General features: G+C 34.7%; 4 protein-coding genes across 4 annotated transcripts; 3 read left to right on the top strand and 1 right to left on the bottom strand.

Moving 5' to 3' along the window:
* The first annotated feature begins 23,895 nt into the window (after positions 1-23,895).
* LOC131632177 (uncharacterized) lies at positions 23,896-24,870 on the top strand. Its single transcript, XM_058902958.1, has one exon. The coding sequence runs from the start codon at positions 23,896-23,898 to the stop codon at positions 24,868-24,870; it is 975 nt and encodes a 324-aa protein (XP_058758941.1).
* Positions 24,871-27,974: 3,104 nt separating this feature from the next.
* On the top strand, positions 27,975-31,033 carry LOC131632160 (mitochondrial import receptor subunit TOM20-like). The gene is made up of 6 exons (XM_058902939.1): positions 27,975-28,168; positions 28,662-28,740; positions 29,351-29,520; positions 29,643-29,690; positions 29,902-29,991; positions 30,725-31,033. Exons 1-6 carry the CDS (start codon positions 28,070-28,072, stop codon positions 30,854-30,856), a joined length of 618 nt encoding a protein of 205 aa, XP_058758922.1. The 5' UTR covers positions 27,975-28,069; the 3' UTR covers positions 30,857-31,033.
* Positions 31,034-38,684: 7,651 nt separating this feature from the next.
* Positions 38,685-45,356, top strand: LOC131632186 (proteasome subunit alpha type-3). Its single transcript, XM_058902968.1, has 10 exons — positions 38,685-38,933; positions 39,097-39,136; positions 39,230-39,313; positions 39,870-39,943; positions 41,030-41,116; positions 41,205-41,289; positions 41,416-41,462; positions 42,321-42,386; positions 42,617-42,707; positions 45,077-45,356. Exons 1-10 carry the CDS (start codon positions 38,830-38,832, stop codon positions 45,146-45,148), a joined length of 750 nt encoding a protein of 249 aa, XP_058758951.1. The 5' UTR covers positions 38,685-38,829; the 3' UTR covers positions 45,149-45,356.
* A 21,472-nt stretch (positions 45,357-66,828) lies between these two features.
* On the bottom strand, positions 66,829-67,499 carry LOC131632155 (calmodulin-2/4). Its single transcript, XM_058902934.1, has one exon. The coding sequence runs from the start codon at positions 67,443-67,445 to the stop codon at positions 67,104-67,106; it is 342 nt and encodes a 113-aa protein (XP_058758917.1). The 5' UTR covers positions 67,446-67,499; the 3' UTR covers positions 66,829-67,103.
* Positions 67,500-72,089: the final 4,590 nt, after the last annotated feature.

Here is a 72,089-nt window from a genome sequence, read left to right as displayed (position 1 = left end):
GCATTGACTAGATATGTGAACTATAGATCCTTAGCCTCGGAAGGTGACTTGGGGATATAATCCTCAATGATGACTTCACCAGATGCTGATGAATAGCAAGGAATATACATCTCTTTTGGCTGAGAGAGGTACTCATAATCAATGTTCCATCCAGTTGGAACAATGTCTTCAAGAGAGATTCTTGAACTTTCAGGAGCGGAGTATTTCACCATGTAGTCGAATTTTCCGTTTGGTTCTCCTAATGTATCCCAAGTCTCTTCGGGGATAGGAGGAACTTCTTCTGATGAACCATGACTTCTAGTGGTGAAGCTATCAGTAACTTCATCACTGCTTGGTTGAGTCTTACTTTCAGATCCTTTAGTCGGATAACAGCAAGGTGGATCAGACTCTGGTAGGGAGATATATCCTGCTCTGTTAAGATAGGATAACCACTCTTCTTCATCGGTGTTTTCCGTACCGATGGTATTGACTGTTTGTTGAACAGGTTGAAGAAAACCTCCACTGCAGAAAGTTTCTTGAATTGGAAGAACTACCTCAATTCCTGGAATAGTCTTTGATGATGTCGGAAAGAATCCAATTCCTGTTCTGTTCTTGTTGTTGGTAGGAATATTAATGTGCCCCCAACCACTGGTAGTGCCATCCTTTACAACTTGGATTGCATCTTTGTATGAAGAAATAGACGCTGCTTTCTCCTTTCCTTTGTCCAAGGAAAGTGCTTGGAATTTAGTTCCAACAACTTCTTTTGGTTCTATGTCGGAGAATGATGACAGGTTGCTGACGATCAGAACTCGTTCTCCACATACGGTTACCAATTTGTCATTTCTTATGAACTTCAGTTTCTGATGAAGTGTTGAAGTAATTGCCCCAGCCTCATGAATCCATGGGCGACCTAGCAAACAACTGTATTGTGCTGGAATGTCCATAACCTGGAAAGTGATTTTGAACGTCTGAGGTCCAATAGTTATGGGAAGATCTACTTCTCCGAAAACTGACTTTCTTGATCCATCAAATGCTTTGACGATGACATGACTTTTTCTTAGAGGGTAATCTTCGAAAGATAATCTTGATAATGTTGATTTAGGCATGACGTTGAGAGAGGATCCATTGTCTATTAGGACTCCTGTGAGTGTATCACCCATGCAGCCAACTGAGATGTGAAGTGGAAGATTGTGGTCCACTCCTTCTTCAGGAAGATCTTCGTCACAGAAACTTAGGTTAGTTCCGGCGGAGATGTTGGCAACGATGTTGTTGAATTGGCTTATTGTAACACTTGGTTCTACAAAAGCTTGTTCCAAAACTTTCTGTAGAGCTTCCCTATGAGCTTCAGAACTCAATAGCAGGGAAAGAACAGAAATTCTAGACGGAGTATGTAGTAATTGGTCTACAATGTTGTATTCACTCCTCTGGATTAACTTCAAGATCTCATCATTTTCTTTCGCTTGAACAGCATTGGTCGGATGATTGTCTTGCCTATGTGGTACTTCCTCCGAAGGTTTCTCCACATTTTCTGTTGTTCTGTTGAAGACTCGTCCACTTCTGGTGACTCGACTAACATCAGCAATGTTGACAACAGACGGCAATGGTATTTCCTTACCATTTTCAATGAATGTAGCGTTGTACTTGTATGGTATAGCCTTGCTGGACTCATACGGTACAGGACCTGGTAAGTAGATGACTAGTGGTGCAACTGCTGTCTTCCTGCTATCATACTTGACTTGCATAGGTTCAACTTGATTAATTTGAGGAGATACGGTAAAGACTTCATCATCTTCTCTGTTGGCAAGAACAGTAATGGTATTGTCATCCATCAGCTTTTGAATGTTGTTGCGAACACGCAAACATCCTCGTGAATTTCTTCGACAGATTTCGCATCTACTGTAAGCGTGGAAATCTGTTCCAAAGTAGGCAAGTCCATTTAAAGTTTTGTGGAACCTGACTACCGATCCTTCAAGATTTTCAACTTTGTAGATTTTGTATTCTCCTGGACATCCTTGAACCATGTTGATGTCATGTTCAGTTCTGACTCGGATATGTTGAATCCATCCCAAGTCCATTTGTTCTTGTAATGCAGCTTGAACTACGGCACATCCTTGATTATTCTTTGGACAAATTTCACATGTGAAGTAGTTGTGAGGTGGTACATGACCGTACCCAGCTTGTTTAGCGTGCATCTTGACAAGATTTTCCCCTATCTGACGAATGTCGTAGATTTGAATGACGTTGGGGTGTTGATCTACCAGATTTACTGAAGCTTCTTTGTGCTGCGGCAAAGGATTTGCTTGGACGTTTGGATTAGTATCTTTGAAGGATAGCATTCCGCTCTTCACTAATCGTTGGACGTCAATCTTGAAAGATAAACAGTTGTGGACCTCCGATTTTTTTTAATACCGGGCCATACCTCTGATCTGTAGAGATACGTGAACTGACTCTTTTTTGTCGCTTAATGCTTTCGCATTTTTTTGAAAATTCACAGAGTCGCCACCGACCTTTTATTTTATCCAATTAAGGAAAGGTTTATAAAAGAAACAGAAAAAAGACCTTTAAGAAATTCTGGGTAAGGGGGTAGGTTATACAAAGGGAAGGTGTTAGCACCCTTTGTATCCATGGTTATCCATGGGCTCTTAAGTTTGCTTAGCTCACTTGTTTTTCGATCACTTTTCAATTGCTCTGAAATTGCTCATATGTGGTTTCAAATACCTTTGTAAATTGAATTTTGTAATGATCCGTGTGTGGATGTATACAAAATGCTTGTTTATCTTTCGAAAGATGTTTTGAAAAGAACGTTAACTTTGTAATAACCCGTGTTTGGATGTATACAAAGTATTGTCTTTTTTGAAAGTTTTGAAAAATCAACAGTGTATGAGAATTTTGTTTGTTTTGATTTGAGCAAGCAAACTAGGAGGTCTACCCTGAGTTGTAAGGTCTTTATCCTATTTCCTTTAAAAATCTATCCTTTCACCGGATATAAAAGCAAGGTTCGATTTTGTACTCGAAACAGTAGAATTTTGATTTTGATTCTGAAAGGAATGAGAAGGGATTACCTCAAGAGGTGCAAGTGTGATTGTGATTGGATTCAGATATTTATCTTTGAAGTTAGTGATCTAACGGTTCAATTTTATCTTTGACATACACGCAGTTTATATTTGCTGGAAATTAAAGTGCGGAAATGTAAAGTGCGGAAAGTAAATCTACGCTATTACATCGATTGTGCGGGAAATGTAAACTAGCCTATTTACATGAATTTGACATCCTATACATTTATCTAGGAATTTTAAATTGCAAGAAACATAAAAGGCATGTTTTTGGAATTTTTATGATTGGTTTTAATTATAATTAATGCATGATTAATTAAATTAAAATGAAGAAAAAAGATGAAAATAGATTTAAACCTAGAAATTAAGTTTAAAATATGTACAAAATATTTGTTAATTAATTTTAAAACAAAACTAATTTTTTTGGAATTTTTGAAATTGATTTAAGTTAATTAAAACATAATTATGTAAATAATTATACAAATAATTAAAACTTAAAAAAGAAAATTATTCAAAATATGTACAAAATTAGTTTATAATATATAAACAGTATTTATCACAAAGAACAATTTTTTTTATGATTTTTTGATTGGTTAGAATAATTAAAAAGCAAATATATAAATATATACTAATTAATTATGCAAAATATTAAAATTTTGAAGAAAATAAAATATTTTTATTTCAGAAAATAATATATTATTTTAGAAGTCTAAAAATATTTTTTGTGTATTTTTTGGATTTTTAAAACTATTTTTGATTAATTTAACAAAGAAAATAAAATAGAAAATAAAATAGAAAATAAAAAGGATACTGATCCTGTGTGGAAATCAATGAAGGAGTATGGTGTGGTGAGAGATCTGGCACGTTGGATCTGACTGGAAGTGAATCAGAGGGCTCAGATTTTGAGGAGCATGACAAAAGCATGGACAGCGCAACACAGGATCCAAGAATTTGAATAAAAGCTGGCGCGCGCATTCTGGCCAACCAGAGCCTGCCACGCCTTCATCTTCTTCCTCTCTCCGTTGCTATAGGCTCTGCAACTGTAGGTAAAGCCTTTAGTGACGGTTTTCGTCCGTAGCTACAAGACCTGCACATGTCAAAATTTCATACAAGCAATATAAATTACTTAGGAGACCATGGTTAAGCTTAAAATCGTCCCCTGAGTTCAAATATGTCATTGGTTTCTTCTAATTTTGCCTAAATCAGAGGATCCCAAATTTTAGCTTAAGAACCCTAAAATGGTATCTTCGTGTGTAAGCATCTAAAACTTAATTAAAGCTCCAGAAATGATCTACACACCACACCAAGTTCAAATATATGTCTACATCGTGCTAGATATGCTTGGGTTATGAGACACAAGTCAGTTTTAGTTTGGATGAATCGAGACCTGTAGCGTTTGATTCAAGGAGTTTCAGAGCTTGCAAATGATCTGGATATGTTCAATGAAGTTCAAGGAACGTGTTTGAGTGTTTAGTTTGAATGGAAAGTGACTTAAATTTGGAATTCGAATTTCAAAATTCTTTGAATATTTTAAGAGATTACAAGTGTGTTACAAGCAAGAGTTTTGCTCTCAATTTCTGTCTCCTTTATTACTGAAGTGCTATAGCCTATTTATAAGCATTAGAGTGCTTAGAAACTAAGCCAAAAGCATTGATGAGTTTTTTTGGAATCTTGACTTTTTCAACATTGGTAGCTTTGCCTTTAAGCCACCATGGCTTGATTTTCTTCTTCTCCTCTGCTGTACTTTGCTTTGCGACAGAGTTGAATGAGTCATGCTTGGAATACAAGCTATTCTTTATCCATTTCATTTTCTTTTTAATTTTAATCTTAAAATAAGATAAAATTATGCCAAAAATGGATAAAAAATGATGTGGGCTTAGTCTTGGTCGTGGGAGGCCCATATCATCATGGAAATGATGTTTGAATGCTGAAAACTTGGCCCCATTTGGAAAAAATACATTTTTGAACAATGTTGATTTCATGCATTTTCCCAAAATTTAGCCAACTTCAACAAGGTGTAAATCCTTCAATTTTTGTCATATGAAGGAGATCTTGCACTTTTTAGAAACCTCAAAGAGTCCTCTAACCAATGTCTTTGGTCTCATGTCAAAATGATTTTTGAAGCTCCTTGTGTGTCCTTTTGAAAAAAGTGTCTTTTTGTTGACTTTGAAAATGACCTGTAATGTCTTTGATCATATTTTTCAAATGGTGAATCCAATGACCATGGGATCAATGGCATTTGAAAGATAATTGAATTTCCTTCAAAACAAGCTTTGGTTTGAATTTTTTGGATGAAGGATGAGAGAGTTATGATCAGTCAAAGTTGAGTTGACTTTTCAGGCAAAAACCCTAATTTTGAATCTTAGGGTTTTGTTGATTTTTGATCTTTCCTTGATGAATTATGATCATCCAATGATCAAATGATGAATCCTTTGACAAAATATGGACTTTGACAAAAAATTTCATTTTTGACTGTCTGTTGACTTTTTTGGTCAAACGGGTCGTCTGTTGACTGTTTGAGCTGCTGACGATGCGTCTGAGTGAATTGAAGTTTGAAAATTTGTATGATGGTACTTTGAGATATATGGATGTGTATGAAATCCATTTGAGCTCTCAAAAACTTGTTGCTCCTGTAAAAACAAGAAAAACCCTGATTAGGGACTGTTTGTGTAGGAGACAGTTAAGCGTACCTGATTTTTGTGCAGTGTTGAGTCTCTGCTAATCGCGTGATATTCAGAAGAATTCTAGAACAAAAATCTTGGAATTTTGAATTGTGAAAGATTGATTTGATTGATGGTACAAAACACTGAGAATTGTACTGCCAGCAGTTTGGCTGTCAACTGACCGTTCAGGTATTGGTGTAGCAGTTAGAGTGAAAAATCAACAGTCAAAGTTAATTTTCTTTTTTGTTGTTTTTTGTTTTATGTAAAAAATGAAAGTTTATTTACATGACTTGTTAGAAAAACACAAACATAATAAATAACTAATATTTACGGTATGCGGGCAAAATTACCGATAATAACCCTGAAAATCATTTAATGCACAGAAATAGGAATATTTGACTGGCAGAAAACACACAAAATAATATCTTAGTAATTAAGCAACATTATGACAAATAGTACAACATTTAATACTGACAGTACAAATATCACATACTATATTGAACAGTACGACGAATAAACGGTACATTTAAGAAAATGAGAAATACGGCAAATTTTAAGAATGACGATTGATAACCCATGCTATGAACAATAACATGTAGATGATTGGGAGCATAACCATTGCAGGTCCACACTCCTCAGGACTATGCAGGCAGAAAAAAGTCATGATCACCGTAGCAATGGTGATGACTGCAAGAGACAGTGTCTCTATCCATTTTGCCATTCTTGTTAGGGAAGAAGAGAAGATGGATTATGAAGTGGAAATTTGAGAAATGAATTAGAATTTGATGTGAGATTTTATGGAAGAAATGAAAGGTATTTATAGAGTGGAAAGAAGGATAGAGACGTTGGGGAATAGTGTGATTCCGTACAAAAGGAAAATTTGAGTGGAAGAAAGATTTGAAAGAAAGTGGAGATAGTGTTGGAAAAAAAGAGAGATTTGATTTTTGAAAAAAGAGATTTGAAAAGATTTTTGCAAATAATGGAATATAGTACAAAAATTAGTGGGAAACAAAAGACAATAACAATCTACTTGTTACCAGTACAGTCTGAGTTTCCTGATTCTGCGCCTGCAAAAAGATTTAACTCTGTACCAATTGTGTCAGTACTATTTATCTGTAAATAAATAAATAGCATGTGTGAAGTAATAAACAGTATTTGGCGTTTGCGTAAGAATAAATTCAACTGCAAGCCAAATTACTGTATAAGAAAAATTCTAAAAACTAAGTATTTCATATGTCAGGATATTTGTTGAAATAAAAATCCATGATTATATGAGACTTTTAATTTTCAGATTGGAGTTTTCTTGAAAAATATGTGGGCAAATTTTGGGGTATAACAACAGTTCTCAATATTGTGACCTGGTGCCCCCTGATGATAGGGACAAGATTGGTCAGCCTTATACCATGGTGAGGAACTGTTTGTAGGATTTGGAGGACTCCTTGTCTGAATGAGTCCTTTTGCCAGTAATGTTGGAAACAATTCTGCATACGGCATTGGTACGGGGTCAAAGGCAGGATACCTTGGAGCCCGATTGTTGTAATTTGGAGGTCGAACCTGCTGCTGAGGTTGCTGCGACCTTTGTTGAGTTTGTTGTTGCGAGACCTGAGATTGATAAGCTGGCGCTGAGTTAACAACCGGAGTTATTGTTGCAACTTGAGGTTGGAATTTCTTCTTGATTTTGTGCAAGACATTGCTGACATCTTGATCCTTTTTCTTCTGGAAAGAACTTCCATACTTCCTTGGACCAACAGAAGATTCTGGTTCTTTGTTCAAGCGTCCTTCCCGAACTGCTTCTTCTAAACGTACACCCATGTTTACCATCTCGGTAAAGTCACTTGGTGCACTTGCAACCATTCGTCCGTAGTAAAATGGACTTAAAGTTTTGAGATAGATTTTTGTCATTTCTTTCTCTTCAAGTGGTGGACAGATTTGAGCAGCAACTTCACGCCATCTCTGAGCGTATTCCTTGAAGCTTTCTCTATCCTTTTGAGTCATGGCCCGGAGTTGATCTCTGTCGGGAGCCATATCCAGATTGTACTTATACTGTTTGACGAAGGCCTCTCCGAGGTCTCGAAAAGTACGAATCTCTGAACTGTCTAAGTTCATGTACCATTTGAGTGCAGCACCAGTCAGGCTGTCTTGAAAATAATGAATGAGCAATTGTTGATTATCAGTCTGAGTTGACATTCTTCGAGCGTACATCACAAGATGACTTTGTGGGCATGAATTCCCTTTATATTTCTCGAATTCTGGTACTTTGAATTTGTGAGGAATCTTAACATTTGGAACCAGACAGAGGTCTGCAGCATTCTTTCCAAATAGATCTTGTCCTCGAAGAGTCTTGAGTTCCTTCTGCATTTGCAGAAACTGTTCTTGGAACTCGTCCAATCTTTCATACACGCCAGCATCCTCACTGGGAGCGTGATGATATACTTGTCTGCCCTGTGGAGGAAAAGTATGCATAATGGGCTGTGGAGAAGCCATGACAGCAGATCTCGGTATCTCAGCATTCTGTTGTGCGAAACCCATTGCCGTTGCTCTTGGAACTTCAATTTCCAGAGGTTTGTAACCCTCCGGTGGACGCATATCCATGGTGACTTTTGGAGCTTCAGAAGCTGGAGGTATGTACCCTTCCGGAGTAAAGTTATACGGCATGCCCCAAGGTCGATCAGGCGGCATGGTATACTGAGGAATAGGAGTAGAAACGATCTCGGAAACCACAGTCCTTTGTGGTTCTTCTGGTGTTGGTCGATTCTGCGCAACTACCAGGGCTTCTACCATACTATTGAGCCTTTCAACAGTACCTTTGAGAGTATTAATCTCTTCTCTGAGTTCTTCATTCTCTTGCTCAAAGTCTTCCATTCTTTTCTTGCGACTTGAACGAGTGTTGTATGGATGAGACAGCTTGAAAGTCTTGGTTCACCTCCTTCTCCTCCTCTCTTTCTGGAGAAAGGAAAGTAACTCTTAGATCCGCGACAATTCTCGTGTCAGTGCGTACGACTAAAGCGATGCATGATATGCAATTAAGTTATTATTTTTCAAGGAAACACCATAATTACGTTATGAAACATCAAAACTTTATTAATTAAGCGAAAACGCCGTTTTTACACACTTTGAAAATGGAAATACAGAGAAACTGAGAGAAAGGACTCTAAAACTTTGATGAAGAGCCGACTTCACGTTCTAACATCTTCTTCTGTTTCTTGAGCTGAGCGTTCTCTGACGTGAGCTGATCGATGATCCAGGAAGCAGGAGGGATATGATGAGAAAGTGACGTTTGTGTCACTTGTCGATCGAGTACTTCAAGTAACTCATCCTTCCTTCTTAGGATGTTCTGAATTTCAACATTTTCCGTGTTGACAATTCGATACTTGTTCCTCCAAGCATTCCTTTCTTGGCATACCTTGTTTAATGCCGCTTGTAATTTTTCAACATCGGTGGAGAAAAGGTATATTGGTTCCCTTAGGGGAATAGGTTCTTGATGTTGATATGGCATCCTGAGCTTGAATGCCCTGACGCGTACCCATTGAAGGTAAGGATCCAAGGAGATGCAAAGATGTTTTCCTAACAATCTTCTCCCTTTGCTGTGTACAAGACGCCAGGCTTGGACAATTTCCTTCTTCAGCATGTTGCCATGATCGTCGATGTTCTTGAAGAACAGACCCTCCAATTGGATGTTACTTGGTATATTTTTCATAGGATAGCCGTATTGACGACGGGCTAAAGCTGGATTGTAATTGATTCCTCCCTTAGTTCCAATAAGGGGTATGTTGGGAAAACTTCCGCAACTGAAGATGATCTTGGTTTCGTCGTTGTCAGGACTACACCAATCAATGTCTGTATGAGTGAGAGACATGATTTTCTGTGACCAGTAAAGGCCATCCCTCATGTTCCAGAAAGTGCTAGACTTTGGCAGGTGCGAAACGAACCATTCGTATAACAACGGTACGCAGCATGTGATTAATCCTCCTCGCTGCAGGTTTCTTGAATGCACAGAGTGATAAGCATCCGCAAGCAAGGTTGGAACTGGATTTCCAATTAAGAATATCTTAATTGCGTTGATGTCGACGAAATCGTTAATGTTAGGGAACAAGAACAATCCGTAGATAAGCAAAGCCAAGATTTCCTCAAAAGCACTCATATCTTGGATGCTGACGAAGTATCGAGCTTGATCAAACAGGAATTTGGAGGGCAATCCTTGAATTCCTCCTCTACTCACCATATGAGTTCTAATGTCGACTACGTTCAAAGGAGTAGTTGCAGCAATGATAACGTCATCAGGATTCTTTTCCAAACCGGAGTACGGATCTTGCGCGTACACGGGTATTTCAATCAGACGAGAGTACTCCTCTAACGTAGGCATGAGCTGATAATCTGGAAAGGTGAAGCAGTGATACGTTGGATCGTAAAACTGTACCAAGGTGGGAAGGATCCCATCCACCATGTTGGTATTGAGCAAAGGCAGAAGTTTTCCATACTTCTCCTTGAAAGCCTGGGGGTTGACCACCAGTTTTCCGAGCTTTCCCAGTTCCTCGACCTGGGGAATCTTGAAGGTGTATTTCCTAGCTTTCTTTCTTCCGTAATCCATAATATAGATCCTTAAGTCCTTTCTCCGTTTCTCTCTTTCTATGAAGTTCAAAACGTTCGTTATTTAGTTTCCTTGAAAAACGACTCGAAAAAGACTCTTTTTTGTTTTTAGTTGTTTATTAATGAATGATGCATGAATGCATGAATGCACACACAAGAGTTTTAAACAAACATGGCGTTGAAGGGTGTAGTGGTCATGAAGTCCAAACGCAATCCCCGCCCCAATGGTAAACTAAGGTTAAGGATTTTTGTACCTGTAGAACGGGTTCTAGGGGTCTCAGAGTTTTTGCTCAACCTTAAAGATACGTTGATTGGTATCTATAAGAGAGTTTTCTCTGAGTGTAGTATCTGCGTGACAATTACTTCCGTAATCACCGCTCTACGTCCTAAAAAAAGGCTTTAAGTGGGGTTAATGTGTTTCTAGGTCCTCCTGGTACAAATCAGTCTCGGAATGCAGTGGCGCAGTTAATCACAACCAGCCAGGCAAATCCCAAGAGTAGACTTGGAAACCAAGATTAGAGGGCCTTCACCGGGAAGACATCCTCCATCCTATCTTATGTTGCACTCAAATCCGGGTATAGGATTTCTCACCACAAGGGGGAATCAAGCCCTTTCCCGATACAGAATAAACAAAGTAAACAAATATAAATGCAGCAAACACATGATATGACACAGAGGTTAGGCAGGACCTCTCTTGTTTGAGGGGGAATTTGGCATCCCTAATTCCTCATTGGGGCTGGACCAGCAACAGGTCAACCATTGGTTTGGATGAAAAACCAAGGTTTTTAACACTTATATCCCCAGCAGAGTCGCCATTTTTCTGTGGTGTTGTTTTCTTTACCTCCCCGTTTCACTTGGGAGGACGGCACGCTAGACCCTTCACGCGAAATTTGGAAGGAGAATGCGCCCGTGGTGGGATGAATTTTATTTCAGTTCTTCCTACGATATCACACGAACTTTCTTATTTGTCCTACGAGTAGGAAAGGGGAAAAAAGATCTCAACTAAACCCTAGGAGTTTGCTAAGTGTGGGGATTTCACCTAGACTAGAAATTCTGGAGTCCGGGGGGTCGGTTATACATAGGGAAGTGTTTAAACACCCTACATATCTGTAGTACTCTACAGGAACCTTCTCTGTGTCATTGTGATTGTGTTTGCTGCTAATGATTGGGAAAGTTTCTCCTTTGTGTTAGGAGAAGGAATTGAATTGATTTTAAAAGACAGACAGACAGACAAACTGACTATTTTTGGTATTTTATTAGCTCGCTGAGATTCCTTGTGAACCTCATGCCTACATATCCCTAGTGGAAGTCAGAGCTTAATGTAGTTCGGGGAACTAACTAGGGAAATTACTTGTTTTTGGTGCCTTGCTTGAAGCTCAAGGTTGAAGCTTGGAATTAAATCTCTGTTTACAGTAAAGAGACATGAAATCATCTTTACAGAGAGGTATTTGTACTATTCTACCACAAACATTTAAAAGTGACAGAAAAGCTAAAAAATGATGTTTCATTAAGAGGGGAGTCTACTTGGTTGATCAAGTATGACAGCCATCGTGCCTCTAAAATGAAAGAAAGATGCTCATCCAAGTTAGGGAAAGTGTACAAGTCTGGGGATGTGCCAGAGCATGCCTTTCAGAGTCCTAAATGGGAGACTTTGAATGAAATTGAAATTGAAATGTTTGTTTGTTTGAATGTGGTAGAGTAGTAAAAATATCTCTCTATAGAGATAAGCTATGTCTATCTACTGTATAAAAGATTTGACTTTAGCTGGCTTGTATGAGGCCCAAGCTTGAGGCTTTTTGATTAATTAATTAATTATTATTGACTCTGGGAGATGACTCCACTGGGGATTAATTACAGGGTATTTTTGTGTTCTGTACAAAGCCCAGAATTAAGGCTGACTCTACTTAGGGAGACTCTATTTATGTGCCTTGTACAAAGCCCAAGGTTGTGGCTAACTGTTGAGGATAATTGAATGAATGACTCTATTTTATGTGCCTTGTACAAAGCCCAAGGTTGTGGCTGACTCTAGCTAGGGAAAACATTATTTTCTGCCTTGTACAAAGCCCAAGGTTGTGGCAGACTCTTAAATAAACTGAGTATGGATGACTCTATAGGGAAAAGATCCTAGGTGTTAGGAATCTTTGACACATGAAAGTATGGTTTATCTGCCTTGTACAAAGCCCAAGGTTGTGGCTACTGAATGATGAAGAACTCACTGGGGAGACTCTATTATCTGCCTTGTACAATGCCCAAGGTTGAGGCTGACTCTTGACAGGGGAGTTTTATTGTTTGGGTGCCTTGTATGAAGCCCAAGGTTGAGGCTAACTATTTTTGTTGGTTTTGACTCTACTGAGGAGATTTTATTTATTAAAAGACTATTTTTCTTTGGAAGCTAACCCTTTCCAGGGATTTTGACTCAGCTGGTGAATTTGTCTGTTAAAAGACTGACTTTATCATGTTTTTTTGGAGGCTGACCCTTTCTAGGGGTTTTGACTCTTTTGGGGAAATTATCTCCTAAGAGAAATGAATCTTTATTTTTGACATTTTTATTAATTGACTTTGGAGGCTAACCCTTTCCAGGGGATTTTATTGAAATGATGGATTAATTTGGAGGCTAACCCTTTCCAGGGGATTTTTTGACTGAAATGATAGATTGATTTTAATTGACTTTGGAGGCTAACCCTTTCCAGGGGTTTTGTTGACTGAAATGATAGATTGATTTTAATTGACTTTGGAGGCTAACCCTTTCCAGGGGTTTTGTTGAAAATGAAAGAATGTGTGGAAGCTAACCCTTTCCAGGGAATTCATGATTGAAATGGATGGCAGAAAGATTATCTAATGGAGACTTCTTGTTTAAAGCCCAAGATGAAGGCTGACACATGCTGAGGAGAAAATAAACATAGATCCTAGACTCTGCTAAGGAAGATTGATGAAGATAAGGGTGACAGAGACTGTCCATGTCTCTCATTCCAAAAGGTGTACTCAATGCAAAATTGAGACAAACTTGGCTTGTTTAAAGTCTGGTTTAAATTGGAAGAAAACTCACCAGGGTAGGCTAAAAGGTGACTAAAGACCTGTTCCTATGTTTATAAGAAACCTGATGGGTCCTTGTATACAAGCTCAAGAGGAAGCTGGAAATGCTTTTAAGAAGCCTGTGGGTCCTTGTACAAAGCCCAAGAGGAGGCTAATCGAGGGTCCTTGTTATAGCACAAGAGAAAGCTATGTAGTTTTGAACTTATTTCGGCTCTAAGCAAATGGGTAAGAGGTTTCACCGGGAATAATTCCTCTTTGGGTGGATGTGTCCTACTATTTGGATTCTAAGGTTTTTGCCAAGATGTTTCACCGGGAATAATTCATCTTGGGGGTTTGAACTACAGATCTCTAATTAGGAAAGAGCCTTCACCGGGAAGACATTCTCAATCCTAGGTCATATTCCTATAATATATATATAGTTTAACTGTCTTAAGGTTTATACTCAAACGTAGTTCTAAACTAATATATATGCACAATTTATATTTGACAGTAATTTAAATAAAGACTGTAAATTGAAAGCTTGTAAAGCCTAACCTGGATGGAGTGGAGGCCTTTGAAGAAGTATGTACAGAGCCTCAACAGTAATTTTTGTTGTTTTGTTGATAACAGTTGAATATATATATATGATAAACAGTTAATGGTTTTTGAAAACAGAAGAAGTGAAGATGGACAAAGGTCACATAGGTATCTGAAGAGTTTCACCGGGAATAATGCCCTTCAAATACCAGAAGAATGTTTTGAAAACAGAAAGAAGATTTTGAAAATACAGTTTTGAAAACAAGCTAAGAAGAGAAGGTGTTTGGGACTTACACTCTATTAGAGGCCCAGTACTTTACAGTACTGGTTACAAAAACAATTTGAAAATGATTTGAAATGATTTACTATTGTGAAAACAGTTGATTAATGATTTGAAATGATTACTGTTATGAAAACAGTTTTACAAGTTTTAGGCTTACCTCGAAGAATGAGAAATTGGATTTCTGAGTTTGAGGTGTTACCTTGATCCTCAAGTGATATGCTTGGAATAAATTGGGATCTCAACAGTTATTGAGCATCCACACCAGCAGAAGAGAACATCGGATAAGCTCACAACTTACAGCATTCAATGATTTTCCAGCAATTGTTTATGGACTTCTACAGCAAATGGAAGACCAAACAAACAGACAAAGGAAAAAGACAACGGAGAAATAATCTCGGAGTCTCGAATAAAGTGAGAAAATTCAAGTAATGTATGCAACAGTAATCAAATAAAATTTAAATGATTAACTACACAAAAATAATATGAAAATATCAAATTCAAACAAAATTAATCTAAGAAAAGATATTTTTGTAGTTTTGTGAAAAGAGGAAAATAATTAGAAGACATAAACTTAAATATGAATCTAAATATTTTTGAAGTTTTTTAATATGGATTAGAAAATCAAACTAAAACCTATATTAAAATACTAAATCTTATTTTTTTATAAACAATCTTTTAAAGAAAATTAAAAGAAATAGTTAGTAAAAAAAAAGAAATAAATAATTGGGCCAGAGGGGGTGCAATTCGGATGGAGGGTGTGCAGCCCAAACTGAAATAAAATAAAAAAGGTGTATTTGGGCCGGACCGGGTCGGTTCATGAGGAACCCGGATCCACCCAGCTAGTTAACTCAAAGTTGGGTTTGAAAACCCTAAAAGTTTGAAGAAAAGAGGCAGCGCCTCTTGTATCTCTCATTTCCCTTTTTCTGAAAAAAATAAAATAACAAACTCTCTTCATCTTTCTCACGCGAAGCAACAACAACAACGTACTGAGTTTCAACCATGGCGATTTTTCATCTTTATCATCACTTCTCTTGCAAACATCAACAACAACACTTTTTCACTCGGTGCTTTGTAAACAAACAACAACAGCGACGACTTTCCTCTCTCTCGATTTCTCTCACGGTGAAGAACAAAAACGAAAGCTTTTTGCTTCCTGTTTAAACGTACTCGTATCTCTCGGATAATCAAAAACAAAGGAGGTTCATGGTTTTCTTGCTCAGTGAACAACAACAACAGTGTACGATTTCTCTCTCAATCGTTTTCATCTCTTCGCTAAAACAACAACAAAGCCCTTTTTCTTGGTATCTTACGGTGGCCATGGATGAGCAAGAAGTTCATTAAAGGTATGATTCTCACCAATTTTGTTTCTATTCATGTATCTGGGTTTGAAGTTCATACCAACAATATTTGATTTTGATATTCCGCAACAATTTCAGATTAAATGATAATCGGAAGTAAATTCAAGTGAATTAAAGCAGGCGTTCAAATCAGTACAGCACAAAGAACAAACTAGCATCGAAATTTCTAAGAGGAAGTAAGGAATAAGAACCTGATCGGAGCAAGTCCGATGAATCAGTTCCGGCGTCGGCTTTTGACAGGTACGGATTCAACTCCCTTGTGTTCTGTCTTTGCGTTTTTGATTACCTTCTGCTTCTGGAAAATCGAGAGACTTCCTGCGGCGAGTTGTGCTCTTACAACTATTGTGATTGCAGCGTCGGTGTTTCAAACCGCTGCAGCATGTTGAAGGTTCACCTACGGAGGCTCGAAGATGGGAGCCATCTTTGAAGAGCTGCGGCGTGGAGGTTTTCGCCGGTTATTGTTGAGGTATGTTCTTTGATCCTTCTTGCTCCTGGAAACCGAATTTGATGTTGTTGATGCTGTTCTGAACTTTTGGATTAATTGTTGCTGAAGCTTTAATTTCGAGTCTTGTTGTGGTTATGCTACAAATCCGCAAATTATCTGTTGTTCTGCTGAATTTGCGAACCTGAACCGCTTTTGAATTATTGTTCGCTGCTGAATTCTTGAAACACTGCAGGTATAACAACGGTTAGTGTAAATATTGAGAACGAAGAAGAGATACTTACCTGCGGCGAAGATGTTGAAGTTTCATCTATGGGGGCTCGAAGATTAGAGCCATCGTTGAAGAGCTACCGGCCAGCAAGGTATGAATGCTTCTCTCCTCCCTCCTACTTTTGAATTTTTTCTGTAACTTAGAAGTTACCTACTGCTGGCTGCACTTTTCCCCCACCTTTTTCTTCTCCTTTTGTATTTTGTAACTTAGAAGTTACAGAATATTTCTCTGTGAACTCTCCCATTTTTCTGCCTGTGATAATTGGTTTGCCTCTCTTCTATATATAGAGGAAAAAATGAAGGACAATTTTGGTCATTTTGGAACCAAAGCTTAGTCTTTAAGCTCACTTAGTTACTAAGTTTTCATCATTGCAAAGAATATTCTTTCCAAAATAATCATTGCAAAAATTCCTTGAATGCTAAGTTTACTTAATAGCCAAGTTCCACAAATTTGTGCACATGGGAGAATATGCACATGGGATGGAAAGATTTTCTTCACAACTCTTGTAGTGAAAGTTCCACGACAAGCTTTCTCTTATGTTAGTAACTTCTATGTGGTAGTTATAACATAATATATATATTTCTTTGACTTCCTTTGACTTTTTCTTTTTCTTTTTTTTTCTTCTTTTTTTTCGAAAAATATAGCTTCCATGTGGGCTTTTGGGCTTTTTGAATTATTTATTTGACTTTTACTAATTTCACCCTTTTATGTTTCTTTTTCATGTCACATGAGGACTTTTGAAGAAAGCATGGAGAAACTTGAATGAAGAATGGAAACTTGAAGATTGAAGAATTCAAGAAAGCATTGGATTTTCTTTTATTCTTTGTAATCCAATTTTATTCCACTTTAGAATTGTTTGAACTTTGTATGAATGGAATGATGTAATTCTTGGATTTTGGATGAAACCTTGTAATTTGTTTAGAAATTAGAACTTGTTTCATGTAAAAGAATATCATTTGTAATACTTGAATCTCCCTTAGAATCTTGAATGAAAATTGTTATCCAAACATGATGTTTGAATATTCTTGAGTGAAATTGTCTTGAAACATATTCTTGCCACCATGAACTGTTGAATATTGAATTTGAAATCTTTGAATTCATGATTTTAAATAATCACTTGAAATAATCTTTCAACCAAAGGACCAAAAAGATATTCCTTGCAAATTTGATAAAATTCCCATGAATTGTTTCAAACTTCTACCATCTTCCAAATAATCAATATGAACCAATCTTCTTCACCATGATAAGTCTATAGGCCAACAATCTTGAAACAACTTCCAAGAAAATCTCTTAAATCGAACCAAATGGCAATGGCGCATGAAAACCTCCATGAGCATGAAATTTTCTTTCAAAGAATAAGTGAACGAATGGAATCTTAATCACGGCTTCCAAACCGATCAAGAAACATTTTTGAATTTGATGTCAATGATGTGACATCTCAGGGGGGGTCAAAATTAGGGTATGACAGGGAGTGAGTAGGATCTCTGGTCTAAGTAGCTTAGATTGAAGTTGCATTGGGTAGATATTAAGTGAAAGGTGTAGTCTTGATGTGTATTACTCTGAATTGATACTACTTATAGTGGACTTCCTCCCTGGGTTGGTAGCCCCCATACGTAGGTGTATTTGCACCGAACTGGGTTAACAAATCACTTGTGTTATTTGTTTTATTTCCTGTTCATTATTATAGAATTATTCAGATAGTTAATGTCGTGACATCCTGTTCGACATCACGTATCTGATTCCAGAATTTCAATTGGTATCAGAGCAGGCACCCTGCCTGTTTGGTTTTCTGGGTGAGATCTAGGGACAGTATTTTCTGGTACTATGGACAAGGAAGGTGGTGGATTTGTGACTAGACCACCCATTCTGGATGGTTCCAATTATGATTATTGGAAGCCTCGCATGGTGGCTTTTCTGAAATCCGTGGATAGTAAAGCATGGAGAGCTGTAAACAAAGGATGGGAACATCCTGTCACTACTGATAAAGATGGCAAGAAAACTCTTAAACCGGAGGAAGAATGGGACAAAGATGAGGAGGCATTGGCGCTTGGCAACTCTAAAGCTTTAAATGCTTTATTCAATGGAATTGACATGAATATATTCAGACTAGTACACCATTGTGAACTAGCCAAAGATGTCTGGGATACCCTCAAGACCACTCATGAAGGTACTTCCAAAGTGAAGATGTCAAGACTTCAGCTGCTAACTACGAAGTTTGAACATCTAAGGATGAAAGAAGATGAAAGTATTCAGGATTTTCACATGAATATCCTTGATATTGCTAATACCTCAGGAGCTTTGGGAGAAAAGATGTCTGATGAAAAGCTGGTGAGAAAAATCCTTAGATCCCTGCCTAAGAGATTTGATATGAAAGTTACAGCTATAGAAGAGGCACAGGATATCAGCAAAATGAAGGTAGAAGAGTTAATTGGATCTCTTCAAACCTTTGAGATGGGGATCAGTGACAATTCTGAAAAGAAGAACAAAAGCATAGCTTTTGTGTCCAACTCTCAAGAAGAAGCAGAGGAAAGTAGAGAAGAAAATCTATCTGAATCTATAGCTATGCTTGGTAAACAATTTAACAAAATTATGAGAAGAATGGATCAGAAGCCAAGACCTAATGTCAAGAACATCTCATCTGACACTAGTAGATCTTATGACTCGGGCAGAAGAGCTAAACCAGAAGAAAAGTACAACCACAGCAAAGGAATCCAATGCCATGGATGTGAAGGGTATGGACATATTAGAGCTGAATGTCCTACTTATCTCATGAAACAAAAGAAAGGACTGTCAGTCTTCTGGTCTGATGAAGATTCTGAGAGTGACTTTGAAGAAGAATCGGCCAAACATGTCACAGCTCTTACTGGTGTTTGTAATTCTGATGAAGACTCTAGTGAAGATGAGCTAACCTTTGAAGAACTAGCAGCCTCCTATAGGAAGTTGTGTATCAGAAGTGCTGAAGTCTGTCAACAAGGTGAAAAACAGAAGAAATACATAGCTCAGTTGGAGGCTGATAACAAAGGACTTAGTGAAACAATATCTGAACTAAACAGTGAAATTATCATGCTACAATCCAAACTTGATCAGATGTCAAAATCTGTAAAAATGTTGAACAGTGGCTCGGATATGTTGGAGGAGATTCTGCAGATTGGAAAGAGTTCAGGAGATATGTCTGGTATAGGTTTTGTTGGTACAAAGAAACATTCACAAGATGGTAATAGGGTTAAACCTGGAACTGAGGTGTTGAACCCGGTGTCAAAACATGCGATTCAACATCAAGACAAAAGTAAAATGAAGAGAAAATTTCAAAGATAGAGATGCCATTACTGTGGAAGATTTGGACACATTAAGCCCTTTTACTTCAGATTATATGGATACCCAGATCAAGCTCCATACTACAGACCTAAACAGATCATGCCCATCCAGAAGCAACAATGGATACCCAAAAATATGGCGTTAATAGCTCATACATCTCTTAGAGTATCAGTAAAAGAAGATTGGTACTTTGACAGTGGATGTTCCAGACACATGACTGGAATCAAGAATCTGCTTGTTGATATCAAAAATCATTCTACTAGCTATGTAACCTTTGGTGATGGAGCTAAAGGAGAAATCAAAGGAGTTGGAAAACTTAACTGCTCAGGAGTTCCAAATCTAGAGGGTGTCTTGTTAGTCAAGGGCCTGACTGCTAATCTCATAAGCATCAGTCAACTCTGTGACCAAGGATACCAAGTTAACTTCACTAAAACTGAGTGTGTGGTTACTAATGAAGAAAAGGAAGTAGTAATGAAGGGAGTAAGATCCAAAGATAACTGCTACTTGTGGGTGTCTCATGAATCCAGCTACTCAACTGTATGCTCTAAAGAGGAAGAAGCAAAGTTGTGGCACCAAAAACTTGGCCATCTTCATCTAAGAGGTATGAAAAGGATTGTCTCTTTGGAAGCTGTGAGAGGAATTCCTAAGCTACAAATTGATGAAGGAAGAATATGTGGTGAATGTCAGGTAGGAAAACAAACCAGGATGTCACATCCAAAGGTTAGACATCTGACCACTTCCAGAGTTCTAGAACTGCTTCATATGGACTTGATGGGACCAATGCAAGTTGAGAGTCTCGGAGGAACGAAATATGCTTATGTGGTTGTGGATGACTACTCCAGATACACTTGGATAAACTTCATCAGAGAAAAGTCAGATGTGTTTGATGTTTTCAAAGATCTGTGTCATAGAATTCAAAGGGAAAAAGAAAATGGTGTTGTGAGAATTAGAAGTGATCATGGAAAGGAATTTGAGAATAAAAAATTTGCTAATTTCTGCTCCTCTGAAGGAATACATCATGAATTTTCATCCCCTATTACTCCACAGCAAAATGGGGTTGTTGAAAGAAAAAATAGAACTATTCAAGAATCAGCCAGAGCTATGATTCATGCTAAGAAACTTCCTATCTATTTCTGGGCTGAAGCCATGAATACTGCTTGCTATGTTCATAATAGAGTTACCTTAAGAAAAGGAACCTCTACCACTCTATATGAAATCTAGAAGGGAAGAAAACCCACTGTCAAATACTTCCATGTGTTTGGTAGTAAGTGTTACATTCTTACTGATAGAGATCACAGAAGGAAGATGGACTCCAAGAGTGATAAAGGGATTTTTCTGGGATACTCTACAAACAGTAGAGCCTATAGAGTGTTCAACTCAAGAACCAGAGTAATAATGGAATCTATAAATGTTGTGGTTGATGATGTCAACAATCAAACAGATGTCACAGAGGATGTCGGAACATTCTGGGAATTTACAGCTGAAGGATCTACTAAAGAAGATGATTGCAGTCCTACTATCACAGAGTCTGAAGCTGAACCTCCTAACAAAGGTCCATCTATAAGGGTTCAAAAAGATCATCCTAGTGAATTTATTATAGGAAATCTCAACAGTGGAGTTACTACAAGGTCAAGAGAACTAGTTTCAAATTCTTGTTTTGTGTCAAAAATTGAACCTAAGAATGTTAAGGAAGCATTGACAGATGAGTTCTGGATTAATGCTATGCAAGAAGAACTAGGCCAGTTTGAAAGGAATGAAGTATGGGAGCTGGTACCAAGACCTAAAGGTACTAATGTCATTGGAACAAAATGGGTGTACAAGAACAAGTCAGATGAACTGGGAACTATTATCAGAAACAAAGCAAGGCTAGTTGCTCAAGGATACACTCAAGTTGAAGGAATTGACTTTGATGAAACCTTTGCTCCTGTTGCTAGACTTGAGTCAATTAGATTACTGCTAGGAGTTGCTTGTATTCTAAAATTCAAACTATACCAGATGGATGTAAAGAGTGCTTTCTTGAATGGATACTTGAATGAGGAAGTTTATGTGGAACAACCTAAAGGTTTTGCTGATCCAAACCATCCTGACCATGTGTACAAATTAAGAAAAGCTCTTTATGGTCTGAAACAAGCCCCTAGAGCTTGGTATGAGAGACTAACTGAGTTTCTTACTAGCAATGGGTACAGGAAAGGAGGGATAGATAAAACTCTTTTTGTTAAAGATGAAGGAGGAAAGATCCTGATTGCTCAAATCTATGTGGATGATATTGTGTTTGGTGGGATGTCAGACAAGATGACTAGACACTTTGTTGATCAGATGCAATCAGAATTTGAAATGAGTCTAGTTGGAGAATTAACTTATTTTCTTGGGCTGCAAGTTAAACAGATGGAAGACTCAATCTTTCTCTCTCAGAGCAAGTATGCTAAAAACATTGTCAAAAAGTTTGGAATGGAAAATGCTACTCACAAAAGAACACCAGCACCTACTCATTTAAAACTGTCCAAAGATGAAAAGGGAACTAGTGTTGATCAAAGTTTATATAGAAGCATGATAGGAAGCCTGCTGTATCTTACAGCCAGTAGACCTGATATTGCTTTTGCTGTTGGGGTATGTGCTAGGTATCAAGCAGAACCCAAGGTCAGTCACATAAACCAAGTCAAGAGGATCCTGAAATATGTGAATGGTACTTGTGAGTATGGCATGCTCTACTCTCATGGGTGTGAACCTATTCTCACTGGATATTGTGATGCAGATTGGGCTGGAAGTGCTGATGACAGAAAAAGTACTTCAGGAGGATGTTTCTTCTTAGGAAATAATCTTATTTCATGGTCCAGCAAGAAACAAAACTGTGTATCTTTATCCACTGCAGAGGCAGAATACATTGCAGCGGGAAGTAGCTGTTCTCAACTTGTTTGGATGAAACAAATGTTATCAGAATACAATGTCACACAAGATGTCATGACATTATATTGTGACAACCTAAGTGCCATTAACATTTCAAAGAATCCCATTCAGCATAGCAGGACCAAGCACATTGATATTAGACACCACTATATTAGAGATCTTGTTGAGGATAAAGTAATTGCCTTGGAACATGTTGCTACTAATCTTCAGCTGGCTGATATTTTCACAAAAGCCTTGGATGCAAATCAATTTGAAAATCTAAGAAGTAAGCTTGGCATTTGTCTTTGTGAGGAATTATAGCAACTAACCGGGTGTGGGGCCAACAGTACTTCTCTCTCCAAATATTTGTCATCATTACATATTAAAGTGTATTTTCCCCCTCTTTTACACTTTCTTCAAATGGTTCCCATTCCCACAAAACCTATTTTCAGCATTCACGCTACTTCTCTGATTCGCTGCATTCACAAACCTCTCTCTATCATTCCTTTCTCTCTCAACATGTCTCAGTCTCCTCCCTCGAAGAACACTACTCCTTGCTCTGAAACTGCATCCGACTCTAGGGCTCCAAGTATGGTAGGTGATCAGGATGTCGTGCTGGATGTTGCGCCATTGAACTCGGTCCCAGCCATTGATCCTGTTGGCAGTATTCCAAGAAAGATGCATGCAAGAAAATCAACTGGTGGATCTGTTCCAGAAACGTTTTCTGCTCAGAATAAAGAAGGGTCTGCTTATGTCCACAATGCGATCGCAGGTCTTGTCACAAGAATCTTGAATGAAAGTTATAAGGTAGCAGGAATATCTGTTCCTTTAGCCCAAGTTCCTGCCCCTGAGAACAGCAAAGATGATCAAGTTGATGCTAGCAAAGATCATGTTGATGTTGAGACATCTGAAGCCAACAATGATGAGGGGTCTGATGCTAAAAATGCTGATGCATCTGGAGATAAAGATGCTGAGATTCTTGAAGCGGAGAAAGCTGAAGAGGTCAATGCTACTTCTCCTAAGGAGAAACCTACTTGCCCTATTGACAGTGTAAATGATGTGGTGGATCTGGATAATCTTGATGATCCTATTGACATTGCTGATGATGACCTCATCTCCAGCATTTCCAACAGAGTCAAGGCTCGAAGGGGAAAGTAGGTTGATGATCAACATCCTCCCAAGGCAAAGGTTGCTCCTCTGAAGAATGTCACCAAAGAAAATCTCAAGAAGGTCCCTGCTGAACCTTCAAGAACTGGAAGCAAGGTTGATGTGAAGAAAAGAAAAGAAAGAAGTGTTTCTGACTCCGAAGACAATGTCCTAAGTGATGTCCTTGACATCCCATCAAAGAAGAAGATTGCTGTCACAAAATCCTCCACAAAGGTCCGTGATGTTCCCTTGGACAACATTTATCTGCACTATGCTTCAAATGCTATCTAGTGGAAGTTTGTTTATCAAAGAAGGCTGGCTCTGGAAAGAGAACTTGCAAATGATGCTCTGGAATGTCAAGAGGTCATGAAGCTCATCAAATCTGCAGGTTTGCTTAAAACTGTTACTCATTTTTCTAAATGCTATGAAATGCTAGTGAAGGAGTTTATAGTGAATTTGTCTCAAGATTGTGCTGATGGGAAAGATGAGGATTTTCATAAGGTGTATGTTAGAAGAAAGTGTATAGAGTTCTCCCCAACTGTTGTTAACCTCTATCTAGGTAGGAATGATGAGGCTCAACCTGAGCTTGAAGTGACTGATAATGAGGTGTGCAAAGTGATCACTGGTGGTAAGGTTAAGAAGTGGCCCATAAAGAGTAAACTGTCTGCGAGTTCTCTTAATGTCAGGTATGCATTGCTACACAAAATTGGTGCTGCTAACTGGGTGCCTACCAATCACACTTCTACCATTGCTGTTGGCCTAGGAAGATTCATATATGCTGTGGGAACCAAGACAAAATTTGACTATGGGACTTATATATTTGATCAAACTATGAGGCATGTTGGTACCTCTGCTACCAAGCTTCCCATTGCTTTTCCATCCCTGATATGTGGGATAATTCTCAAGCAACACCCTGGAATTCTGAAAGCTAAAGATTCTGTATGTAAGAGGGAGAGTGCTTTGTCTTTCCACTATAAGCTGCTCAAAAGGTCAGATGACATGACATCTGCTGGGACATCACAACCCAGCAAGTCTGTGAACAAAACCTTTCTCATTGCTGAGCTGAAAGAGACTTATAAAGAGTTGGACAACAGGAAGATGAAGCTTGAAAAGCTCATTCAAAGTCTTGAGCAGTCTGCAGAGGATGATCATGCTGGTGGTAGTGATGGTGATAATATGGATGAAGACAAAAATGCTGATAGTGGTGATGAGGAAGAGGCTGAGGATGGTGAAGATACTGAAGATGCTGGGAGTAGTGATGCTGATGAAGAGAATAGTGGCTCTGGTGATGAAGAGGTTAGTGACTCTAGTGATGAAGAGACTGATGGTTCTGACAATTAGCTCTACTTCTGGTGGTTCTTTCCTGCTGGTCTTTTGGTGGTGTTTGGCTTCCTTTTGTGGCTAAAAAGGGGGAGTGATGGATATTCTGGTTTTTTTGTTGTTATTTTCTGATATTTTGGATGTTTTCTGGTTCTCCTTGACAATGATAAGTGGTAGCCTATAACAGATGTTTAAATAGATGTTTTCTGGATTTTCTGGTTTTCTGATGATTAAAACAAGCTGGTTGTTGTTTCCATTTTGCCACAGAATTTATTTTTCTGGTTTCTTGGTGTTGTGATCTGCTGCTTGTGCTCTGATATTATATGGTTACATCTATTTGTGTTTTAGCCAAAAATTTGCCAAAGGGGGAGTTTGTAGATGTTGTTGATTGGCTGTAATTTTTGGTAAAACTCATTGTGATTTTATCATGTCAAGTCTGGTGTCATGACATGCATTCTACTGTTGTGAAGTTTTACTTTTGCAGGCCTTTGCCTGATGTCAAGGCCGATGTCATGACATTCGTAGTTGTTACGCATTATTCTGTTACTAATTATGGTTATGTGATCTGTTAAGATCCTATGCGCTTTAATTGGAAATATTGGATTATGATATGTTCAAGGACGACGTTATTTGCTCTTATTTTAGGTTCCTTGATTTATGGAAATTAGTTTAATTAGGTTTAAAACTAATTTGGATCCAAGGCCCAGCTGCTGCGTTTTCTGAAGGCTATATATATATATATATATATATATATATATATATATATATATATATATATATATATATATATATTATGAAGAAGCTGCAGACCTAATTAGGGTTGTTGTGTTATGAAGCTTTAAGAGGTTTTTCGTGTTTAAGTCTTTGCGTCCTAGTTTTCTTGTGAGCCAAACAATCATCGTGATGGTTGTCTTGGTCTAGGTGTTTTTTGTGTTGTAAGAGGTACTTGAAGCTTTTAAGAGAGAGTACCAGTGTACTTGATTGAAGCTTTTAAGCAAGATCAAGTTGTGTCCTTGAAGTGTGTCTTCTTTTCATATTTGTTGAGTGTTATTCATCACTGCTGTGATTGAGGGGGAGTGAGTAGGATCTCTGGTCTAAGTAGCTTAGATTGAAGTTGCATTGGGTAGATATTAAGTGAAAGGTGTAGTCTTGATGTGTATTACTCTGAATTGATACTACTTATAGTGGACTTCCTCCCTGGCTTGGTAGCCCCCAGACGTAGGTGTATTTGCACCGAACTGGGTTAACAAATCACTTGTGTTATTTGTTTTATTTCCTGTTCATTATTATAGAATTATTCAGATAGTTAATGTCGTGACATCCTGTTCGACATCACGTATCTGATTCCAGAATTTCAGGGTGGGGTCGTGATGCCATGTAGGCTACATCACTTCGAACTCACCTCCAGTGGTGCCACGTAGGCAATGCCACTAGGCTTTCACCCGGTGGGCTTGTACTGTCTCGTAGACGTGTTCGCCTTTGTATAACCACCTGCAAATACACATGATTGATAAGGTAGTGAAGCCACTTAGGAAGTCATTGCGGTAACTCGTCACAAATGAGATTGTGTAGCCAACTTGGCCTAAATCACATGGGATTCATCTGACTCATTGTGCGGTGGGCTTATGTGAGTCTCTTGACGCGATGTATAGGAGTGACTCACCGAGGGTGTGGTTTGGCAGCCTAGGTAGACGAGCGGGATTTACTCCTGGATTCCTCGTACACGGGTACGAGTCTGCATACTTGCTTGTGATGGCGATGAGCCGGTTGTTATTTGTTGTTATTTCCTCATTGGATAGTTATGGGACTTTCAATGATGGTGTACCCTTGTTGTGTATATATACCAGACCGTGAGGAAACCCCGGATCCATGGAAGATCTGTTTGATTTCATGCACCTTATAGAATCGAGCGAACCCATAAGATGGGGGAACTCACTAAGACATAGTAATCTCACCCCAATCCTCTTAATATTTTACAGGAACAGGTTAGAACTAGACGGATTGCATGACGGATTCCTTTGAAGACTGTGGACAAGCAATTGGCAGGAAGACCTCGTCAGACGTTATCTTTCTGCTGTGCACTGTTGAAGACAAGCTGATCATATACCACTTAGTTGGAAATTTGAATTGTATATGATTTTAATTTCTTGTCTTTACCGCTTATGTATGTTTCTTGTATCATTTATAACATCACTACATATTATTCTAGACATATATGTATGGGGTGTTACAACTTGCATTTGGGACACTAATATTTACCCGGATGCGTTTTCAAATGATCTTTCAATTTTTTCTTGTTATCAAATACAATGTCACATACATGGCAAGCGTTACCATCGTCGTTTCCTATGGTGTCGTGGCTTCCGGAAGCCATACATCCTGAAGCAACGCATATCAACATGTTTCCCATTTTTTTAAAGTGAATTAGGTAGAAAATATGAAGCAACAGTGTGAAGTGTGAAGAAGCAAGCGTGTTGTTAAGTGTGAAGTGTAAAGAAGCGAGAGTGTTGTTAAGTAGAATCTTAAACATGGTTTTTGGCTTTGGATTTCAATATTTTCCCAATTAGGTATTATGAAAATTTTCCCATGCACAATTTCAACTTACATCACAACACTATACATCTTTTATTTCCCTAGATCTCTATCTCATCTCGTTTAGTGTCTCTCTCTTTCTCTTTCCCTAGATCTCTATTTCATTTCTCTTCATTATTTTCTCATTTCCTTTATCAACTTTCACCATCTCCTTTCTCTTTATTATCTTTCTTATATCTCTTTATCATTTTCCATCTTCTCTTTAGCATCTCCCACATTTCTCTTTATTATTTTCCATTTTCTCTTTAGCATCTCCCACATTTCTCTTTTATCATTTTCCTTTTTCTCTTTGGCCCTCCCTTTGTAAAAGAAAAAAAATACTATCACTTTATTCTATTAAATATTTCTCTCATTTTTATTATATCTCTCACTTTTTTTCTCCATCTATACATATTTCTTTTCTCTATTTACCATCAATTAATAATATTACTTTTAATAGAAAATTAATATTTTATTAAAATAAAAAAATCTTAAATAAAAAAATAATATAAAAAAATTAAGACAGTATAATTTGTTTTACAAAAAATAAGGGGAAAATTCCATTTATCACATTGCACATCAGTCCCTAACCTGAAACAACACTCAAAACCCAAAACCCTAGGAACCGAAAAACAAAGAAGGCGATTCCATGGATTTGCAATCCAACGATTTCGATCGCCTTTTGTTCTTCGAGCACGCTCGCAAAACCGCTGAAGCTGAATACGCTGCCAATCCTCTCGATGCTGATGTTCGTCTCTATTTCCTCCTAAAAAGTTTCATTTTTTTTAAGAATCGCTGATTTATTGTGAAATTAAGAAACTTTCCTTTGATGGATCGATTCGTTTTTGTTTGATTTATTTTGTTTTAGTGATTGTGTAGATAAATCTGTTTTTGTTGTAGTTGTTGATTTTGTACACTTATGGGTGAATTGTTGCATTGGAAATTTTGTGTATAGTATTTTTGTAGATGTGGATTAGTTGTTGTGTTGGTCATTTTGTAGAGTTTTTGGTAGATATGGATGAGTTCCTGTGTTACAAATTTAGTTAATTTTTTGATTTTTTTGGGTACATATGAATGAGTTTCTGTGATGGAAATTGTGTTTGTGTGTATGAATTTTTTGGATTTTTTTTGCTACATATAGATGAGTTGTTGTGTTGGAAATTAGTGTTCTATTTTTTAGTACATATGGATGAGTCTTGGTGTTGTAAATTGTGAATAATTTTTGTGTTTTGATTCTGCAGAATTTGACAAGATGGGGTGGAGCTTTGTTAGAGTTGTCTCAGTTTCAGAGTTTTCCAGAATCAAAGAAGATGACTCAAGGTGCTTACTCTTTATGCTCTAAGTTTATTTCATTTGATTTTTTTATACATTATTTTGGAGAGAAAATATTAAGTTATTTATTTGATGCATTTAGAGGGGTATTTTTATTTTATTTTTAGTCTTCAAACTCTGAGAAGATGTGAAGTGTGGAATTTTTATTAAAATGATGTGAGGTAATGGATCTTGTATTAAAACTTTATAGGATCATAACCTGTGAAAATTTTAATTGGGTATTGGCTCTCTTTCGGTGTAAATATTTATGAATTTTTAAAACGATGCGGCTGCACCTTTTTAATGGCTAGGAGAGACATAGGTATGCAATGTTCACACTTTTTACCCAAGAGGATCTATTTTAAAAGAATTGTTGCATTGCTGTCCATAAATTGAAACAGATGGATGACAATTGGACGGATCATTTTTTGAGTTTGTATTTTGAGTCTGATTACGATTACTAGAATTTGAGTTGTGCAATCTTGTATCGACTGGTTTTAGTTGACTGCATTGGCTCATCTATTTTGACTCCAGCATATCTGGTGGATATTCTTGAACTTTTGATTTTGAAATTCATTTGTGTTTTGTAAATTTCTCACTCAAAAAACTTGATTTGCAGAGGCTATTACAAGGCTTGAGGAGGCCATTTCTGTGAATCCCAACAAGCACGATGCTCTTTGGTGCCTGGGAAACGCTCTCACTTCACAAGCATTTTTAAACCCAGATCCGGATGAAGCTAAAGTTCATTTTGACAGGGCAGCTGTGTACTTTCAACAAGCCGTTGATGAGGTACAGTTTTAGTTCAGTCAGTATAAATAACAGTATCACTAAATTTATGATTGAAGTGTCGGAAGTATTTTACTTGTTGACTTGTAAAAATACTGTGTAACAGTGGTTTTTGTTTTATATAGGATCCTTCGAATGAACTTTACCGCAAATCATTGGAAGTCGCTGCTAAGGTATGTTCTGTCATGATGCAATGATTTTCTTAGCTGTTCCTCTCTCTATATTTCTCATAGACTTACGTAGTTTGGTCTTTTGGGAGGGTATTTAATTCTTCTTTCACGTGCATTCTTTCTTGTTACTATATAGTCTTGCTTTTTCATTAAAGAAATTTCTGTGTTTTGAACTTGTCACTGAACCTTTTCATTTACTGATACCTTTTTTAAGGCTCCCGAGCTACATGTGGAGATCCATAAGCATGGATTAGGTCAGCAATCAGCAGGGTCGGCTGGACCCTCCTCTTCTTCTGGCGCAAAGGTAACAAGACATAAAAGTTACTGTTGTTTGTCTTTACTTTGCTATTGTTTTTTCGTCTTGCGGTAAATGCAATGCAATTGTACAGTTTTCTCTTGTACAATGCAATGCAAGACAATGTTAATGAACTGTTTTTGCAATGATACATAATAACATAAGTTAAAATATTCTTTTTATATATGGAATTGGAATGGTTTATGATGGCAGATACATTCAAGAAGTGTTTTTGCAATTAAATAAAAGAGTTGACTAGAAGTCATTGTATTTTTCTTCAAAATTTGTGTTTTTCAAATGTTTATTTTTTTTTACTGCCTTAAACGACTAGGTGACTTTGGCATTTTGGACACATTTTATGTGATGCGTTTGTAGTTTCTACCATTAGTGCACCAAATTGATATATCTTGATTCTGTAATTAGTGTATGTGTTTTGGATTTTCATTCCATTAGTATTTTTGTGTTCTAGATTGGATATGTATCCAAGTGAACTTGCCTTTTTGGTGGAGATAATAAATGCTTTTCTTTTCCGTAGTAAACATAAAATGAAAACTAATATTTTTTCCAGTTTACTCTTGAGATCAGTGCTTCTTCTCTCTGGTTTATTGTTGGATTTTGGACTGTTGTTTCTTTCTGATAACTATGTGCTGTATGGTTGATATTTTAATATGAAGATGGAGATTCTGTTCTTAGTTTATGCAGTCATTCATTTTTCTCCTAATTTATTTGGTTATTTTTTCAGACTCAAAAGAAAAAGAAGGACAGTGATCTGAAATATGACATATTTGGATGGATAATCTTGGCTGTTGGCATTGTTACATGGGTGGGGTTAGCAAAATCGAACCTTCCACCACCGCCTCCGCCTCCACGATAAGTGAACCCATTTCATTTAATTTTGATACATTGTTGTTTATTGAGAATCAAATCTGATTTCGGCAGCCACTTGTTGTTTCGTTTTTGACTGTTGTAATATTTTTCATGGTGTAACCATTTATCTACCCATCATATGAAATTTTATCTTATTAATATAATTGGGTTGAGTAGTTATCAATGGTGGTCTACAAGTTCACCCAGAAAACTGGATTGAATAGTTAACTGACATATTTGATTTGAAGACATTTCTGATACACTTCTAATAAAAATATATATCTCTGTTCTTTATGCTTACAATTACGAAATTGTTTGCGATTTTGCCCAGGTTAAGATTTAATAAATAAGAAAACAAAAATCAAGCATGATATTTAACATAATATTCATTTATAGGTAAATAGATAAATGTTTTTCAGTTGTAGTTACTTGCTTCTCTAAATTCTGGGCACATTTTTATGACATTGAAGATAAGTAGACCTGCTAAAGTGTGTCTCTTCTCTACGTCGGCTGTTAAACTGGAAGTTTATAACTTTTGGTAGGTAAGTTCATGGAGTGACTTATAACAATTTTTGGCTAAGAAATTCAAAGAGACACCCATGGTCGGGTATTTGATTCTTGTAGATTGTTCCTATAAACCAAACTGAATTATGAACTAAGGTATTGATCCCATTGAATAAACAAAAATAGTTTTTAAAATAACAATTTGTTTGTTGGATCAAGAGGTGAATGTTCATGGTTGTTCACACTAACTGAAAGGATATACATATTAAATGTTCAAAGAGTGTTCAATGAATGTTCATGGTTGTTCACACTAACTAAAAGGATATACATATTAAATGTTCAATGAGTGTTTAGAGATAAGTATTGATTATCCAAGGTTCAATGAGTGTTTAGAGATACATATAGATTATCCATCAAAAATGATTTCATATCAGTAGTGAGCAGAGATGTCATTCCCGGCCGCTATCCCGGCGCTCCGTAGCGGAGCGCCCCCCTCCCGCGAGGGATACAGGGTGCGCTGGCGGAGATGCTGTAGCGGGCGCTACCGCCGGGAAACCGGATAGCGGATAGCGGATTGTTCCCGGGCGGAGCGGCTTATTAGACTTTTTTTTTCTGTACTTTGATAAGAAGAGGAGAAGAAATACAGAAGAAACAAGATGAAGAAGTAAAGAAAGATGAAGAAGTAAAGAAAGCGGTAGCCAAAGAAAGAAGACGAAGAAAGGATACACACTTTTCCAAAAAAATGTTGAAAAATAATAAAAATAAATAATATATTGAATATTGCACCAGCAACAGCTATTTATAGCCGTAAAAGGGAACTTTAAGGCACAGGTCGCATCACGTGACTTTCCCTCTTTTTCTCACCTATAACTCTCTCTCATCTTTATTTTTCTTTTTCTTAAATTTTTAATTTCACAAAAATAGGCTAAAAAATGACTAAAGTTACTAAATCCTGTTCCCAAGTCACAACAACTACTTCTAATTAAATAATATCATTAATAATAAAAAATAATAATAACATATATCAGTTTAATCTATTATTATTATATTAATTAGATTTTTTTTAAAAATTTATTATATTATTTATAGTATTACATGACATGTTTCATAAATTATTATATAATTACTAATATACAAAAATTTATCCCGCTATCCGGGATACCGCTATTCCCATTCCCGGAGGTCGGCCGTTCCGCTCCGCTATCCGGGATTAACAACTCTGATAGTGAGTTGAACCTACGATTTTTACGACTTTTTGATGTATGAGTCAACATCTTATTAACATATTCAAATGAGTAAAAACTATATATGATTATTATATTTCCTACTATATAAGTTACACTATTGAAGTGTGTTGGTCATGAGACAAGTTAAAATTGGAACAAATCGGTCGGTTCAACCGGTTTGATCGGGAACTGGATCTAAGTACGGTCCTTACAGTTTTGCAGTAAAACCATATTGAAACCGAGAAAATCAGACAGAGCCGGTGATTGACCTTGTTTTACATGTTGAACCAGATTTTCCGTTTCATACCGAGAAAAGAAGAGAAAATTGACCTTGTTTTACAGGTTGAACTATATTTGATTCATCTTTTTTCATCACAGTATATACATTAGCGCTGAAAAATCAAAATAAGAATTAAAAGGAAAATTTGTTGATTTGATTTTAATCTAAAATAGAGATATAGTGATTATGATATAGAAAATCCAACCCTCAAGTGAAGAGAGGGCGGCAACTGATGAGAGGATGAAAAGGAGGATGTTGTTTTGACGGGAATTGCTAATTTCATCCTAAGAAGTGAAAAAACATTAAAATTTAAAAATACTTTTCAAATTTCGGAAATGCTTTTTCAGATTTAATGAACACACTTCATTTGTGTTTTAGCCACGCCATAATTTTATGACATTATGACTATTTATTTTAGAAATGCATTTTTAGAATCTAGTGAAAGAAAAACTTATGAACCTAATTTTGATACCTTTGATTTATCATGCTGCTGGAGGAAGAAACATAAATGACAAGAATGCTAAAATGAGATTCTTCTCGAAATTTGGAGAATAAGCTGCAAATTAATTTAAATTTACAAATAGTTTTTTATTGTTAACCAAGAAAAAGAAAATATTTCATAAGCAATAGCTTCCATATTATTTAAGATTGAAAAAATAAAAGGATAGTTTTTTATTGGTAACCAAGCAAAATAAAATATCTCATAAGCAATGTAATATTGGAAAAATAGAAGGATAGTTTTTTTTATTGGTAACAAAAAAAAGAAAGTTTCTCATAAGCAATAAGCAATGTCTTTTTGAGAAACTCCCATATTATTTAAGATTGAAAAAAATAGAAGGATGCAAAATAGATGAAGATTATAAAGAATAGGGGAAGGAAAAAAAAATGCAGACGACAACAGTAAATGAATGTAAGAATAAATGTAAGATGTGTGTGATAGAGAATAGGGGAAGGAAAAAAATGCAGACGACAACAATAAATGAATGTAAGATGTGTGTGATAATAAAAGTTATGTTGATTAGTAGTAGTAGGTTTCGAAAATGTATTTCTAAAATAAATTTAGTCTTAAAATTGAAGTGTCGCACACAATCGAATGAATTGTGTGTATTTTGGGTGGGTTCAAAAATTCTGGTGCCTTAAGCAATTTTCATATATTTACTAAATAGCTAACGGTTCCTAAGAGAAGGTTTGGGCTTAGACTATGTACAATGGTTACATTATTCAACACCCTACTTTTTCACTTTTTATCTTCCACATCTTCTCTCTCTTCCACCTAATAATTCAACACCTATTCAATTTTTTTTCACTACAATGGTTTTGTTTAATAAAATTCAACACCCTACCCCACATCATATTCTTATTTTCTTTTAAAGTTTTGTTTTTATGATTATATATTAATATCTATTATCAATTAAAATTAAATTAAAATAATTAATATTTAAACTTTTTTTTTAAATTTAATAATTTATTTATTTTTTCTAATTTTCTATTCTTAATTTTTTTTCTTGCAAGTAATAAATAAGAGATGTAAAAATAGTTATTTTTTAAACAATGATTTTTTTAAGGCTAAATAGAAAAAAAATTGAGAGAAAAAAGTGAATTTTTTTTTATGAGTCCAAATCAAATGAACCAAGTCTCTATTTATAGAGGAAAAAAAATAATGAATTTTGATAAAAATAAAAATAAATAAAAAATTTATTTACTATGAAATAATTAATTTTAAATGATTAAAAGAAAATAAAATCTAAATAATCACAACAACCAATAAAATTGTGTAAAGTGTTGCATGTGGCCCCACTTTTTTCTCATTCAACATGTTGAATCTTTTCAACACCAATTAATCCACATCACATTAAACACCTCATTCAACAAACCATTGTAGACATTCAACTATTGAATAATTTTTTCAACACCCCATTGTAAATGGTCTTAGTGCATAAATTGGAGTGTCGGTCACAATCGAATGAATTGTGTGTATTTTGGGTGGGTTCAAAAATTCAGGTGCCTTAAGCAATTTTCATATATTTACTAGATGGCTAAGGGTTCCTAAGAGAAGGTTTGGGCTTAGTGCATGCATGCAACCAAATACACTTATTTTTTAAAAAGAAGAATAAGAAATAAAATAAACTAATACTCCTATTTATTTTCATTTATGAAATAATTATAGTAAAAAGTATAATAACTTTATTTAATATATATATATATATATATATATATATATATATATATATATATATATATATATATATATATATATATATATATATATATGGGGACGACTCAAGTGAGAACACTTGGTTATTATGAGAAATGAGAACAATGAATCACGACCATTAAATTTTGATTTTGTTGATTTTAATGGACTGGATTGATTTCTCTTTCTATGTTGATTTACAATAAATATTAAGGATCATAGAAAGAGAAACCAATCTAGTCCATTAAAATCAACAAAATCAAAATTTAATGGTCGTGATTCATTGTTCTCATTTCTTATAATAACCAAGTGTTCTCACTTGAGTCGTCCCCTATATATATATATATATTTGTTTTAACAAAACCTTGTTTTCCAAAAAAGAAAAATATTTTTCTTTTGAAAATATAATTCTCTTTTGATTTTTCTGATAAAAAAAATTAAAAAATAGATTTATAATTTTATTTCCTTAGTTTTAGTCCCCACTTTTTATTTTTTTACCTTTTAATACTCTCTTTTAAAAATTTTGCTTTTTAGTTCCTTAATGTCACTTTTTTGGGTTTTTTTTGTCCCTCCTCATTTTTGTGTAGCTTACATATGAAAAAGCTTACGTGGTCAAGCAAAGGCAGTGCTACATCATTTAATGAGTTGACCAAACATTTTTAATTTCTAAATTATTTTTTAATTTATGTTTCTGTTTATGGGTTTTAGGGTTTCAATTTATGGATTCAGGGTTTCAATTTATGGGTTTAGTGTTTCAATTTATGGGTTTTATTGTTTTGATATGTATGTTTTCTAATTCAAAAATTTACTTTGTTATTCAAACTACCTCAGACTCAATCCATTAGGTTACGAGTTCATCTTAGGGGATAGTTAGTGGAGAATCCAGTTAAATGGCACATCAATGGAGAAGTGTCTAGAATGAAATAGTCTTGGGATGTGGACTTTATGTCATATTTGTAGTTGGAAGATTTGATAAGAAAAAAAGGATATATTGATATCAAGTGTTTGTGGTATTGGAACCATGAGTATAGTGTTCCCTGTAGCCTCAGACCCTTAAACTATGATAGTGATGTAATTAAGTTTGTCGAGGATGTGAAAGGATTTGACTTGGTAGATGTTTATGTAGAACACGCTGTTGGTAATCCTGAAGTTATAGATGAGTCAAAATTAGGACATGATTATGATCAGGATAATGATGTTGAAGTTGTAAGTTTATATAATGATACTGATGTTGAAATTGTACGTGAACACGTTGTTACTGAAGTTCAAGGTGGGAATGAACATGTTGATTCTAAAGTTTAAGGTGGGAATGAACACACTAGTCCTGAAGTTCAAAGTGGAAATGAACATGCTGGTCCTGAAGTTCAATGTAGGAATGAACGTGTTGATATTGATGATGATGATGATTATGTTGCAATTCATGGTGAGTTAGACAGTTTAAGTGATACTAAAAATGACATTAGTGAGGAGTCTGCTGATTTGGATTGGATAATTGTCTTACCAAATGAGAGTGAAGTTGATAAGGTTATGCATTCCGAGGGTGAGGATTATGATGTGTTGGTTATAAGGATGGCAAAATGGGTCATGGCCCGTCGGTCCGAATCACGCACTCGGAGAAATGGCGGGTTGTATTGAGATTTTGGACCTGCCGTCTGCCAAAATCCGCTGCCTGCCAAAGCTCGTCATGCCAAAACCTGCCGCCCGTCAAACTCGTTCCGCCTTAAGGCCGCCCTTGTTTAGTTAAGTATAGCAATTCTAATTCTTGATGGTTTTATTTTATATTTATTTGTGAATATATGAATTTTTTAGAGTAACATTTGTTAAAAAGACGCTTTATAAAAATTTGTTCTAAAAAATAAGTGAAACATTTAATTGAAACATAAAAAAGCCTATTAATTTATTAAAAAAAGAAAATAAATAAATAAAAAATAGGCGGGTAAGCCCGTCGCCCGTCAACCGCCCGCCACCTTGGCAGAGGCGGGCTAGATTTTTAGCCTGCCCGACTCTTTTTTTTGCGGACTTAAGGCGGGGCGGGCGATCCGTTTTGTCATCCCTAGTTGGTTACACCTCTTGATAGTGGAGACGATGAGGAACATGAGAGGTTTCCAACTTATAAGACTGGTGAGGCATTCAAGTTTCAACTTGGTATGATTTTTAGCAACAAATAGATGATTAAGGATGCTTTGAAGGACTATGCTATGGGGACGAAGAAAAATGACGGGAAGAGGATGGTAGTAAAATGCATGGAAGGCTGCAAGTTTTACATGAGACTTAGTAAAAGGGTGGGTAACCAATTTTGGCAAGCTGTGAGTTTAATTGATGAACACACATGTGCCAAAACTTCATATAACAGGCAAGCAAAAACAAAATGGTTGGCTAAGAACTTTGGGCATATTCCTAAACACAGCCCTAACATGAAACCATCGCGATTAATTATTGAAGATGTTGAAAGACGAGGAGTGAAATAGTCTTGTGATCATGCATATCGAGCCAAAAGAACGGCAGTGGATTTGATCCAAGGTATTGATATGGATCAATTCTCACATTTAAGGAGTTATGCCCAAGAGTTACTCATATCAAACCCTAATATTATTGTTTTGATCAAATGTGCCGATTCAAATGAAAGACAAGTATTTGAGAGGATTTATGTTTGTCTAGAGGCCTACATATATGGTTTTGTATAACTAATCAATAAACTACGTATTTAATCTATGGATGAAATTTAACCCCAACAAGTGCTCATATCTCTGAAACTTTCTTTATCATTTATTGATTTACATTATGTAACTTTACCCCATCAAACATCTTGCAAATTTCTGCCTAAAATCTTAGTAACTATTGAACGACATTGATATTGCACCCGTCCTTGTGGATACAGGATAAACACAAATAATTACTTTTGATATCGAACATCAAAATGGCATGATGCCCCAAAATGAAGAAGGATATTGCAAAGTATGTCGATAGTTGTATGATGTTATTATGTATATTTTGGACATGATTGTACTATGCCGCTTAAGCACTCATGTATGTATTAGTACCAATTAGAATCCTTATGTAAATGTAATACTATTCTAGATGTGTGTTATATGTATATATTTCAATACCAACATTACTATTCCAATCATTTGCAATCATTGGATCACATTCTACACTCATACAACTTCTCATGATTAATTCATATTTAATCACACATTAAGTATTTAAATATATGTTTTTAAATAGGAAAAATACTATTTGTTACGAAATCCAAATAAAAGAAAAGTCCAAATAAAAGAAATGCAAGAATTAAATTTACTTCACCAATATTCCAATATAAAGCGGAATTGATGTTTTCTGGTAACTAACTATTTTGGCCTTCGTATATTTTGTTTTATACTAAATAGCACGCCTCTTTTAAATAATATAATCAATTATATTAAATAATATTTTTTAAAACAAAATTACAAAAATTAACTTTTAAATAAATTGGATCAACCCAATTTGTCTTAATAAATTCTCACCCCTCCTAAAATTTACCCATGTATATAAAGTTGGTACATAAGCAACCCTATTTATTTTGGGGACATAGTTGCAATATCAAACAAATAACAAGCCACATATGCAATTCCCTTAACTTTCATTTCACTGCCTCAGTTAACTCTTGAACAAGCAAAACCCTCTTTATATTTTCTTCTTCTCCGAACTTCACACAAAACCAAAAGTAGCACAGAGACTCATCGAAGAAGAAGAAACAACCAAATCTTCAAAACCAAAATCAACAATCGTTCAACAAAATGAGTAGCATCGGAACAGGCTACGATCTATCCGTCACTACTTTCTCTCCTGACGGTCGCGTTTTCCAGATCGAGTATGCTGCCAAAGCCGTCGATAACAGCGGGTAGGTTATCCGTTTTCGCTTCAGCTTCGATTTTGCTTAGATGTTTATTATGGGTTTTAGTTCTCTTATGATTTGGAATTAAGGGTTTTGATGAAATGTAGATTTTGTTTTTAGGTTTTGTTTTGTTTGAGGTAGTGATGTTAGATTTGAAACTTTGTTGCAGGACTGTTATTGGGATCAAATGCAAAGATGGAATTGTGTTGGTAAGTTAATATAGATGTAATAATAATATTTGGGTTTTCCTTTTTGATTTTTGATTTTTTGGTTAATTTTTTTGGGAATTTGGTTGATTTTAGGGTGTTGAGAAGCTTATTCCTTCGAAAATGATGCTTCCCGGTTCCAATAGAAGAATACACGCTGTTCATCGCCACTCTGGAATGGTACTTACTCAATTACTTACTCAATTACATTTACTGTTTTGTGTGATAGACTTGCATTTGTGTTTTAATTGCTAGTGTTGGAGTGTTGTGAAGAAGTGCGTGTCTTGTGTACACATAGGGTTCTAATGTTTTAATGGTATTGTGTTTGTACTGGAGTTTATATTTGTTTTGATGCTTGGTAAGTTCCGATAGGATAAGCCGAAGAAACCATAAATTGACGGTGTAAAACCTACATATTATATAGAATGACCAAATTTGGAACAGTAATTCATGGCTGTTCTCTCTGTTCTATTAATTAGAAGTCAATATCAGAAAATTCAATGAAATAATCATGGTTCAATGACCAATTTAATGCAGTTTAGATGAAGTTCTCATGTGCACCTTGGGTAATGCACTAAGCAGCCAACTGTAACTGAGTTTGAACATTGCATTGATGATACTTTTTTGATACATAGTTTTCTTTAGCATATAATGTCACGTACTAGCGTGTCACATTCTAGTTGTTATGATACTTTAAACTTCTTTTAATGAAGTGGGAATCTTTTTCCAATTTTAGGCTGTAGCAGGATTAGCTGCAGATGGCAGGCAGATCGTTGCGAGGGCTAAATCTGAAGCAAATAACTATGACAGGTTTGCTCTATTCGCTTGCAACATTTAGTTCTGTAGATCCTCTCCCTTTATTTTTTCTAAACTCATACATCATTTTATTGTGTTCATTGATTAAATATACCACCTTCTTAATTGAATTGACAGATGCTGTAATAGAAACCCTATAGTTGAAAATAACTTAACCTTGTTTTGATTTTGAAGCTAACCTAATTATAAGTTCTTTTCGTTTAACTATATCTTTCTCAAGGAAAAAAGCAGTTGTAGCAAGGAAATTAAACCAATTATATTTTAGGGCTACTAATTGAAACCCTGTGTAATGATTCACTGTTGTTTTGGCCCTTGAAGTCAGCCTAACTATAGTGAAATTGTCAAATAGAGCTAAAGTCAAATTGTTTTAGGTTCTTATCAACCCATATTAACTATGTAAAATGTTAAAATGATCATAGTTTCCCTTTTTTACTACTCAGTATTCCCAAAAACTGATTACTATGTCCTGCACAAGACTTGACTCGACTCACTAACCGATGATAATTTACCTAATTCTACCTGTGCTCTTACTCACAAATATCTGACTAAAAGCTTTTGTCCAACTTACACATCCAAATAGATGCTAATCACTATTCTAAAACGTTGAAATGTTGGCTGATATTTTGCACTGGGTTGAAATAGAACTCCTGGTAGAAGCCACACACATTACACATGATTCTGATACTCAGTCTCAGGCATCATTGTCTTTTACTGAATGAAATAATTAGATAACTCGAAATGGAGGTGAAAGTTTGTTGAAACTTGAAATAGGTGGATTATTTAATGAGCATGCTTAATTTTTCTGTTGATTTTAGTTGCGTGTTTAAGTTGTAAGCAGTTAATGATCTTTTTGTATTGAGTATTCACAAACCACTGCTTGATGATTGACGACCAAAGCTAGCGACAATGTAGTAACTAAGTCATTTCCAAACTTCATGATTTACATATATTGTTGAGTTATTATAGTTTTGTCATACTGTTTTGTGTAACTTGAAGTAAATCTCATAATTATGAGGTTTTCTTAATTGTTTGATTGTAAGTTTTGAAAAGAAGTGTTTATTATGGGATATATTTATTCAGTGTGTACGGTGATCCAATTCCTGTTAAAGAGCTTGCTGATCGCGTGGCCAGCTATGTGCACCTTTGTACATTATATTGGTGGCTCAGGTCAGTAAAACCATTTGTCTTGTAGTGATTTTGAAGTTATATTTCTCCGTACTTCATATTAATAACTGATCTATAATGGGTGCTGCAGACCTTTCGGCTGTGGTGTCATACTAGGTGGTTACGACAGAGATGGACCACAATTGTACATGGTTGAACCTTCTGGTGTCTCTTATGTGAGTCTACTTTATTTGATAGAAATATCTAGACTTTTCATTGTTTCCTGAGCTACTAATAATATTTTTGAAGTCCCATGTGATTATTTTTGTACTGATCTGATTGTGTATTGGTATTTGTTTTAGAGGTACTTCGGTGCTGCAATTGGAAAGGGCAGGCAGGCTGCGAAAACGTAAGTTGACAATTATTACAGTTCTGTATTTCAGTACTAAACCGAACAACAATTGTGCCGTCCTTTTCATTACTGTCTATGCTAGGGGCAGTATAGACTTATTGCTTTACTTGCATCCTATGCTTCCTGTAAATATTTTTTCTATAAAAGATGTTCCTTGCTATCTTATAACTACTTTGAGTTTTTGTTACATGGGATCTCTGTTTGTAAATTTTGACAATCAGCTGCTGAAGGTTAAGCAAGATTTGAGTAAATCTTGCATGGAACTTCGCTTACTACGGATAGCTTACATGTAGACAATTATTAGAGTGGTTGATAATAATACCTTAGCCTTCAAGACCTTCTCCCGTACCTTGCAAATTTTTTCTGTTCCCCGGTTCATGACTCAATCTGCATTTGTGTTTTGTAACTTGTGTTGGGTTTAATCTTAGGGTGGTGGTAGGGGAAACTCAACTTACACTCTATAAATAAACTTTTTTCAGGACTCATGCCAAAATATACTCTACTAAACAAAACTTATAAAGAAACTACTTTATTAGGAAGGTGTCAAAAGTGTGTTGGGATTATGTGTGTGTTGCTACAAAACATTGGCCTTAATGTGTATTAAGGCCGCCGCCATTGTGGTTTGAGAAGGCTATAAATTTTTCCATTTTTATTCAAGAAGGTATAGACTTAAAATGCAAAAATTTGGAGAAATTATGTTGCTGTTTGAGCATTTAGTTGATTCAGATAGTGAAAAAATGTTTGGTTGTTGTATGAAAAGTCACATATTGCATGTGATTTCTGTTTTGCGTGCATTGCATCAGTCTCCATATTCACATTTTGTTTAACAATGTTATCTTGTTAATATCTTGGCAGAGAGATTGAAAAGTTGAAGCTTGCTGATTTGACCTGCAGACAGGGAGTTATTGAAGTAGCTAAGATGTAAGTAGCATACTTATTGCCATTGTTTGTTATTACTTTTTATATTCCTAATGTGAAACATGCCCTATTTTTGTATTTGCAAGCTGACTTATACAAGGATTTCCCTTTCTTTTGTTGATGTATGTTGGATTTTTTACCTTAAAAACAGGATCTTTTTCCAATTCACAGTATCAATTACTTAAGATAATTGTTACTTACATATTTTTTTTGCAATTATTTGTGCCAAACAGTATATATGGAGTTCATGATGAGGCCAAGGATAAAGATTTCGAACTTGAAATGAGCTGGGTGTGTGAGGAATCAAATCGTCAACATGAAAAGGTAAGGGTGTACTTTGACTTACTTTTTTATACAGTGACGTTTTTCTTTCAATTATTCTAATTCAAATAAAGATTATATATGGAATTTGCAGAGCATTGTATCCATATTTTTCTTTGTTTCATCCAATTGGTTTGTCTTAGTTCCAGTCTTTCTGAAATTATCATAAATAAATTTTCTTATTCTTTTGATTCAGAATTTAAGGTTTCTGCTTATTTCCGTAATCTTCAGTATAAAGTCATGATTGGCATTTGCAAGTAAGAGAGTAATTGAACAAGCCTTGAATAAAGCAATACCCAAATATGTTCACATAGGGCTGGATATTAACCTTTTTTTTTTTCCTTGAGGCTTATGTGGTTCAATTATACCATGTAATTCTTCAAAGGGGGTTTTAAGTGAGTTGTGTAATTTCCATGTTTTCTTTGATTTGAGTCTGATAATCAATTGGGTCTAATTGTTTTTAAAGTTGTGGCTGAAAGAATGAAAAGCTAGTGACATTCTTAGGTTAAGAGACTGGCAATTGCATAGTTTTTTGTTTTGTTTTTGCACTGAAAGCAATTGAGTTGATAGTTTCTAACATGGAGAAACACATTGTACAGTTTTGGTTTTAAAAGCTCACTTAAGACCTTTAGTGTGTTTGGATTGAATGTGACTTTGGCAAAATCATGATGGTGCTTCCGTGATTTTGGTCAAAGCTGCACTTATAAGCTCCAACAAAATCACGCTGCCACTGTGATTTCGTCGAAGTCACGGTTAATCTAAACACACTTAATAAGTTTGATCAGATTGCAATTTAGAGTACCGGAAATTCATCCCACTTGACTCTGAATTGGTCACTTATGCATGCCACCGGTGGTGGATCGTATGTTAGATCAAGGTTTTGTTGTATATATTTGTTTGTGCAAAGAGTCGATAATTTAGTGTAAAGGATTTGGAGTACAACATCAAGGTTGTATGTAGCTGAATAAGCAAGGGGGTTATGTGCGCACAAGTTCCTTTACATATTGCATTTCAACTTGCAGCTCCAATATGAAATTTATTTGTGGAATGTTTATGGATCATCCAAGGTAGTCAAACTCGAGATTCTACGCAAGATCGGGTAGGGGTAATAAGATCGTAAATCGGAGGATCGTAACACGGATCGTAAGATCCTACCAAATTTAAAAATTTATATATATATATATATATATATATATATATATATATATATATATATATATATATATATATATATATATATATATATATATATATATATACAACATAATATAAAAAAAAACTTCAAATAACAATAAAATTACTTTAAAAAAACAGAAATTATGAGAGCACCAAGGACTAAAGTTCCAACACCAGAACTTGAAGCCATGTTTGAAAAAGGTTTCTCGAGTTGTTTTTTTGTTTCAACGTGAGAAGAGAAATTGATGTACTGTAGTTATGAGAGCATTAAAGAAAGAGAAAGGAGAATTGATATAGTTATTGAGATTAATGAGAGAATTAAAGAATAATGAGAGAGGTGGAGTGAATTAGGGGAAATATTGAGGGAATAGGAGGGAAATTAAATCACACTAATGATGGATTATATTTGGTAAGTTATAAATATTTAACGTGTGAGAGAAATTAATAAGAGATATTATTACTCTAATAGCCTGAGCCTATTTATTACTGACACAAGCAAGCTTTTAAGAAGAAAAAAAATACTTAAGCGTTTTTTTTGTTTTTAGGTTTTTTTCTTTCTGAACCGGGTCCCAGACCCGACCCGCGGACCCGAATTCATGGGGCTGTTGAACAGAGGCGCCCAGAAGCGCCGATTCCAGCGATTCCACGTGTTTTAGCGTCGATCTTGGCCGAGACCACCAAAAAACGATTTTGGCTGTACTCTGGCACGGGATAGTGATGCAAGATCGCAGATCCTACGAGTTGGATCGCGATTCTGTCTACCATGGGATCATCACTGCTATAATGTTTATGGGTCATTTATTTGTTATGTTCTCTCATTTCTGCCATGAGAAACTCACTATGCCTCTTGCATCCTTTTCCATTAATGTAGATCCCCCAGTGGACTGTTTTTGTCTCCAGATAGCTAGCTCTATTTCTCTGACCCTCCTCCTTCCATGCCATTCTTCTCATGCAATGACCTAACACTCGTCCAGTCAATTGAATTTAGCATCGGTTTGGAACTGTGTTCAATTATTTCAAACACATTTTTTTCTCTTTTGTAAAGAAAATTTGCATTCAAGTGTTACCTTCAATCATCACTCCCCAAAACTTGTTTTGTAAAGAAAAAAATGCATTCGGGTGTTCACATAGACTTGTAGTGTTTGCGTGTTGTTTTTGCGTCATGTTAATCACGGTATTAAATTAATGATATGTAGGTCCCAGAGGAGCTTCTAGAAGAAGCTAAGACAGCCGCCAAAGCAGCTCTTGAAGAAATGGATGCAGATTAACTGATCAAAATCATATATCCCAAAGATGTATTTCATTAACTTGTAATAGAGCATTGAGAACATCTATAGAAAATTCATAGGCTTTCAAAATCGGATTTTTTGTTTGCTTCTTGATGATTCAATGCACATGATGATTTCTGCTGCTGTGAAGAACTGGTTTAAACTGATTTAAAGACTGTTCTTGTCAATTGATTAGTGTTGAATTTTATCCTCTCTGCCACTTTTCCATGCCATTATGGCCACCTTTGGTTTAAGAAAGTGTTGTATGAAACCACACATCTTAGTTTTCTTACCCTACACGTTATTTTCCATTTTCTTACATAGAAGCATCGAGTTTTAGTTTATTTCCTTTTGCCATACCTTCAAAAGTGCCATAGCATGACATATTTTGAACTATTTGTTTCTTGATATACAATACAGCACAATTTTATCGGCAGTATGTTTTGTTATGTGAGTTTGAACAATTGCACTGTTACCCTTATGTTACAGCATAATGTTTTTTACTAAATTGAATTGAAATTTACAGATAAATTCTATTGAAGCATTTTATCAAACGGCTAACGAGCATTGTTCCATGAGGTGCAACAGAACTTTACAAAAGGAGGATAGTTTAATTAATTTTATGACTGCATTATTTACAATTGACAATTTTACAGCAGAACTTAAAATTGTAAGTTATTACTATGTGAAAACAAAAAAAGTGAGATATTTTTTCTCTTCAAAATAACCATATTTTCTAACAAAATTTCTCAAATAACCATATTTTCTCATTAATTTCTAAACTATTTATATTTATGTTTCAAATGCAACGCAGAGACAAACCAATTGGATGCTTCTTATAAGTCAAGTTAGTGCAATTTGCGCCTATGTATTAGTGTTAGGGGAAGATGCCAATTTATCTGATGTTAAAGTGTTGCAATTCTTTTTTAAAAATACTATATTTTAATAGAAATCATTTAGTATAAATATAAATGTGTCTTCTACTATTTTTTTACATCTCTTCTCATTTTCTATTTAATCTTTTCTTCACTTGTTGTAACATGAGTAGTAAAAGACATGGACATGTTTGTTTTTCGAGAACCAAGCCTCGGATGAAGATGTACTTTTAGAACATCCGGAGTTTCGAACAACTTGAGAGGAATTTGATTTTTTGGTTAGACGGAGAGATTAACGAGTGAAAAAATTATAAGTATTGAGAGATTTGTTTCATAAATCTTTATTGCGGATGACAATGATGATATCCAGCGTATGTGGGTTTTAGTTAAAGATGACAGTGATGCTAGGAATATGATATATGCACTAGATGATATTGTTTTGATTGTTGTATGCTTTTAGATAAGTTGTGGATTTAAGTATTTTTATTTATTGTTTTAATTGTTATATACTCTTAAATATGTTGTGCTGTTTTAGGTGTTTTTATGTTCGTTTTGTTGTAAACAAAAATCGTTATCCATAAAAAATTCAGAGCCTTTCAAAAGTTGGATTTTTTGTTTGCTTCTTGATGATTCAATGTCCTTTTGATAATTTCTGTTTCTGTGGAGAACTGTTTTAAAGTGATTTAAAGTCTGCTCTTATCAATTAATTTAGTGTTGAATTTTAATCTTTCCCATGCCATTATTGGCACCTTTGGTTTGAGAGAATGTTGTATGAAACCAAACACATTATTTTTCTTTTTCTTACATAGAGGATTAGAAGCATCAAGTTTTAGCTTATTTCCTTTTGCCATAGCATATAACATATTTTGAACTAATTGACTCTTGATATGTAATCAAGTCTAATTTTTTTGACAAAATGATGTCACAACTTTGTTGTGGATACTTTCTTCTCTAGTATTTCCATTGTCATGTTCTTCATTCATATTGTTGATGGCATTAGTGACTACTTGAAAGTTAGAAACAACAAAAACAAAAATGCCTTTTCATTCTAAGATTATTTGGAAAAGTGCCATACCTCATTCTAAGTCTGCTAAGGTTTTGGTACTGATCCATAAGATAATACTAATGCTCAGAGGTTGCTATATGCTTTCTATCTACAACCTTTGAAATTCCAATGCAGAATCTTCCAATCAATTATTTCTCCATAGTCTAGTTTTTTCAAAAATTTGGTCTTAGCTTCAAATCATCATAAACCACATAATTGATCTCATGGGAATTATTCTTGTACTAGAATGTGCACATACAAAACATTGGAAGTTTCTTTAAATTGAAACATATTCTAATTTCTAAGACCTTGGCCTGCAAGGCAACTAACTTGGTTCCTTGGCAAATTCGGAACATGTAATGTAATTGTATGACTTTAGCAAATGACTTGCATTGTATAATCACTCAAAATTTTAAAGAGGAAAATCGAGGAAAATCATTGTGTTGACATGCTTGCCTCCATAGATTTGTCAATCCATGATTTTCATTTATGGGATAAGTCTCCCCTCCCTTTAGTCATTATACATGACTTAATTAGGAACAAGTTAAGACTTTCTATCTTTATGTTTCACTAGCCTGTTTGTTTTGTTTGTTGTTAAAGAGTTTTGGTCTAATTTCTCTTTCTTCACTCTTGTATCTTTTCTTTTCTTTTTTTGGTTGCAAAAAAAGTTTAGGTGAGTTGGACTCCTGAAGTTCAACTCAGGATAATCTTCAAAGTTTTAAAAACATTTATAAAAATGTTTACAGATCATCCACATAAAGATCTTCACTTTGGCAGTGGCAGTTAAACTCATTCGAACTCAACGTATGTGAGTTAACTCCTTAAACCAATCTACCTTTGACTTGTACCTTTTCTTTTCCATTTACCAAAAAAAAAAAAATCCCAACACTAAATTAACTTTAGTAAAAAAACACCAAATTTACAAGCACCTACATGTTATGTTTCAATTATTCTCTAACATTAGAATTTTAATTAAAATCAGCCGTCTACCTGTACGATGCATGAAAATTTTTATTGTATTATTATTAATAAATACATACTTAAAAAACTTATTTAAATATTTCATATAATTTTTTTTTATAAAAATATAAAATTTAATGATTTGTATTATGTGAAAAAAATTAATAAGATTTTAAAAAAAATTGAAAAGTGTAAAATTATAAACAAAATTTCATGTACAAATCAATTTTTTATAAATCAACTTGTGTTATATATGTAAATAATAAAGTTCAAAATTAAAGTAAATAAAAATTAGACAAATCATGATAACGTTTGTGCATCTAAGGTATAGATGAGAAAATTGTAAACAACTGTCTGAGAATACGCAACTGGTAGTGTCCATATCTTTTGCGAGGGTAACGTTTGTGCGAACACGTTTGCAAACGAGGGATTAAATCTTGTGGATTATAGTTAATCTTCGAAGATGTTCGTCTCTATTTGTTGTAGCCTTAGTAGAATCATGTTAGAATTTCCTAACTTTTTGTTTATGCTTTAAAGGTGGCTTTGACCTAGTCTTTCCTCTCCTTGTTTGGTTCCTATTTTCTTTCCAATTTTATTAACCTTTACAAAAAAAATTATGATAAACAAAAAAGGAAAAAAATAGTAAATATATATATATATATATATATATATATATATATATATATATATATATATATATATATATATATATATATATATATATATATATATATATATATATATATATATATATATATATATATATATAACGAAGAAATTTAAATAAATTATAGAAGGGTAAACAAACTAAATAGTGTAATAAATTAATAAAATAAATAAAATTGAATTATTTAACTAAACATATTTTAACTCCATAACACATAATTATGTATTTTTTAAAACAAATAATACTATTAGTGAAAAAAATTACAAGATAAAAAAACTACATAAATTTTATTTTAGGTGTCAAAAATGTTTTCATTAAGATGAGTATCCATTGCCATCATACTGTATGAGTAAGTAAGGGGTGGTAGTGGTTGTAGATAGAGTAAAATAAAATAAAATGAGATTCTGATGGCGATAATGACAATAGTTGGAAGAGAGAAATATAGAGAATGAGTAAAATAAAATAGTAGTATATAAATGTTTTTTTATATTGATTGTATTTTAAATTAAAAAAAATTTAAAATAACTGTTATATTAGATTACTAAATACAAAGTTTACATAAAATAATTTGTAACACCCGAGACATATCATTGCCTAGGATAATACATATACGACATTATAACGGTACATGTATATCATACATAAGCAGCGGAATGGGATAAAGTATCAGTACAAAAACCGAAAGTATCATAGCCAAAATACACAAATCCCAATAAGGTACTAATACGTAGTTCAAAAGATACATGACTGAAAGATACAAAATAATGAAACATCGCCAAGAAACACCGTCGCAAGACTAAGTCATTTTACCTTTGCCTTTGTCCTGCCTCGAACCACCTGAAAATAAGATAATTGAAATGGGTGAGATTACTAAATCTCAGTGAGTCTCCCTATCTTAAGGGTTCACTCAGTTCTATAAGGTGCAAACAATCAACGGATCTGCCGCGGATTCGGGGTCTTCCTCACGGTCGGGTACAAATACACAAAAGGGACAATATCATCATTGGAAGTCCCATAACTAACCAATGAGATAGCAACAAACAAATAATCAAACACACAAGTATGAAGATCCGTACCCGTGTACGAGGAATCCAGAAGCACGTTAATGCCTCTATGTCGGTCATATAATCACACCCTCGATGGACTATCTCTCATTCCTAATATCAAGAGACTTGCACACGCACACCGTAAGTTAATTAGATAAGTCTTACATGGAAATTCATATGTGACGAGTTACATCGGTGACATTGCCTATGTGGCGTCGCGGACCAGTCAATCACCATACGCATATGTGATCGCCACACTGGCAAATACGCCATCAAGACTACATGAACAGATTACATGGTCCAAAATCCGGTTACATCGCTGACATACCCATTAAAGGTTCAAAATCCAATCCAACTTCACTCCAAATCAATCTCAACATGCCATAACATTCTAAATCATGTTTATACATACATATAGCATAATTTGACATGAATGAACATATATTATCAACATGCAGCCAGAATTTCTCATCACAATCCCATAAACCTCAATTTCATACATTTCCCCAAAATCCCAAGTCTCTATCTATCGAGACTCACTTTGATGATGATGGAGAAGCTGAGCAACTAGAAGAGGATGATAAAAAACTAGGCTTGAGACATATTCTAATGCATGCAAGAGATGAAGCTTGAATTTGGTGGAGCCTCCCTCTTCCTTTCTTCCTCTCTTCCACGTTTCTTTCTCCTCACACCCTTCTAAAATTATGGTTTTGTTTCAAATGAGAGAGTGAAACATGCCAAACAAATCCCTAACTTGTTCAATTAATGGGTGAAATGACAATAATACCCTAATGAAACTTATTTATCCTTTTCCTCATAAAACAAATAAATAAGGTACTAGTATATATTTATCTACTAATGTTCTTGCCAAATTTAATTAGTGACATCCATTAGTGATAATTATACCGGGTGTTACATAATTATTACAAAAGAAAAATCAAGACGACAAACATCGATAAAATTTTTAGCGCCAAAAAGTTCCTTAAGAGCTTAATAACTTTAAGTAATAAAATAAAATACATCGACGGTAAAGAATTTTACATTATCCGTAAACGTTAAAATTTTATAGATGTTTAACTTTTTTATAACCATATTGAAAATATTATTTAAGAATAATTATGATGCATTGAATTGACTGTGTAAAATATTTTTATAATATTATATGTTTGATATGTTAAAAATACCACATCAAATAAAAAATTACAATGTTTTAATTTTTTTCCAATTAATTAGGTAGTTTTTAAGTTTTGTATTTTTTTTTTGTAATTTATAAAACCATTTAAAAATACCCAAATTACCTTTAGGATTAAAATGCATTATATTATTTCAAAAATATTGAATAATAATTTATAATGACTAACACTATTAAGATGTATAATGCATTAAATTCATTATTACCATTAATTCATTTATAATGCATTAATATTATTTCAAAAATATTGAATAATAATTTATAATGACTAACACTATTAAGTAAATAATTTAATAATAATTACCATTAATTCATTTATAACTCCCAACTAAAATGGATAAAATAACATACCAATTATTGACGGCCCTAAACCCTAAAACCCTGATTTTATTATTATTATTATTATTATTATTATTATTATTATTATTATTATTATTATTATTATTATTATTATTATTATTATTATTATTATTATTATTATTATTATTATTATTATTATTATTTCTTATTATTACTAATTTATCCTTTATAACTTACCAATTATTGATTAATAAATGCCACCCGACTAAAAATGGATTGAAAAATGTTACGTTTCTTTACTTTGGTTTTTTTAAAGATATTGTGTTTACCTTCATTTTATATATTAAGATGCTTATGATTAATTAATAGTTCTGTAGGTGTTCATTTTAATGATATGGAGTTGATATTTTTGTGCAGCATCTATTCCATGCATGCTAAACAAATGACTCAACTGAAAACTCTCAATTTTTAAAAATCTTAAATAAGTGAACACCTATCATAAATAGTGGTTTTGATGAAGATCTTTGAGAATTTGAACTTTGAACACTTATAAAGTTTTTAAGTTTTTATTTTATTAATTTTAAATTATTTAATTTTTTATTTATCATTTATTTATTAATTTTATTTTTATTTTATTTTTTATTTTGAATTTATAAGTATCAACATGCCAAAAATAGAGAAATTGTATATTGAATTTTTATGGTTTGTTTGCTCCTTATTTATGGTTTGGTGCAGAAGATAGATTGTGAAAATAAAACACTAAAAAAATGACAGTTATAACAATAATTTTTTAATTTATTTTTATTTGTCAATATTATAATATTTTTTTTAAGTTTATTGATGTTTGTTAATTTTTTACTTTTTTTTGTAGGTAATTTTAAAGTTCTTTTAATTTTATTGATTTTTGTTAAATTTTGATTTTTTTTAGATAATTTTTGAAATTAAACAAAATATACTTTTTAAACAAAAAATTGTTGAAGATGATGGAAATTTTGAAAATAAATGTTATAATATTTTTCGTTCAAGAATTAATATATATTTTTCCCTCTCGTAAACATAAGTGAATGTATTTAGTTAATTTTTAATAAATATTTCAATTGTGTTTTTATTTTACCTTCATATATGTAAATTTAATTAGGCTCATGAAATCTAACTCTAAGTATAAAATTCATATTTTTCTTATTATTTTAACCACTAATTATATTATTTATTGTTAAAAATATATAAATAATTGTCATAGAGTTAACTGATTTTTAATTGTATTAATTAATTGTATTATTTAAATATTTAATTATATTAATTTATTATATAAAAAGGTTTTATTGTAGGACCTATTTTTATTTCTTATTTAGTTTCTTTTCATTTATTTACTATTCTTTTCTTTTTTTTTTGTCATGATTTGTCTACTTTTTATTTATTTTTAATTTTGAATTCTATTTATGTATACAATATATATATATATATATATATATATATATATATATATATATATATATATATATATATATATATATATATATATATATATATATATATATAACTCATAATTTTCTTTTAAAAGTAGGTTAAATTACAATTTTGATTATCGTATTTTACCTATTTCACGAAATCAGTTTCTCTATTTTATTTTTAAGGTAGTTTTGGTTCTCCATGATCATTTTTCATCCAAAAAAATATTGAAGTTGCATTTTTTTTAATATGTTGCATTTTTTATATGACTCGCGCAAGAATGATGAATTATTTATATTTTAATAGAATTATTAGTAATTTTTAAATAAAAAACTAATAAATTTTAGGACAATACTTAGGTACAATTCATTAGACGTGGTTCTTACTATTTTTCAATCAAAATAGGACAAATATACAGATATATCATTTAGTGAGTGAAAATAGGATAAATTTATATACGAGTAAGAGAAAATCATATATTTATTATATTTCCATTGAAAAATAGTAACAACCACACATAAAAAATTGTACCTAATTGTACCTAAGTTTTGTCTTAAATTTTGTGAGAAATTAAGTGGATAACAGTAAAGAAATTTCTTAAAAATCCAAATTCCAACCATTTAGATATGGAATTGACAGGCTCTCTAATTTGATTGTCACTTAATTCATTTCCACTTCAAAGAAAACAACTATGGCAACTAACTTTGAAAAAAATGATTTCAGAGAAAATTGAAACGCTGTCAGGCCAACAGATAGATTTGGAATTGCCGCTTCTCTAATTTCGTCAGCACTTAATTCATTTCCACTTTAAAGAAAACGTTTTCAGATAAAGGGGACAACATAATAAATTATTTGAAAAATCCGAACTCTAAAAATGGAAATTCTGATGAACGAAGACGAAGTTGTTGTGCGTTAAGTTTAATTATTACAGAGTAACTGAAAACAAAAAATTGTTGTGTGTTATTTTTAATTATTATATAATAAATGAATAATTATTTTTCATATAAATATGACTGAAAACAAAATGTAATCCAACATGTGTAATTTATTAAAAGAATTGTAACATATTTTTCAGTGAGATAGATAAAATAGGAAACTAAATAACTAGTTTTGTAAATTAATATTATTTTAAAACATTATTTAATATTTTAATAAAATATTTAATATTAAATATTTTATAATTTAAAAATAATAAATTTCATTCTTTTGAAATAATTGATTTATAAGTATTGAGAGATTTGTTTCATACATCTTTATTACGGATGACAATGATGATATCCAGCGTATGCGGGTTCTAGTTAAAGATGACAATGATGTTAGGAATATGATATATGCACTAGATGATATTGTTTTGATTGTTGTATGCTTTTAGATAAGTTGTGGTATTAAGTCTTTTTATTTATTGTTTTAATTGTTTTGATTGTTGTATACTCTTAAATATGTTGTACTGTTTTAGGTGTTTTTATGTTCGTTTTGTTGTAAACAAAAATCGTTATCTATAGAAAATTCACAGGCTTTCAAAAGTTGGATTTTTTGTTTGGTTCTTGATGATTCAATGTCCTTTTGATAATCTCTGTTTCTGTGGAGAACTGTTTCAATGTGATTTAAAGTCTGCTCTTAATGTTGGTGCACAAAGAATAAAGATGATGACAAAGAGAATAGCGGCGCAAAGATTAATGAGAGAGAATAAAGTTGTTGATGATAATAAATGATAGCTACTACAAGGCTATTTATACAAAAGAAAATTCTTGCTACATCAGCCCCAACAACATAAACTTAGTGAACAAGTTTAAGGTACAAACAATACAATACTAAGAAATACTAAAGTACCCTTACTACTAAACAGCTAAGCTAATGGGACCCAGAAGGTAACATCTTCTGGTCAACACTATCTTCTGAGTAACCATCAGAAGATCATCCCACATCAGAACTTCTAATGAGTTAGAACTTCTGATGCTCATCTTCTGAATATGAATTACTCTTCAATACCATCCCTTAATTCATATTCTTCAATCAAAGCGTACAACGCCAATTCCATCCCTTAAGAGCAGAAATTGATCCGTCTTGATCGCCTTCGTCAGAACATCAGCCATCTGCTCCTGGGTGCTGCAGTGCACAACTTCTAATGTTCCATTCTGGACTTGGCTTCTCAAGAAATGATGCTTAGTCTCAATATGCTTGCTTCTTCCGTGTAACACCGGATTCTTGGCAAGATTGATTGCAGACTTGTTATCAATCATCAGCTTCAGAGGCTTCTTCACTTTAATCTTCAGATCTTCTAATAAGTTCAGAAGCTATACAACTTGACATGCAGCTACAGCGCATGCGATGTACTCAGCTTCACAGGTTGATAGAGCAACAACAGGTTGCTACTTGGAACTCCAAGAAATAGGACCTCCCAGAAACATGAACAAATATCCAGAAGTACTCCTTCTATCAACTCTGTCTCCACACCAATCAGAATCAGAATAACTCAATAACTCTGATTCTTCCTTTCTCCCAGAAGGAAACAATATGCCATACTTCAGAGTTCCCTTGACATATCTCAAGACTCTAACATCAGCTTGGTAATAGGACCACTTAGGTTTACTCATGAACCTACTAACCAATCCAACTGCATAGCATATATCAGACCTGGTATTACACAAATACCTTAGAGAACCAACCAGCTGTTTGAAGATCGTAGCATTAACATCTTCACCTTCAGAATCAGAGTCCAACTTTTGATTCGTTTCTGACGGTGTAACAGCAGCTTTGCAATTCTCCAGCTTGGATTTCTTCAGAAGTTCTAATTCATACTTCAGCTGATCCAGAATGATACCATCTTCTGAGTACAGAATCTACATCCCTAGAAAATATGACATTTTCCCAAGGTCTGTAATCTCAAACTCATTCATCAGCACCTTCTTGAACTTCATCAGATCTTCTGGACAACTCCCCGTAAGCAGTATGTCATCAACATACAGACACAACAGAATCATATTGCTTCCAGAATGTTGCACATAGACTCCATATTCCATCTCACACTTCTGGAACCCTTGCTTCTTGAAAAATGAATCAATTTTCATATTCCAAGCTCTGGGTGCTTGCTTTAATCCATACAGAGCTTTATGTAATTTGTACACCATCCCTTCCTGATTATTTTTCACAAAGCCAGGTGGTTGTGACACATATACCTCCTCTTGTAATGGACCGTTCAGAAATGCAGACTTTACATCCAGATGCATCAAGGACCAACCTATGTTCGCAGCTAACGCAATCATCAGTCTGATTGTTTCATGTCTAGCTACAGGAGCAAACACCTCAAAGTAATCTAGTCCAGGTTTCTGAAGAAAACCTCTAGCCACTAGCCTCGCTTTGTGTTTACCAACTGATCCATCTGGCTTCAGCTTTACCTTGAAGACCCATCTGACGCTGATGGCTTTCTTCTTCTTTGGAAGTTCTGTCAGCTTCCAAGTCTTGTTTCTTTCTATAGCCTCAAGTTCTTCTTTCATGGCATTCAGCCAGACCTTCTTCTTGAGCGCTTCTTCAATACTCACTGGTTCAGAATCTAATAACATGGCACACTGAATGACATCTCCTTCTGAATCAACTTCTGTGTCTTGCAACATGTCAAAATCTGCAAACCTTCTAGGTATTGTTCTGACTCTTTGTGGCCGTTGAGCTACTTCAGAGTCAACTACTCCAGAGTCACCACCTCCAGAGTCTCCACCTTCATGATCATCTCCAGAAGCTTGTCCTCCAGACTCTACATCTTCAGAGTTTTCCCTTCCAGAATCATGACTACCACCAGATTCTGGGTCATCATCAGAATCTGGATCAGAATCAGATTCACCATCTGACTCATCTTCAGAAGATGCTTCATCTTCTGACTCTAACTCTTCTTCAAAGTTATCTCTACCTCAGAAGTTGGTTGAGACTCTCTCCAATCCCAAACTTCTGATTCCTTCACAATGACGTCTCTGCTGACTTCAACTCTATTAGTTTCTGGACAATAGAGCTTGTATGCACCTGTACTGTGGTACCCCACCAATAACATCACTTTGCTTCTATCATCCAGCTTCTTTCTTCTAGCTTCTAGAACATGTTTGTAACACACAGAACCAAAAACCTTCAGATGACTAACACTTTGCTTCTCTTTAGTCCACTTCTCTAAAGGAACAATTTCCCTCAGCCTCTTCGTTGGACACCTGTTGAGAACATATGCTGCAGTAGCAACACCTTCTCCCCATAGATTATGAGGAAGCTTCTTCTCTTTTAGCATACTTCTCGTCATATCAAGCAAATTACGGTTTCTACGTTCAGCAAGACCATTGTGTTGAGGAGTATAAGGAGCAGTAACCTCATGCTCAATTCCATTATCATCACAGAACTTCTGGAATTCCGTAGAGTTATACTCACCTCCACCACCCGTTCTGAGAATCTTTATCTTCTGACCACTTTGCTTCTCAGCTTTCACCTTGAACTTCTGGAATTCTGTGAACACCTCAGTCTTAAACCTGACGAACCTCTTCGTTGTTCCACACACATCAGAGTGCACTACTCCCAGAGCATGCTTTGCTCTTGGAGCAACTTCTGATACAAATGGCAATCTGGGTTGTTTGCCTTTCATGCATACCTCACATGACTTCTCAGGCTTCACAATCTTAGGAATGCCACGTACAAGCTTCTTAGAACTTAGATGCCCCAGGCTTCTATAGTTCAAGTGCCCCAACCTCTTGTGCCACAGCTTACTATCACCTTCTGAGCCTTCAACACTCAGACACTCTGTTTCAGCTGTTTCTACATTCACCTTGAATGTTCTGTTGCTTCCCTGTTCAGATTGCATAATCAACTTCTGATTGGAATCATACAACTTCAAGAGGTTGTTCTTCATAACAACTGAGAAACCTTTCTCAATGAGCTGACCTACACTCATTAGATTGCTTCTAATTCCAGGAACATACCAAACATCCTTGATCAGAACAGTCTTCCCATTCTTCACTTTGACTTTGACATTTCCCATAACTTCTGCATAAAGATACTTATCATCAGCACATCTGATTTTTGTCCTCCTTTCAGAGTCAAAATCTATCAGCCATTATTTGTTTCCAGTCAAGTGATTTGAACACCCAGTGTCCATATACCACCACTCTGACGAACATCTTCCGTCAGACTCTGAAGCCATCAATAGCACAGGTTCGTCATCAGAATCACCTCTAGCTATATTTGCTTCTTCTGATTTCCTTCCTTTGTTTGCCAAACAGTCTCTAGCAAAATGGCCAAACTGTTTGCAACAGTAACATTGAACTTTCTTCTTATACTTTCCCTTCTGATATCTCTTCTCATCAGAAGTTGAGGCTTCCTTCTGAAATCTATCACCACGTCTATGCTTCTAGTCCTTCTTGACAAAAGAAGCCTTCAGAGCTTGCTCAACTTCTCTCTCAGAAGTTCTCTCAGTCAAACGCAACTCTTGTGCTTCTAAACTGCTTTGCAACTCTTCTATTCTCATGATTTCCAGATCTTTAGAATGTTCAATAGATACAACAATATAATCAAATTTAGGAGTAAGAGACCTCAATATCTTCTCTGTGATTACTTGTTCAGAAAGAGTTTCTCCGCAAGCCTTCATCTCATTAGTGATCACAATCACTCTAGAGATATACTCAGAAACTTTCTCATTGTTCTTCATGTTGAGATTTTCATATTGCTTTCTCAGGGATTGAAGCTTCACCTTCTTTACTGATACGTCACCACCGTAACACCTGACCAGTATATCCCACGCCTCCTTAGACGTCATAGCATCAGAAATCTTCTCAAACACTTTCACATCCACACACTGATGGATGAAGAACAACGCCTTTTGATCTCTCTTGTTCGTTTCTCTCTGCGCTTCTCTTTGTTCTTCCGTTGCATCCACTGCAACCAGAACATATCCTTTAGTGACAAGATCTAAAACATCTTGAGCACCAAATAATACACGCATTTGAATCATCCATCTATTCCAGTTTTTACCATCAAGAACTGGAAGTTTGGTATTCAAGTTGCTTTCACTCATCTTTAAACTTGTGCAAAAAAATCAGATTTCACTCACACTCACACAATGTTTCCCAACCCACAAACAACCAAGAAAAATGTGATTCAACACAACTTTGTTTCCCAGAAACAAAATCAATCACACAGTCACACAAACTCACGTTCATTCGTGTTTCCCTGTGTTTGGAACCGGAGCTCTAGATACCAATTGTTGGTGCACAAAGAATAAAGATGATGACAAAGAGAATAACGGCGCAAAGATTAATGAGAGAGAATAAAGTTGTTGATGATAATAAATGATAGCTACTACAAGACTATTTATACAAAAAAAAATTCTTGCCACATCAGCCCTAACAGCATAAACTTAGTGAACAAGTTTAAGGTACAAACAATACAATACTAAGAAATACTAAAATACCCTTACTACTAAACAGCTAAGCTAATGGGACCCAGAAGGTAACATCTTCTGGTCAACACTATCTTCTGAGTAACCATGAGAAGATCATCCCACATCAAAACTTCTAATGAGTTAGAACTTCTGATGCTCATCTTCTGAATATGAATTACTCTTCAATACTTATGAATTAATTTAATACTTATGAATTAATTTAGTGTTAAATTTTAATCTTTCCCATGCCATTATTGGCACCTTTGGTTTGAGAGAATGTTGTATGAAACCAAACACATTATTTTTCTTTTTCTTACATAGAGGATTAGAAGCATCAACTTTTAGCTTATATCCTTTTGCCATAGCATACAACATATTTTGGACTAATTGACTCTTGATATGTAATCAAGTCTATTTTTTTTGACAAAATGATGTCACAACTTTGTTGTGGATACTTTCTTCTCTAGTATTTCCATTGTCGTGTTCTTCATTCTGATTTTATATTATTTTTGGCAGTGGCAACTTTTTTTTTAATCCTTTAATCTGTTGTTTGAGATGTGACATTCCTTGCATATGCATTTCACATGGTTAAATATTTATAGAATGTGCACATACAAAACATTGGAAGTTTCTTTAAATTGAAACATATTATAAGACCTTGGCCTGCAAGACAACTAACTTGGTTCCTTGGCAACTTCGGAACATGTAGAGTAATTGTATGACTTTAGCAAATGACTTGCATTGTATAATCACTCAAATTTTTAAAGAGGAAAATCGAGGAAAATCATTCTGTTGACATGCTTGCCTCCATAGATTTGTCAATCCCTGATTTTTATTTATGGGATAAGTCTCCCCTCCCTTTAGTCATTATACATGAATTAATTAGGAACAAGTTAACACTTCCTAACTTTATGTTTGACTAGGCTGTTTGTTTTGTTTGTTGTTAAAGAGTTTTGGTCTAATTTCTCTTTCTTCACTCTTGTATCTTTTTTTTTCTTCTTTTTTTGTTTATAAAAAAAGTTTAGGTGAGTTGGACTCCAAAAGTTCAACAATCTTCAAGACTCAAAAAACATTTATAAAAGTATTTATAGATTATTCATAAAATGATCCTCACTTCGACAATGACAGTTAAACTCACACGAACTCTAGGTGTGTTAGTTAACTCCTTAAATCAATCTACCTTTGACTTGTACTATTTCTTTTCCATTTAGAAAAAAAAATCCCAGCACTAAATTAACTTTAGTAAAATAACACCAAATTTACAAGCACGTACATGTTATGTTTCAATTATTCTCTAACATTAGAATTTAATTAAAATCAGTCGTCTATCCGTACGATGCACGGTAAATTTTATTTTATTATTATTATTAATAAATTCATATTTACAAAACTTATTTAAATATTTCATATATTTTTTTTTTAATAAAAATATCAAATTTAATGATTTGTATTATGTGAAAAAAATTAATAAAATTTTTTTAAAAAATGAAAATCCCTAACTTGTTCAAATGAGAGAGTGAGACATGCCAAACAAATCCCTAACTTGTTCAATTAATGGGTGAAATGACAATAATACCCTAATGAAACTTATTTATCCTTTTCCTCGTAAAACAAATAAATAAGGTGCTAGTATACATTTATCTACTAATGTTCTTGCCAAATTTAATTAGTGACATCTATTAGTGATAATTATACCGGGTATTACATAATTATTACAACAATAAAAATCAAGACTTGACAAACATCAATACGATTTTTGGCGCCAAAAAGTCCTTTAAGAGACTTAACAACTTTAATTAATAAGATTTTTGGCGCCAAAATATTTCTTAAGAGACTTAACAACTTTAATTAATAAGATAAGATGCATCGACACCGTAAAAAATTTTACATTATCCGTAAATGTTAAATTTTTGTAGATGTTTAGCTTTTTTTATAATCGTATATAAAATATTACTTTTGAATAATTTTAATGCTTGAATTGACTGTGTAAAATATTTTTATAATAATATATTATCTTAGTACTTGTTTGATATGTTAAAAATATCACATCAAATAAAAAAATTACAATGTTTTAATTTTTTTTCCAATTAATTATGTAGTTTTTAAGTTTTGTATCTTCTTTTTGTAATTTATAAAACCATTTTAAAATACCCAAATTAACTTTAGAATTAAAATGCATTATATTATTTCAAAAATATTGAATAATAATTTATAATGACTAAGGGTGTGTTTGTTTCATGGATACAAAATATATTCTTGGGAATTTAAGGATGGAAATAAAAATACCTATGTTTGTTAGAAGGGAATAAAAAATTGTTCCTAGAAAAAAATTATACCCAGGAAAGAATATCTCCCATGTTTAATGGCTTTCTAATCCCCTCTCATAAGTGTGGGAATCTTTTATTCCCGGCGGTTACCACCAAAATAGTAGTTACCTCCACTACTATATACTATTTTATTTATAATTACTATTTTCTATCTATAATTATAATATATTATTAATTAAAAATAATTTAAAAATAAAAGATTCCTAAACTTTTTAAAATACTTTCCAAACACTTTTTATAAAAACTTATTCCTTAGAATGTTATGTCTGGGAAAATTATTCCTAAAATTAATTTTTTATACCGTGAAACAAACGCATTAAGTATTTATAACTACTTTAGGAGAAAGTATAAGGATTCGTTGTCTTTACAATCAAATTATCAAATAGGATGAAGTATAGGGATCAGGATTCAAACCCGAATCGTCAGATAAGTTATTTTCTCAATGAAACTATTAGGGTGCGTTTGATTAGCAAATTATGAAATATTGGACAGAACAGTACAGAACAGTACAAGATAACTTTTTGTATTGTACTGTGTTTTATAGTTATTGGACTGGACAACAATATAATTTTTATTAAAACATTTTTTTGATATATATAAAATATTAATATTATATTTATGAATTAAAATATTAAATAATAAGAAAAAGAGTAAAAAATAATTTTTTAAACTTTTTTTTTGATAATTAGTGCTTGAGACAAAAAGTTGTCCCATGGTTTAGTGGGGGGACAAGAAATTATGGTTTTGTCCAGTACCATGATTAGTTTCTGCATCAAACAGAGTACAAAAAAAGTTGTCCTGTCCAGTACCTCGTTTTTTAGCAAATCAAACGCACCCTTAGGTTGTAATATTGATTTTGCATTTATTTCATTTAATAGTAGTTTTTAGTGATTTTAATTAAAGTAATTTATTTTTATATTAATTTAATACTAATGTTTTTTTTTTCATTATCAATATTTTATTATTTATATTTTATTGTATATTAAATTATTTTTTCAAGAGTGAATGCTATATTATAAAGTAAGAATCATCTCTTTTATTCTTGTGTTAACAATAACATTCATTCACTTTCACTTCCTTAAACAAGTCATATTTTCCAAAATTTTTGATAGATTTCTCTCTTCTAAAACATTTGCACTTAAGAGACAACTTACTGTTTTTCCAAATTAATCTTTTTATTCTAGACTCAGGTAAATAGAATCTCTAGATACTGTTTTTTTTTTCAAAAAAAAATACCAAAGTTTATAATTTATTTTAGTTAATATTACATATTATTATTGTACTAAATTATAATCCTACAACTTCTTCTCCCAAAAATTTTCTCCAAAATTAATTTACATATTAATTAAAATAAAATTTTAACAATAATAATAATAATCATATTTAATTAAAATTAATAATAATAATAATAATAAAATTCATTAACCCTCTAACTTCACTAATTCATTTATAACTCCCAACTAAAATGGATAAAATAACATAGTTATAATTGATTTTATTATTATTATTATTATTATTATTATTATTATTATTATTATTATTATTATTATTATTATTTCTTATTATTTTTAATTTATCCTTTATAACTTACCAGTTATTGATTAATAAATGCCACTGACTAAAAATCGATTAAAAAATGTTACGTTTCTATACCTTTGGTTTTTTTCTTAAAGATATCGTGTTTACCTTCATTTTATATATTAAGATGCTTATGATTAATTAATAGTTCACTAGGTATTCATTGTAATGATATGGAGTTGATAATTTTTGTGCAGCATCTATTCCATGCATGTTAAACAAATGACTCAACTTAAAACTCACAATTTTTTAAAATCTTAAATAAGTGAACACCTATCATAAATAGTGGTTTTGGTGAAGATCTTTGAGAATTTGAACTTTGAACACTTATAAAGTTTTTAAGTTTTTATTTTATTAAATTTTAATTATTAATTTTTTTATTTATGTATTTTATTAATTTGTAATTATTTAATTTTTTTATTTTGAATTTATAAGTATCAACATGCCAAAAATAGAGAAATTGTATATTGAATTCATTCGTTCTTTTTTCTAATAATTTCCTCCACACCATTAATATATTTTTTCTTATGGTTTGTTTGCTCTTATTTATGGTTTAGTGCAGAAGTTAGATTTTGGAAAATAAAACACTAAAAAATGACTGTTATGACAATAATTTTTTAATTCATTTTTATTTTTCAATATTATAATATATTTTAAATTTATTGATGTTTGTTAATTTTTGATTATTTTTTTGTAGGTATCAATTTTGAATTTCTTTTAATTTTATTGATCTTTGTTAAATTTTGATTTTTTTTTAGATAATTTTTTTGAAATATTACAAAATATACTTTCTTTTATAATTTTTTTTGTTAAAGATGAGGGAATTTTGAAAATAAATGTTACAATATTTTTCATTCAAGAATTAATATATATTTTCTCTCGAATGTGAATGTATTTAATTAATCTTTTTTGAACTCTTCAATTTTATCATTTATCATTTTAAAAAATTTGTTATTACTTTTATTTTTATTGTTGCTTTACACATATCTTATTAGTAAAATATTCATAAATTTTTATTAAGTAGTCAAATAAAATAATTAATTTATATTTTAAATTAAAAGCACAATCCAATATAAAAACATTTAGATATCATTATGTCATTGTATTCATTCTCTTGCTCTCTACCAACCTTATTACTAGGGGTGGAAATAGGCTAGGCTAGGCTAGGCTTTAGAAGGCCTGAGTCTGACCTACGATAAACTTAAATGGCCTAAGCCTGGCCTACGGCCTATCATAGGCTCAGTTTTTTGGCCTGACCTGGCCTTTTTAAAAGCCTGGCCTGGCCTGAAAGCTTATTTAAAAAGTCTGTCTCTCATTAAAGTTTTCAATTAATCTATATAACTTAAGAAGTCTTGTAGGTCATATATAAGTGAACCTATTTAGCATTGCCTATTTAGTTTTTTTTAATATATATACATACATGAACCAACTTATTTAACATATTTCTAATATATATAAAAATATAGGCCGGGCTATAAGGCTTCATAGGCTTTAATAATAGCCTAAGCCTGGCCTATTTAATAAAATAGGCTTTTAAAAAAGCCTAAGCCTGGTCTCTTTATTAAATAGGCTTGGCCTGGCCTAAGCCTATGTAGGCTAGGCCGTAGGCCCCTGTAGGCCGGCCTGGCCTATTCCCACCCCTACTTATTACTACCACAATCTCATTTTATTTTATTTTATTCTTTTCTCTATCACCACTACCACCACTTACTAATGTTAATGAAAACTTTTTCCCCTAAAATAAATTTCATTGTTTTCTTATTATTTTACCCACTAATTATATTATTTATTGCTAAAAATATAAAAATAATTGTCATAGAGTTAACTTATTTATAATTAAATTATTTAATTGTATTATTTAAATATTTAATTATATTAATTTATTATATAACAATTTTTTATTCCACGACCTATTTTTATTTCTTACTTAGTTTCTTTTCATTTATTTTCTATTCTATTCTTTTTTTTCTTTGTCATGATTTGTGTATTTTTTATTTATTTTATATTTTGAATTCTATTATTTATGTATACAAGAACTGAATATATATATATATATATATATATATATATATATATATATATATATATATATATATATATATATATATATATATATATATATATATATATATATATATATATATATATATATATTAAAAACTCATAAATTATTCATATTTTTTCTAAAAAGTAGGTTAAATTACAGTTTTGATCCTTCTATTTTATCCGTCTCACGAAATCAGTCTCACTATTTTATTTTTTAGACAGTTTTGGTCCCCTCATCATTTTTCATCCAAAAAATATTGAAGTTGCATTTTTTTAAAATATGTTGCATTGTTTATATGACTTGCATAAAACAGATGAATTATTTATATTTTAATGGAATTATTAGTTATTTTAAAATAAAACTAATAAATTATTTATAAGAAATTAATTGGGAAGAAATTTCTTAAAAATTCAAACTCACACGAAAAAGAAGATGAATTAGTTTTTGTTTTTTAATATAGATAAATGATGAACGAGTCCCACTACCGGGTCAATCACCACCCCTCAACTTTGTTTAAACTCCGAGATTTAAACCATGTGAATGTGTGAATGGAAGAGAAACAGATTAGGAAATAAACTCATTCGCTTCTCTCTATTGTGTAAATGAAAACATCATTCTCATCAATATTTATTAAGCTTTTATGTATTTTTGTTGGTATTTTTCTTAAAAGAATTAATTTGCGATTTGAATCACACAAAAATATATAAATGGTAGAGAAACAGATTTAGGACTACACTCACTCATTTCTCTCCCACTAATGTTGGTAATAGTGTGATTCGCATCATTATTTATGAGATGTTTTGAAAATTGAAAAACAAAAGAAAATGACAAGGTAAATTCTATCCTAATATTAACATAGCAAAGGTTTGGATTTAGTTCTAAAGTGAGCATGCAATTACAAGTGCATCTCATATGTCTTCAAAAGGACCTCCAATTATGCAAAAGTGCATCTCATATGAGCTACAACTACGAACATACATGGATCGAGTGTCAAAGAATTAATCTAATCACAAACCTCTACTGTATACACACAAAAACGGTGGCAAAATTCAATTTACAAGTCAATTAATCAAATCAATTTGCACAAAGTATCAAAATCAGAACAATTAAGAACATGTTTAAGGAAACGGCTCGTTTAAAATAAAAAACAATTTGTAAAAAAACTAAAAAAATATATCAAAAATATCTAAACACATCAAAGTATTTAAATTGTATTTTCATCTATTTTTTATTTCATCTAAAATCAATTTACCAAGTTAGAAAAGAAACAAAATTAAAACAAAAGTATAACAAACAGGGTGCATTAACAGGGTGTGAAAAAGAAAAAAGCATTAGGCCCATGATTCACGTGTGACTTATATTATTTGTAATCGTATGGTATAGTGTCAAAAGACAAAACAAAAGTATACCAACTCCGGTCGTCTTCTCTATCCAGAACTCAAATCCTTCATTGAAATGCAACTCAACATCATAACAACACTCATTAAAATAAGGGACTAAATGACTAGTTTTGTAAATCGATATTATTTCAAAACATCGTTTAATACTTTAATAAAATATTTAATATTGAATATTTTATAATTTATAATTTTAAAAATAATAAATTTTATTCTTTTGAAATAATTGCTACATTGGTTAAGTTGTTTTTATATAATTGTTTCTACTATTGTGATTTGAGTATTACATTATTTTATTAAACAAAAATTGTGGTTATTTTATTACGCTTAAATGATAACATTTCAAGTGCATCATAACTTAAAACTTAGACAAAAAAAAAAAAAAAGACAAAACTTAAAGGGATAAATCTAATAGTGAAACTTATAAAATCGCATACGTAACATTCGTAACCATTCACCAAAAAATGACAAGTGGTAGAACCTGAAGTGAAATCAACATTACAACTTTTTTAAGGAACAAAATTACAAGAAAAGCTATTAAGACACCATTCGACAGCAATCATGAGTAGCAACACTTACCACTAATTAACATTTAACCATGAATTAAAAATGTAAGAAACGACAACGACTACTACAAAGCACTGTTATACAAGTAATAGGAGAGATCAATCACTTGGCCATCATCACCTTAACGAATTCCTCGTAGTTTATTTGGCCATCACCATCAACATCAGCCTCTCGAATCATCTCATCGACTTCTTCATCAGTGAGCTTCTCACCAAGGTTGGTCATCACATGGCGAAGCTCGGCAGCAGAGATGAATCCATTCTGATCCTTGTCGAAAACCCGAAATGCCTCTTTCAGCTCCTCCTCAGAGTCGGTGTCCTTCATCTTCCTTGCCATGAGGTTGAGAAACTCAGGGAAGTCAATGGTACCATTCCCGTCAGCATCTACTTCATTGATCATGTCTTGAAGCTCTGCCTCAGTTGGGTTTTGTCCCAATGATCGCATAACAGTTCCAAGCTCCTTCGTTGTGATGCAACCTGCAAATTCAAACCATATATAATTATCATCAACAACAAATTTATAACTTCATCAATTAATTCCCACATATGATTACTTCTTTATTAAACTTTTGACTTTTTAACTAGGCAGCTGAAAACTAGTTTGATGGTTATGGTTAGTTACAATTACACACCCTGTTAGAATTAGTTGCATTGATTAAAATATCACCAAATACGATTTATCAACAAATATCATTGATTAAAATATCAACAAATACGATTTATGGTTCCTTCTCCGTTTTCTAGAATGATCCCCGCTCCGCTGCCAGTTGAGCTTGACGTCCCGTCCACATATATGGTCCATCTCTGGGCGTTGTTGTTTGTTGTTTCGGGGAAGGCCATTTCGGCCACGAAATCTGCCAAGACCTGTGCCTTAAGGGCTTTTCTTCCTTCGTACTTGATGTCGAACTCTGCAAGATCTAATGACCAACAGAGCATCCTTTCGGCCATATCGGGGCGTGCAAGCAATTGTTTCACAAGTTGCTCGGTTCGCACGATTATGGTATGAGCTAGGAAATAGTGCCTGAGTCTCCGGGCTGCGGTTATTAATGCGAGCCCGACCTTTTCGATCTGTTGGTATTTGACCTCGGGGCCTTGGAGTGCTTTGCTTGTGAAGTAAATGGGTTTCTGGCCTTCCGGGGTTTCTCGAATTAAGGCCGCGCTGACGGCCACGGCGAGATAAAGGTATAGGGTTTCTCCGGCCTCAGGCCGAGATAAGACCGGTGGGCTGGAGAGGGCTCGCTTGAGATGGGAGAGGGCGCGCTCACACTCTTCCGTCCATTAAGGAGGTTTCCTTGCGCAAGAGTTTAAACAAGGGAAGGGCATGCTGTGCGGATTTGGCCACAAACCTGGATAATGACGTGAGCATGTCGTTTAAGGTTTGGATTGACTTTTTTGAGCTCGGGGTGGGCAAATCCAAAAAAGCCCTGCATTTATCCGGGTTGGCTTCAATTCCTCTTTCTGTTAGGTAGAAACCGAGGAATTTTCCTGCCCGGACGACGAACGTACATTTCTCGGGGTTGAACCTCATCTTGCAGTTTCGGGCTTGCTCGAAAACCCTTTTGAGATGGGCGGCATGATCGGTTTCTTTTTGGGATTTGACGATCATATCGTCCATATAGACTTCGAGCATGTCGCCTATTTCCGCTCGGAACACTTTGTTCATCATGCGCTGGTATGTCGCGCCGACATTTTTCAGACCGAAGGGCATTACATTGTAATAGTAGTTGTCCGATTCGGTCATGAATGCCGTGTATTTCTTGTCAGTTTTAGCCATGGGTATTTGATTGTACCCGGAGTAGGCGTCCATAAATGAAAGTAGTTTAAAACCGGCGGAATTATCGACTAGTTTATCTATATTAGGAAGAGGATAAGCATCTTTTGGGCAAGCCCTATTGAGATCGGTGTAGTCAGTGCACATGCGCCATTTTCCATTTGATTTTTTAACAAGTACAACATTGGAGAGCCAAGTAGTGTACTTGGCCTCAGATATAAATTTGGCCTCTAGGAGGTCTTTTAGAGCGAGTTCGGCCGCAGCCGTTTTTTCTGGTGATTGTTTTCTTCTTCTCTGAGCGACGGCCTTGCAGGCGGGGTCGATGGTCAGGTGATGGCAAGCCACTTCTGGATCGAGCCCGGGCATCTCTGCGGCGCTCCAAGCGAATAGGTCAGCATTTTCACGGAGGCAAGCTTTGAGATGTCTTTTGGCAAGGTCCGGCAGGTCTGCTCCGATCTTGACTCCCCTGGTCGGATCTTCTCCGAGGGCCACGAGTTCGAAGTCTCCATCTGGAATTGGCCGGAGGATCCCTTCTGATGTGCCTGAGTTGATGCTCTGCTCGGGTTCTCCCAGAAAACGACCGTCGAGGTCGACAGTGTCGATGCGGGGCATAGGTTTGTTGGTCTCGGAGATTGCGCTGGTCGCTGTTTTGTCTTGAGCCGGTGTCTTTATCGTGCTCAGGCCTTTGGAGGAGGCTTCAAAGCATCTTCTGACTGCTTCGATGTCACCGTTGAGTTTTGCTACTTGTCCTTTGGTCGTATAGTATTTAAGCTTGAGGTGCACGGTTGAGGAGACTGCGATTAACTCGGCTAGTGTCGGACGTCCAAGAATGCATTGGTATATCGAGGGGCAGTCGATGACCAGGAATTGAACTTTGACGGCCCTCGCGGTTTCCGCCGATCCGATTGTAACTATGAGCTCGACGAACCCCCATGGCTTAGTCACTGTGCCGTTGAAACCTTGTAGGTCTGATCCTACGTAGGGGGTGAGGTGATTGTCGTTCAGTTGCAGCGTTCTAAACAGTTGGGAGTACATGATGTCTACTGAACTTCCCTGATCGACCAATATCCGCCGCACGTCAAAATTGGCCATCCGAGCCTAGATGAGGAGGGGAATGGTGGCATTGGGTGCCCCACTGGGAAATTCCTTTTTTAGAAGAAGATGGAGGATGGGATGACCTTGGCGTGGTCGAGCGTAGCAGCCTTGCTTGCACTGGCTGAGATCAGCTCGTCGAATTTGCGTTTTACGGATCCCACGGTGAGCTTGCTGAATCCCCCTCCCGATATGACCATGGCAGAGGGGAACATCTCCCATGCGCTGTGAGGAGAGGTGGCAGTCGCCGATTTGGCCCAGTCAGGGAGGTAAAAGTCTTCCGGCCTGGTGATGCTCATGGCTACTTGCATGGCGGGCGTATCCTCCGTCGGCTTTTCCTCGGTGATTGGTTTGGCTTCTTTGGCGGCCTCCTGTTTCTTCGCATATTGCTTCAGGTGTCCCTCCCTGATTAATATCTCTATGGCATCCTTTAGGTGGATGCAATCCTCGGTGCTGTGTCCGTGGCCTTTGTGGAATCGGCAGAACTTCGATTTATCCACGTTCGGTCGCGCAGGCATGGTTTTAGAGAAGCGGACCTTGCCTGTCAGGAATTCAGCATTCGCGCACTCATTTAAGATGCGTTCCCTTGAGGCGTTGAGCGGGGTGTATTCTTGGAACTTCCCAGCTGGGGCTTTGTAATCTTTGGGATCCCGGCCCTTGTCGTCTTTCTTTTTGTCTGTTCCCCGACGGGAATCGTTTTGGCGACCATTCTTGCTGCTTTCTTCTTGTCTAGAATTGCGTACCGCATGAGCGGCCTCCTTTTCCTCATATTGTATGTATGCCTGGGCTTTAAGGAAGAACTCGTCCAGAGTGGCCGGTGTTTCGATCCCGACGGCCTTGGCAAAGTCTGACTGTGGTCGGAGGCCTCGCTCGAGCAAGAATTTCTTCATATAGGCAGTGGTGGATACTTGTACGGCTTCCTTGTTGAATCTTTCTATGTAAGCCCGTAGGGACTCGTCTTTTCCTTGGATGATGGCTTCCAAGGAGGCTTCTGACTTGGGGTGTCTTCGGGTGGCCGTGAATTGTCTGGAAAAAAGTTTTCCGAGCACCTTCCATGATGTGATGGACTCATCGGGAAAACTTTTATACCAAGTCATGGCTCCTTTGCGCAGGGTGGTAGGGAACAAACGGCATTTGATAGCACCGGGCACTCCTCCGTAGTCGAGAAGGGCGTCAATGTTCTCTATATGTTCGTCCGGATCGATGGTCCCGTCGTATGTGCCCAGCGGAGGGGGTTTTTCGAGACCGGTTGGCAGCGGTGTTTCTAAGATTGCATGGGACAGAGGACCATGGCGCTCCTCTTCTTCGTCGCTGGCGGACGGAGAGGAAGATCGGTTGTGGCTACGCCTGCTTCGCCTCCGGCTATCGTCGTGCCTTACCGGGGGTGATCGGGATTTTCTTTTTGGCCGAAGGGATAGTGATCGTCGTCGAGAGTGATGGTCGCTTGACCCTTTCTTGGAGGAGAGACCCGTATTCCCCCTAGGGGAGGGGGAACGAGGGCGTTTCTTGGTCCCTACGTCGTGTTGAGAACGAGGCTTGCGACCTGGGGGAGTTTTTGAACGGCGCTTCTGCTCGAGAGCCCCGATCCTATCGTTCTGCTGCTTAATGAGCGCGTTGGTATGAGCCAGAGCGGCCAGAACGGCGGTCATGGTCTGGTCCTGGGAAGTTTGACCCTTGGAGGAAAAAGGGTTGCCCAGAATTTCTTCATGGTCGTCCCTTCCGCCTGTGTCTTCGAGATGTTGAAGTGTCTCGTCTTGGAGGTCTCTTGGAGAGGGAGATGCAGAGGCACCGTCACGAGGTACGGTGCTCCTTGGTGGAGGTATAACAATAGAGATGTCGTTTTTGATGAGTTTTGAAGCGTCTAATGAAGAGAAGACTTCGTTATTGCCGGCCATGAGTAATGGTTTGATTAAAGCTTTGGTTCCTAGGTTCTTGCAGGAGACAAGAATGGATCAAGAAGGTGCAAGAAAAAGGAACGGGGTAGCTAGATTTCCCACAGACGACGCCACTGATCTTATCGAGCGGATCAGACGGCCAGCAATAATGAAGGCTTGAAGTTCGGGATGATTGATTGAGAAAAAAGGGGCTGTACCTGCAAGGCACTCCGATGCCAAAGTAAGTATGTATTCCACAAGGTACAACAAAGTGAGGAACTTTGGGGGTGGAAAACATTACCTTGCCCTTTGTGTGGAGAGGGCTATTTATAGGATGTTCTTGTGCGGATTA

Source organism: Vicia villosa, unplaced genomic scaffold, assembly GCF_029867415.1.
Source record: "Vicia villosa cultivar HV-30 ecotype Madison, WI unplaced genomic scaffold, Vvil1.0 ctg.000911F_1_1, whole genome shotgun sequence".
Classification (NCBI taxonomy): domain Eukaryota; kingdom Viridiplantae; phylum Streptophyta; class Magnoliopsida; order Fabales; family Fabaceae; genus Vicia; species Vicia villosa.
This window is presented reverse-complemented; position numbering and strand designations above follow the sequence as displayed.

Bases quoted from the DNA above. Each gene is read 5' to 3' on its own strand.
- LOC131632177 (XM_058902958.1), top strand. From the start codon at position 23,896: ATGAAGCTCATCAAATCTGCAGGTTTGCTTAAAACTGTTACTCATTTT.
- LOC131632160 (XM_058902939.1), top strand. From the start codon at position 28,070: ATGGATTTGCAATCCAACGATTTCGATCGCCTTTTGTTCTTCGAGCAC. The intron at 28,169-28,661 runs GTTCGTCTCTAT...TTGATTCTGCAG, and splicing joins CCAATCCTCTCGATGCTGAT to AATTTGACAAGATGGGGTGG. The intron at 29,521-29,642 runs GTACAGTTTTAG...TGTTTTATATAG, and splicing joins TTCAACAAGCCGTTGATGAG to GATCCTTCGAATGAACTTTA.
- LOC131632186 (XM_058902968.1), top strand. From the start codon at position 38,830: ATGAGTAGCATCGGAACAGGCTACGATCTATCCGTCACTACTTTCTCT. The intron at 39,944-41,029 runs GTTTGCTCTATT...ATATTTATTCAG, and splicing joins GAAGCAAATAACTATGACAG to TGTGTACGGTGATCCAATTC. The intron at 42,387-42,616 runs GTAAGTAGCATA...TGTGCCAAACAG, and splicing joins GTTATTGAAGTAGCTAAGAT to TATATATGGAGTTCATGATG.
- LOC131632155 (XM_058902934.1), bottom strand. From the start codon at position 67,445: ATGCGATCATTGGGACAAAACCCAACTGAGGCAGAGCTTCAAGACATG.